General features: G+C 42.9%; 1 non-coding gene across 1 annotated transcript; it reads left to right on the top strand.

The window, feature by feature from the left end:
• The first annotated feature begins 71,431 nt into the window (after positions 1 to 71,431).
• On the top strand, positions 71,432 to 71,569 carry LOC119948967. Its single transcript, XR_005457068.1, has one exon. It is a non-coding gene; the product is annotated as a small nucleolar RNA SNORA7 (small nucleolar RNA).
• Positions 71,570 to 72,089: the final 520 nt, after the last annotated feature.

Raw genomic sequence — 72,089 nt, 5'->3', positions numbered from 1 at the left:
GTATTTCTCCTCTTTTGGAATACTCCTCTTTTCTCTCCAGTTCCATAATGTCACCTCTGATCTTGAGTTTTATTTTGCACGTGCGACTTAATGGAATGCCTAGTGGATCTTGATGGATGACAAGTTACTGATGATCCAATTGTTGGCTCTTTTGGACTTCAAAGAGAAAAATAATCTTAAAGTAATAATTGCAGCCCTCTAGTGTTGATTTTAATTGCATCTTCTGTTTGGCAAAATTTTATTTAGCCTAATTTTCCAGAGTCTTATCTTTTTGTAATTGACACTCCTCAGTTCTGGGCAACATCTAATTAGATTCAGTGAAATCAGAAACTTCATTCAGATGTAAATCCAACCAGTTTGGGGTTGTACAACCTGAGTGAGCAGATGTGCTGGGGGACTTTAGAAAGCGAATGTGGAAACAAACACCTTGGTGTTAAATAATCCCACCCTACCATTGTAGGAGACCTACCTACTACCTTCCTTCTCTAGTGAAAGGGCTATGTCTCCAAACCTGACCATCCATCAACAAGACAGGCTGCTAAAGGAAGATGTGTGTTCAGTGGTTTGGGCTTGTGGAGCGGGTTAACAGTACTGTGACTTCAGAACATGAAAAGGAGCGATTTACTGTGTACAAACTAGAACATAAATTAGAACTGTATAGCAAGGGTTTCAATCGATGGAGGGGAATGTGAGGGCAGATTTGGCATCCATCTGCCATCAGCCTCAGAACCAGATTGTGCTACTGTCTGTAGGCACTGGGCTTGGTGTGATCTTGCCGTGGTTTACTCAAATCACAATGTGCACAGCTTCATCCCATCCACGCAAGATGGCTATCCCTGGCCAATTAGAGCTCTGTTTGCATCTATAAGTCATTATGTCTAGGGACAGATTGTGAATTTGAGAGGCTCAGAAATGCCACAGATGGAAAATGAAATGAATTAATGGTGTCTGCTCAATTTTGCAACTGATATCTTGTTTATCAGCACTTTTTTGTACTGGCAACTTTTTGAATGGGCCAATAGTACAGGCATGTATCATGGTGCATAGATGCTTGTGTGTGTATATACGTACATACACATGTCCCACACCCTGTTCCCCTGCAATGTGGTGATTATAATAATAATAATAATGATAATTATAGTACTTGTTTAGCACTTATTATGGGTCAAGCACTGTTCTATATGCTGGTCAGATTCAAGTTAATCAGGTTGGACACAGTCCCTGTCCCACATAGGGCTCACACTCTTGATCCCCATTTTACAGATGAGTTAACTGAGGCCCAGTGAAGTGAAGTGACTTGCCCGAGGTCACACAGCAGACTTGTGGCAGAGACGGGACTAGAACCCATGACTTAATGACTCCCAGGCTCTTACTATAGCTGTGTCCCCACCCACCTTGCCCTCTTCTGTAAACATGAAACTGTCTCTTCCAACACCGCAGATGTATCCAGGTGGGCTTGTGTTATAGGATGATGTAGTGGATAGGGCACTGGCTTAGAGGTCAGCAGGACAAGGGCTCATCCTGGCTCTGCCAGTTGAATGCTGTGTGACCTTGGGTCAGTCACTAACTTCTCTGTGCCTCAGTTACTATCTGTAAAATGAGTGAGACTGTGAGCCCCAAGTGGGACAGGGACTGTGTCTAACCTGATTTGCTTGCATCCACCATAGCGCTTAGTACAGTGCCTGGAACATAGTAAGCACTTAACAAATACCATAAATATTTTCATGATTCCCAGCAGCTTTCCAGGAGATTACATAGTGAAGGCCCACATTATGGCAGAACACGATGGGCTTGAAATATGGGATCCCACGCCACCACCTGTTTAGCATGTAATTAATAATAATAATTATGGCATTAAGCACTTACTATGTGCCAAGCACTGTTTAAGCCCTGGGATGGGTACAAGATAAGCAGTTTGGACACAGTCCCTGTCCCACATGGAGCTCACAGTCTTAATTCCCATTTTACAGGTGAGGTAACTGAGGCACAGAGAAGTGAAGTGACTTGCCCAAGGTAACACAGGAGGCAAGTGGTGGAGCCAGGATGTAGAAGTATATCCAAGTGCTGCCTCAGAAGGGCAAGGGGTGGACGGTGGGATGGTTCACAAGGGTCAGCTCAGACCCTTAGGAAAGGAGGTGGTCCATGGATCATGCCCAAAATAGCAAGTGAACTGCTACTAGCCTGTCATGAGGAATGTGGTCCTATATCTCCCACTGTACCAGGTCAACCCCTTCCTTTCATTCTCAATGTGTCCTATTTCTTCCCTGTCCCTGGCCTAGTGACCCTTGTCTTCTCTTGCTAACTCAGTTAAGGGGGAATCTCCGGAAATTCAGCCTGCTTCAATACCTCCTCTGTCCTTACAAGTGTTGTGCTGACTCGAGGTGGAGGTAACCATCTCAAGGCTGGCTTAGAGAAAGCATTTTGCTATTTCTATTTTTGTCTGTTTCCCACTACATCTGCAAAGGAGCTTTGGCGTTCTAGGAATCTTGTGAACAGTCTCTATTCCGACGCACTGCATTCATTTCTGATACTCCATGGCTTATAGATTTTGACTGGTAATGGAAACTGGTAAAGCACCGGGATTTGAAGTTTTCAGTCAAGGAAGATGACTAAATGATTGGGAGATTACTGAAATCTAATAAAAAACTGCACAGACTGGGAATTGAGAATCTTTGGTTTCTAAACCCAGCTCTTCCACTGGTCTGCTAGTTGACTTTGGGCAAGTAACTTCAACCTCGTACTCAGCCTTATCAGGATGTTATGCCAACGTGCCCCTGAGACTCACTGTCCACAAATGGTTTCATTGGCCAAATCAAGTCTAGCTTGCCCACAGGCCAACTGTAGGCCACGATACAGAAAACTAAAGCAGTTAGTCCAATCTGTATATGTTATTGTAGAGAGTAACAAACAGGATTTCAAGCTTCGTATGAAACTTCTGCTCATTGGAGCTGTGGAGGCCGCCAACTTTGATGTGGCTGATAGACCTGGTCCTAACCCAGGGGTTGCAGCTGCCATTACCCAACAGGCACCATTTGGTTGAATGCCCTGGACTTTGCAAAGCACTCTCCTGTAAATCAACTGGGTTTGTCCTCCTAACACCCCTGCGAGGTAGGGGGAGGCAGACTTCATTATCCCTATTTTACGGAGGAGGAAACTGAGGCCCAGAGTGATCAAGTGACTGGGCTAAAGCAGCCCAATGGGCTAAAGCCAGCATCCCACGTGAGCTTCTCTCACCATCTAAAGGAAGACAAGTTGACCAACAAGGAGGATCCTCAGTAGATTCAACAGCACTGAAGCAGTTCTCATCATAATGAAACTTTGCTCTGGGATATGTCTGAGAAGCATCAAGGCCTAGTCAGAAGGATCTGCATTCTAATCCCCACTCTGCCACTTGTCTGCTGTGTGACCTGGGGAAAATCACTTCAGTGCTCTGTGCCTCAGTTGCCTTATCTTTAAATTGGGGTTTGAGACCATGAGCCCCATAAGGGACAGGCACTGCATCAAATCTGATTGATTTATATCTACTCTAATGCTTAGAACAGTGCTTAGCACATAGTAAGCACTTAACAAGTATTATTATTATGTTTTCACAGTATCCCATGAAGCAGAGTGGCCTGGAGGAAAGAGTACTGGCTTGTGACTCAGAGAACCTAGGTTCTAATCCTGATTCGGCTGCTTGCCGGCTGGGTGTTCTTGGCCAAGTCATTTTATTTCTCTGGACCCCATTTTCCTCATTTGTAAAATGGTGATTCAACATCTGTTCTTCCTCTTAAACTGTGAACCTAATGAGGGGCAGGGACTAACCTCTCTAACCTGATTATCTTATATCTATCCCAAAGCTTAATACAGTGCTTGACATACTGTAAGCGCCCTCCAGACTGTAAGCTTATTGTGGGCAGGGAATATGTCTGTTTATTGTTATATGGTACTCTCCCAAGCACTTAGAGTGCTCTGCATATAGTAGGTGCTCAATAAATATGATTGAATGAATGAAATATCATTACCATAACCAATAGACTGGAGCCAATAGCTGTTAGATGGTGACCTGAAATTGGGCATACGTGGGGAAAGATGTCAGCAATTTCCAATATTGTGAAACGCTGTCTCAGTGTCATGTATCAATCGAACAATGGTATTTATTGAGTGCTTCCTGTGTGTAAAGCGTTGTACTATGTGCTTGGAGGAGTACAATGTAATGGAGTTGGTAGATATGTTCCCCTCCCTCATCGAGCCTACAGTCTACCAGTAATTCATGGTTTTGTAACACCAGCAGACGCACTGGACTGATGGTCTTGAAATCACCAAAAAAGTCAGGGCCAAGAAATCATGAAGCAGACTGGAAAATAGATACAAGTCCCCCAAGAATCATCTCTATACCCAAGTGCAGAAGGCACAATCGGAAGGAATCTGTCTCCCTATCAGTGGTATAGGGTTTGAACACAAAGGAAATCTTTTTATGCGGTCATTTATGTGAACAAGCTTAAGTACTAAATGAATCCCATTATCCTCCCAGAAAATATGCACTTTGTTGGATGTGTTATTTTCAGGCTTATATATTCAACAGTCCTGTTTTTTCCCCCCCCCCCACAGCTTCTCTCTGGTCACTTTTCTCAACAAATGCAAATGTGATTCCAACTAGCCTGATTGTCTCTTCTTTTATAAATGAAACCCAATTTAAAGCCACTTTTACTCAGGGAAGCTACTACCTCCTAGAAATGTTCTCTCTAGAGTATTTATGTTGAGCTGTCATTTTAAAACACCCACCCACTCTGGTTTAAAAAAAACAACTTTCAATTGTTAAAAATTGTGTGGATTCCTCTCTATGTAAATGAAGTAATCATTGGGTATGCAGATCAAGGGTATAGAATGCATCTATTGACCATTATTCACAGAGAAAATAAATGTCATTACCTTCGTGGAAGCATTTCCTCATTTCATGCAAACTGGGAGGTTTTTATTTTTCAAGGCACTTCATTTAAAAGGCTTGCAATGAAAAAATGGGTGATTAGGACCCTAGGTTCTGATCTCATTTTCATAATTGTAGGACAAAAGGAGAGACACTAGTAAGACTGTGCAACTCATGTCTTCATAGGGAGGCAGTGAGTAAATATATTTAAGAAATTTAAAGGGATGTACATTACTTTTGCCCTGCAGAGATATGGCTTATGAGCATTGGTTTGGTGTTATTTCTTAAAATGGCATTTGTTAAGCCCTGACTCTGTGCCAGGCACTGTACTAAGCACTGGAGTAAGTACAAGCTAATCAGGTTGAACAACAGTCCTTGTTGGGGCTCACAGTTCCCATTTTACCCGAGGTAATTGAACCACAGGGAAGTGAAGTCCTTGCCCAAGGTCACAAGCAGACAAGTAGCAGAGCTGAATTTAGAACCCAGGTCATCTGACTCACAGGTCCTTGGTCTTCCCATTTGACCATATTGCTTCTCTGTTAGAAGCACAAAGTGCACTGATTGATTGTTACAGAGCTCTAACATGTCTCCTGTACTCCAGTACCTACCTGGAATTGGCCATCGCTGATTCCGTGTCTGAAGCTGTCAACCACGGTTCTGTATACCAGCAAGACCTTGTGTGAACTTCCTTCCCCTTTCTTCCTCTTTGGAGCAAGAGCTGCTGGGAAGGATACAAAATCAGGACCTACAGCACCATACTAGCTATTATTGGCAGTGGACCCAAGGAGAATGTGGCTACCTGTTGTCCAGGCCAACCTTGTTTAAGTTCTTTTTTTTTTACGCTCCCCCCACCCTCCTGCCGGCTCTCCTGGATTAATGAATCGATTCAGAATTAAGTAATGATTGATTGGCTTTTCCCTCATAGAAAGGATTTATTGACATTCTGCTGCCGGAACAGGAACTATTAACATGAATTACTTCGTGCATAATTGCTAATTACACCTCTTCATGAGGAAGAGAGGTGTACTTGATTTCACTTAGAAGATAGTTTTCATCTTGGTATGCTTATTGAGCCTTCTAGGCTTGCATTAGTTGGTCAAGCAATCATATTTTTTGAGTGCTTACTGTGTGCAGAGCACTGTACTAAGCATGTGGGAAAATACAATGTAATAATATAGCAGATACATTCTCTGCCTGCATTAGATAATCTTAAAATCCTTGGTGGCTGTTCTCGCATACAAGGGAGTTACTGAAGATGGTGCGGTGTTATCCATTTGTGTTGAGAGAATCTCTTGCACCTTTTCACATTGTGACTGTAATTAGAGAAGTAGTGTGGCTTAGTGGAAAGAGCACGGGTTTGGGAGTCAGAGGTCATGGGTTCTAATTCTGCCTCTGTCACTTGTCAGCTGTGTGACCTTAGGCAAGTCACTTCACTTCTCTGGGCCTCAGTTACCTCATCTGTAAAATGGGGATGAAGACTGTGAGCCCCACGTGGGACAACCTGATTACCTTATATCTACCCCGGTGCTTGGCACATAGTAAGTGCTTAACAAATACTAACATTATTATTATTTTTACTATTAATTATGATTGGGTATCTGTTCTGGCCCTTGGCTATTTCATGAGCATTGCTCAGGCACTGAGCATAAGGAGGGGGAAAGTATGTATTCTACTGCCTGCTGGCTGTGACTTGAGTCTGTCAGACAGTTGTTTGTATTTACTGAGTACTTACTGCATGCAGAGCACTGTATTAAGTGCTTGGGAGAGTACAATATAACAATGTAACAGACACATTCGCTCCCACAACGAGCTCACAGTCTAGAGGGAGAGGCATTAATATAAATGAATAAATGAAAGATATATATATATATATATTACAAGGGCTGTGGACTGGGAGGGAGGATGAATAAAGGGAGCAAGTCAGGGTGGCACAGAAGGGAGTGGAAGCAAAGGAAAATAGGGCTAAGTCAGTGAAGGCCTCTTAGAGGAGATCAAAAAGGCTTTGTGGAGATGGTTTGCACTGTGCCATCCACACTCTCTTGCCCAACCCCCCTGCGCCAAGAGGCATACTCTGCAGGATAGCTGATAGGGAGAACAGGTGCCACCTCTGGTTTTAGAACACCTATGTGAGTCCTCAACAGCAGCAGGTGCCTCTGGGCCCTCACCCATTTGGTAAGCTGTCACTCAGCACAGATTCAGATTGGCTTATGGTGAGTTGGGAGTGGGTTTTTTTCCTATTTATGGCCAAAACAAACACAACTCCCCCCCACAAAGGACAGCAACAGAAAAGTACACTCTTGGTGCTCAACTAGAGAAAGCTGAGCCTGCTTGGAAGGACATTTAAGCCCAGTCCCACCAATTTATTATTATTAGTAGTAGTAGTAGTAGTAATAATAATAATAGTAATTATGGTACTTGAGTGCTTACTATATGCCAAAGAAAGTTCTGGGTTAGATACAAGATAATGAGGTTGGACACAGTCCCTGTCCCACAAAGGATTCAGAGTCTTAATCCCCAATTTACAGATGAGGGAACTGAGGCCCAGAGAAGTGAAATGACATACTCAAGGTCACATAGCAGACAAGTGGCAGAGCCAGGATTAGAACCCATGATTTTATGACTCCTAGGCCTGTGCTTTATCCACTAGGTCACACTGCTTCCAAAGGCACCATGTGTCAAGTGGTGGTAGCAAGCCTCTACCCACATGGTACTGAGGTTAGACGTATTCTCTGTCCCACGTGGGGCTCACAGTCTTAATCCCTATTTTACTTGAGATAACTGAGGCACAGAGAAGTTAAGTGACTTGACCAGGGTCACACAGCAGACAGGTTGGGGAATCTGGATTAGTGCCCAGGTCCTTCTGACTCCCAAGCTGGAACTCTTTCTCCTAGATAGGTCTGGAACAGGCCCCTGCCCCACATGACTCACAAAGTAAGTTATCTCCAATTTGCAAAGGAGAAATGAACAAGGAGGTTATCATGCAATAATATTCCCTTTATCCCATTTCATTTACTACCCACCCCATTTTTGACTAGAGGAAAAATGAGTTTGCCTTTTTTTGAAAAAAAAAAAGAGTTATTTATTAAGCACTTTAGATATGCTAGGCACTGTATTAAGCACTCGGGTAGATACAAGGTATTCAGGTTGGCCTCAATCCATGTGCCACATGGGACTCACAGTCTTAACCCCCATTTTACAAATGAGGTAATTTTTCTCAAATTTGAGTTTTTAAACTTAATTGTAATTTCAGTACCTCTTAGAAGTGTTACTATATGGCAGTGCATCCAAGCAATTCATAGTAGCAATTCAAAGTGCAACCTAGTGTGCTAGATGAAAAGTTGAAATCGAAGACTGTAAGCATGGCTAATTTCAATGTATAGTTCTGGCCTACAGTCTAGCCAGTTGTCAGAGATAGTTATGTAATGAAGGGTTCACCTCTATCATGATGTGATACCAAAAGACTTCAGGTTTGAGTGTTTCTAAGTCACCTAAAGCTTTCCAGGTGTTTCAAGAAAGCACATCCTCAGTCTGCTTTTTCAGAAGGTCTTGCACTGTAAAAGAATCTGTTAAAGAATCAGCTCCTCTAGAATATGGGCGGGCTACATCTCTGGCCCCCGTCAACCATCCCTAAATGCTCAGTATATTGCTCTGCACAGAGTAAGTGTTCCGTTAATGCTATTGATTGAGTCACTGTAAGAGAAGAATTAGGTGTCAAGTGTACTTGCTTTAATAGAATTTGCCTGAAGGCCAAGTGTTTAATTTCCTGTAACCACATACTGAGCGAAATATGAAGTTCTCGATTGATATATTTCTAACATTTTAACCTATAAAAACTGGATGAGCAGAGAAAAGGGATGTAGGAGAGTCCAGCTTTGAAATTGAGCGACAGCAAGGTCAAAGAATGAGCCTGGGTCAAAGCGATTAGAGGGGGAAGCATTTTATGTTAAACATGGCATTTATCCTTTTGGACTAAAATATAAAATAGACACTGCCTAGAGAAAGAAAGGTATTTCAAATTGAATGAGCCAAATAATGAAAATGTTCAAATTTATGCTGTACATAGGAACTGTAGTCTTTGAAGAGATCTGCTCAATCATGGGATTGCAGGGCATTGCTGAGATGAGAGGGGATCAAGATCTAAGCAGACAGGACTGAAATGACAAAGTAGGGTTGCTCACTCACTTAATAAGAATTGGGAAATTTTTTGAGTACTTAGTATGTGCCTAGTATTGGGGTAGATACAATATAAGCAGAAGGGACATAGTTCCTGACTCACATAGGTCACAGTTTGATGAGAAGGGAGAACAGGTATTGAATCCCCTTTTAACAGATGAATCTCGCCCTAGGTTACACAGACTGTAGGCTGACTCTAGCTGTTGTGGGCAGGGAATGTGTCTGTTTATTGTTGTATTGTACTCTCCCAAACACTTAGTACAGTGCTCTGCAAACAGTAAGCACTCAATAACTGTGATTGAATAATTACAGTAGGCAAGTGGCAAAGCCGAGTTTAGAATCCAGGACTGCTGGTTCCCAGGCCCATGCTCCTTCCACTACATCACAATGCTCCTCACACTGTGAGGTGTTAGGTGAGGTGATTCTACTTTAAGTTCACATTGAAAACTTATTTAGTAAGTTTCAAGTAGCTAAGTAGAGAAACAGTGTGGTCTGATGGAAAGACCACCGGGCCTGGGAGTCAGGGGACCTGGGTTCTGATACTGGACCACCACTTGCCTACTAAATGAACCTGGGCAAGTTAATTGACTTTTGTGTCTCTGTTTCCTCATCTGTAAAATGTGGAGTGAAATGCCTGTCCTCCATCCCACTTGGACTGTGAGCCTCATGCAGGCCAGAGACTGTACCTGACCTCATTATTTGGTGTCTACCCCAGTGCTTAGTACAGTGCTATGCACGCTTTGCTCATCTAATGCTAACCTTCTCACTGTACCTCGTTCTCATCTATCTCACCAACCTACCTCTAATCCACATCCTGCCTCTGGCCTGGATTGCTCTCCCTCTTCATATCCAACAATTACCCTCCCTCCTCTTCAAAGCCTTATTGAAGACCCATCTCCAAGAGGCCTCCCCTGGGACCCCCATTCCTTTTCTCCCACTCCCTTCAGCATCACCCTGACTTGCTCCCTTCTTTTGTCCTCCATCCCAGCCCTACAGTACTTATGTACATATTTGTCATTCATTTATATTAATGTCTGTCTCCCCCTCTAAACTGTCAGCTCATTTTGGACAGGGATTGTGTTTATTTCTATATTGTTTTCTCCCGAGTACTCATTACTCTGCACACAGTAAGTGCTCAATAAATACGATTGAATGAATAGTAAAAATTTAACTCATCCCGCAATTCCTAAGTTGCTAGCTTTATACTTTTGCTCTCTAACAAGCTTTGTGCCATCAATCTCTCTAGCATGCATAAGGCCTATGGTTTCATTTACAGCTAGGTTGTTGGATACATTTATTTTCTTTCCTGGCCCGTTTCTAGGCCAGAAAAAAAAATGAATCCAGCCATTCAAATAGAGACAAGCTTCGTTAAAATGTAGCATTTGCAAGCTCGGAAGACTAATGATGCCCGAAGCGCATGACTAACTTACTCATGAATGCAATCGTGTCAGCACCTAAAGCTTCCCATTTGAATTTATATGGGTACTTTGAAACTCATCTTTTCATCATGTCCACTTGAGCCACACCTCTAGCCACACCAGAATTCATGATGTGGAACCAAGCATATCCTCATTTTTTATGCTATTTGTTAAGAGTTTGCTGTGTGTCGAGCACTGTTGTAAATGCTGGAATAAGTACAAGTTAATCAGATTGGGCACAGTCTCTGTCCCAAAGTCAAGGAAGGAGGACAGGTGTTGAATCCTCATTCAACAGGAGAGGAAACTGAGGTGCAGAGATGTTAAGTTACGTGCCCAAGGTCACACGGCAGTCAGTTGGTGGAGTCGGGATTAGAACATAGGTCCTCTGACTCCCGGACCTATGCCCTTTCTCCATCAGACCATGCTGCTTCTCTAAAGCACGGTGGGCACTGGCATTCTCACAAGACCCAGCTATAAGGAATATCTACCCTCTACTACTCTTCGTGATGCCATTTCTACCAGTGCCATGGCAAATCATAGCCAAGCAGGTTTGGATTATCTGATGAATGTTCCCTAATTACCAGACAACGATGTTGCTGAGAAGTGCAGTGGAAATGCTTATTATGGTGGAACTGAGTGTATATCCAAACAGGCTGGCTTCTTGCCCTCAGTTTCTCCTGCAGGGCCTTCCCTATCTCTCTCAATGTAGTGCAAACTCCTAACTGTATTCTTCCCTGGTATAGCATTATGTACATATTTGAAATTTATTTATATTAATGTTTTTGTCCCCTCTAGACTGTAAGCATGCTGTGAGCAGGGAATGTGCCTGTTATACTGTACTCTCCCAAGAACTTAGTTAAGTACATAGTTTGCACACAGTAAGTGCTCAATAAATACTTTTGACTGTAGGGTCGAGTTTTACATCCAGACCTAGGTTGTTTTTTGTTTAGTTTTTGTTTTTGCCTAAAAGAAGGTTTTTAGCACATTTAGCTAGATGGTCACTGATTCGAATTTATCCCCCAAACAGAGTTAACCTGCCATATTTAATACTGTATTTCGTACCTGAAATTTCCATGATGGGCCCCAGCTTTAAACATCAATCTTGTTGCAGCCAGTTACAAATGGTCTCTGTTCCATATGGTTTCCTCAACTGTAAAATGATTATTTAATACACCTTCTACCTCCTGCTTAGACTGTGAGCCCCATCTAGGACAGGGACTGTGTCTGACCTGATGAACTTGTATCAAACCCAGCCCTTAGAATAGTGCTTGAAACATTGTAAGTGCTTTACAAATGTTATTATTGTTGTTATTATTTTTATCAAATGATTTGGCCCCATTAGTCCTTCTGATACCAATCAATGATATTTATTGAGTGCTTACTGTGTGCAGCACACCATGCTAAATGGTTGGGAGAGTACAACAGAGTTGATAGACGTGTTCCTTGCCTCAAAGAAGCTTGCATTCCAGAGGGGGAGACAGACATTATTATAAATAAATAAATTGCAGGGATGCCCATAATGCCGTACCATGTACTCTATAAGGAGAGTGGGAAATATGGAATCCAAGTTTAGAGCCATCTTTCTACTGTAAAGATAGAACAAAGTTAAAATCCCTAGGTTTTAATAACATTTGAGTTTCCAGGAACTCAAGCCATCTTAGTTTGTTCTTTACCCTCACTGGAATTCTGTAAAACTAGAAATAGAGAAAAGGGGAAGTAGCGAAGCAGGTTGGCCTAGGGACAAGAGTATGAGCCTGGGAGTCAGAGGACCTGGATTCTAGTCCTGGCTCTGCCAAGTACTTGTTGTGTGATCTTGGGCAAGTCAAATAACATCTCCATGCCTCAGTTCTCCTGTTCTCCCTCCTACTTAGACTGTGAGACTCAGGTGCAACAGGGACTGCCCAACATAATTGTATCTACCCCAGTACTTAAAACAGTACTTAACACATAGTAAATACTTAACAAATACCGTAAAAAGTATCAACTCTCTCCATGACTCTGTTTCCCCACATATCTCTCTCTGACACACACACACACACACACACACACACACACACACACCACCCCCCCCCCCTCCAGTGATGTTATCAGTGTATCTCTGACATTGGTGTGGTAGCATCCAAACAGACACTGTAGCATTGTCGACACGGTCTAGTAACTCCGGAGTTGGTCCCACCTTGGTGTTTACAAGACAACCACAAGGGATTTCTCTGTGCAAGGACAGAGGGCTGGGGTTGTGGAACTGTTATGCTGGCTGGGACACTCCAAGCAATGATGTTAAAAAACGTTCCTGAAACTCTAGGGAGTTGTGTTTGTTTGTGAGATGTGGAGAGCTTTGATCTTCTCCACTACGTGGGTGGAATTTACATACCTGAGTGGTTGTTTGGCAAAATGTATAAAGAACAGTCACTTCAAATGTGCAATGCTTCATCTTCCCAAATAGCGTTCTAAAGCAGGAAGAGATTTTCTGCACCATACTCTGAGGAGAAACCAAATAAATCAGGAAGGGGATAGAATACAGTTGCCTGGATTTAAGAATTTCTACTCCATTTCTCTCTCCTACCCCTCCCAACTCTCTCTCCAAACTGTTTCTGCAGTAGCCAGAAATTTGTTTCCCTATCTCAAAAATGCATTGCTCACACCCCACAGGTCGGCTTTCCAATTCTCCAGGTAACTTTGAAGTAGGGAAAATCCTCTGCGTAGTTCAAGCGGTATCCCACAAGTTGCTTTGGATTTGCTTTATAAGAGAGATGATTCCCCATCTGTCCCCCAGAAGAGCATGTGAACTTTGCGATAGCACTGGGCCACCCCTGTGCACGCCTCAAGCTGCTACCATCCAAAAGCTGGGGAGGAGGAAGAGCACACCATGCACTTGAGTCTTGCCCTGGCCAGCAGCCTGCAAACCAGCGACCTAGAGCTTACTGCTCTGCCAAAACCTGTCCAGCATGGAAAAGGTTGAGTGACAGTCCATTGAAACCTTCTGTTGCAGTCGAGGCTTTGGCAACCTTCCTGGCCTTACAAGCGGCCAAATGACACCCAGATGTTCGGTGCCATTTGTGACATATGTTTGAGTCTCGCCGTGGTACACGAACAAACTGATGTTGCCCTCCAAGCCCGGTGTTTTAATGACACTGATGATTTTTTCTCTTCTGGGCAGCCTCAGTAACCCTGCTCGAGGGCCTTGTGCGCTTCAGGGACCCTCTGCCCCAATGCTCTGGTAGAGGTGGTTTCCTAGGCTTCAACCACAATGAGAAGCAAGGAATAGTGCGTGTAGGCCTGCTTGCTGGATTTGAAGCCTTTACTCTCAGGTACTGGCTAGGTTCTTTCTTTGTGTTCCAGTTTACGCTTACTTTAACAGCCCTCACACTAACCTTCTCTAATTCCAGAATACTCCCTGTGCTCTTGGTTCTCTCACCGTCCACCTCTTGCTCACTCCCTCCTCGTGCATATCCAGCTGGCCACTGCTCTCCCGATCATCAAAGCCCTACTAAAATCATATCTCCTCCAGGAAGGCTTCCCTGACTTAGCTCTCATCTCTCCACCCTATGTTCCCATGCTGCTGCATCCCCCATGCCCTTGATGAATTTAGGTACTTGCCCCACCCTCTCATATCTTTATATTCCTTCTCTCCCCACTACTGAAAATGTTTTTAGTTTGTCTCCCGTGCTAGATTGTCAGCTCCTAGAGGACAGGGATCATGTCTTCTGGCTCTCCAAATGCTTAATACAGTGCTCTGCATGTGGTTACTGCTCAATAAATATCAATAATTTCTTTCTCACAATGAATAATAAATAATAATGGCATTTGTTAAGCGATGACTATGTGCCAAGCACTGTTCTAAGTGCTGAGGGTGGGGGGATGCAAGGTAATCAGGTTGTCCTACATGGGGCTCACAGTCTTAATCCCCATTTTACAGATAGGTAACTGAGGCACAGAGAAGTTAAGTGATTTGCCCGAAGTCACACAGCTGACAAGTGGTAGAGCTAGGATTGGAACCCATGACCCCTGACTCCCAAGCCGAGTCTCTTGCCACTAAGCCAAGCTGCTTCTCTAAGTGGTTCTGGCAGTCCACGTTCCACAAAGTCACATGACACTTTGAGATTAGTTTCCTGTTAGCTTCCCATAGCCCAACTGGTAGAGTATAATTATGCACGCACAGGACTTTTATTTCTCACCGTTTTGGTCAAATAGTCCATTGTTAGGGGGAAGAGGTCAAATTCAGCCATAGGAAATTGGTGCAGTGGGACTCAGAGCAGCGAAGAAGGAAAGGATGGTGTATCACAATTGAGACTGCAGGACATACATTATTTTCATTTAAAGATATTACCTACTTGGCAAAGTGCCCTTGGGTGAAGGTACCAAGGACCAAAACCTTGATTATGCCAATTAAAATGTTAAAGAAGAGCTAATGAGCAGATAAAAGCAATGTATGCGAAAAACAAATGGCTGCTTCAGCTTTTTCCCAATGGGTCCAGAATTTAGTAGAATTGTACCTGGCAGTGTGAAGTAATGATTGGTCAAATTGCCTTTAAATACCATCCTATCCATGGTGATATCTTCATGCCTGTGTACCACCTTGGGTTTTCGATACTCCAGTTTTTTAGGCCTTGGAAAGATATCAAGCAGTGTGATCTGATTAACCTGTGACTGGCACTGTACATGGGTGCATAGTAGGCATTTAATAAATGACACAAGGAGGCAAGAGTAGGTCTTAGAAATAACAGGAAAATCAAAATCCCTAAACTCGAGGACAGGCTCTAGAACTATCTTGCTATAAGTGATTATTGTTTAATGCGTGTGTGAGTATACACACACACACACACTGTTCACTATATAAGCTTGCTATCTTTCTGATCTCCTTAGATAAAGGGGTGAGGCATATTCATTCATTTGCTTTTATTGGGCACTTACTGTGAGCAGAGCATTGTACTAAGTGCTTGGGATCATACAATATAACAATAAACAAATTCCCTGCCCACAACTAGTTTACAGTCTAGAGGGGGAGGCAGACAAACTGGCAGGCATAAATGGAGCCAGGGCAGAAGAGGAGTTGTAGAGACAAGAAAAGGGTGAATGGTGAGCTAAGGAGAGAAATGGGGGAGAAGTTCCATGGGTAGGGAGAATTTTACTTCTTCCCCGTGGGTTCTGGTCTGAATCCAGCACTTAGAACAGTGCATGGCACATAATAAGTGCTTAAACAATACCATTTTTATTATTTAGGTGAAAAAGCATGGGCCTGTGAGCCAGAGGACCCTGCTTCTTATCCCAGCTCTGCCACTTGCCTGCTGGGGGACCTTGTAGTGGTAACTTCCCTTTGCCTCAGTCTATCTATAAAATGGGAATTAAACACCTCTTCTCCCTCCCCTTTGTGATTAACTTGTACATACTCCAGTGCCTAGAACAGTGCTTGACACATAGTAAGCACTTAACAAATAGCATAATAATTCTAGTAAACTGTGAGCCCTTTGTGAGATGAGGACTATATCTGATGTGTTCATTCTGTATCTCCTGAAGAGCTTGGAACATAATACTTCTTTAACAAATACCACAATTATTACACTTCCCATCGCTGCTTCTAGCACTGCAGGAACCAGGCCACCTGTGGACAGATTTGTGGACAGAGGTGGTTGGGGGGTGGACCATGGTGGTGACATCTGGAGGCTGGAGCCATTCGATCAATGGCACTGAGTGCAGAGCATCACGGTAAGCCCTTGGGAGAGTGCCAACCAAACTGGCTGGATGGGGCCATGTGTTCTATTTAGCATTTCTAATCCTTCTCTGCTCCTGGGGATTCCAGTTCTTGAGGATATAAACTGAGGGAATGACTCTTCAGCCTTTCTCTCTGTCGGTAACATGACTTTGAGACTACAGTTCCCATGTGGCTCCTGGGTTCAGATGGAACTGGGAGGGAGGGGTGCCTGGAACAAGCAGAAGGGGTCAGAGATGTCCCCTCAAGAAACATTGTTGGATCCTATGGACTTTCTCTTGTGACAGGATGACATCGTCACGGGTCTGTATGGCAGGTGTCCACAGGGGCTATTGGTGACCTCCTTCAGCCTGGGGCAGCAGGAGCTCTTGTTTCCACAAACTGACCTATCCATGGGTGGGATCCGGAGAGGGGGGCATTGGGCAGGGGAGGGGAAAGCTCTCCAGCTGTGCCTGAGGAAGGGAGGTGCTAACATAGCACAGCAAGAAGCCTCCAGGATGCTACCAAGACTTACCGCAAAGACTTACTGAGAAGCAGTGTGGCCTCATGGATAGAGTATGGGCCTGGAAGTCAGAAGGACAGGACTACAACTTGTCTGCTGTGTGACCTTGGGCAAGTCATTTCACTTCTCTGTGCCTCATTTACCTTATCTATAAAATGGTGATTAAGACTGTGAGCCCCATGGGGACAGCGACTGTATCCAACTTGATTTGCCCGTGTCCACCTCAGTGTTTAGTACAGTGGCTGGCATATAGCGCTAAACAAATACCGCAGTTATTGTTATCAGTATTCTGATCATTATTATTATTACTCCTGGTGTCCAAGAGTCCAAGGTGTAATAATAATTGGGGAGTTGGTTAAGTTCTTCTTAGATGCCGAGCAGTGCGTTTGGATAGATAGAGAAGCAGCGTGGCTTAGTGGAAAGAGCACGGGCTTGGGAGTCAGAGGACATGCATTCTAATCCCGGCTCCGCCACTTGTCTGCTGTGTGACCTTGGGCAAGTCACTTGACTTTTCTGTGCCTGTTACCTCATCTGTAAAATGGGGATTAAAAGTGTGAGCCCCGTGTGGGACAACTTGATTACTCTGTATCTTCCCCAGCATTTAGAACAGTGGTTGGCACATAGTAAGTGCTTAACAAATGCCATCATTATTATTATTATTGGATAAAGAGCTAGATATAGGCTAATCAGTTCAAAGACACGACGACTTGCCCACACAGGGCTCTCAATCCAAAGGGCAGGAAGAAGAGGTATGGAAGGCCCATTTTACAGATGAGGAAGCTGTTACCTGGAGAAGTTAACATGCCCAAGGTCATATAGCAGGTGAGGTGGTGGAATCAAGATTGGAGCACTGTTTCTCTGATTACTAATCCCCTGCTCTTTCCACTGGGCCACAGAGTTTCTATTCTCACTGGTTTATTTGCACATACTTAGATCCCTCTTTGATGGTCTGTATTCAGCCTTCAAATGGCAACAGCAGTGCAGTGAATGAATTCTAAACAGAAGGAGGAAGTGGTGGTAGTGTCTTTAAAGTTCCTGATTCTTAGCTGAATCAAGTCACCTGAAAGCCAAATATGGAAATTAAAGTTGATCTCCTGCCATCCACTAGAGGTGTTATTTTGAAGATATTTTCTCCTACAGTTTTACAGCTGTTACCTTTGGGCAATTTACTGTGACTTTTCCCCCTGTATCCTTGTTTGGTTTTCTTCGTGTTGAAAAGGAAGGTTATGTTTAGGTACAATTCAGTCACAGAGGAATATGGACGCTTCTCGGGGACCCGTAGCTCTTATGTGGATCTAACTCTGCATTGACATCAAATGTTTCCTCTCTGTTGGACTATTTGCATATTGGAATTGCCAAATGATCTAAACAATAGTTTTCCCATTCTGAGTATTTGAATATTCATGAAGCTCCGTTTCCACTGATGTCAGGTTAAGTGCCTCCTCTATTCAAAGTATAATGTGTTTTTTTTTCTTTAATCCAATAAAAACAAAACCCCATAGGAAAAAAAATCTACCTGCAAAACTGGGGCTTTGGAAATCAGATGTGCTGTCTAACACCTAATTATCCAGGAGCAGTGGGAAGACTGCCGAGGAGCTAATTTGCAGACCGAGGCTGGTCATATAAAGCTTTCCATTCTAGGGTGAACTGCAAATGAGAAAGCTCAGTGGAGCATGGCAGAAGTCATAGATGTGAATTCCCAGTCAAAATGTTAATTGCACAGTCCATTCCCAAATCGTGCATAATTCTGCATGTAATGGATGGAATTCGGTCAGTCCAATGGCCACCTCCATTGTGACTGCTCCTCCCTCCCATCTTTTCCCAGCAACCAGTGAGTCCTCATCAGCAATGTCCAGGATTAGCTGAGCACTCTAACCAGCAGGCTATTCTATATGGTTCTTTCATCGGACAATACTGTCCAAGTACAAAAATGCAGGGCCTTGATCTTTATCCCCACCTATCCCCATTACTTCAAAACATCACATGCTTATTCGGGCTGAACGTATCCAGTTTCTCCTCTGGGTCACTTTAGTATAGCTTTTAAAGAACTCCATGTGTGAGTTTTGCAAGCAAGTCTTTCAACCAATCGGTCTTAAGATTGAGCACAGAATCTGCACGGAGTACTGTGCTAAGTGCTTGGGAGAGCTCAATAGTGAATAAACATGACCCCTGTCCTAGAAAAATTGTGATCTTATAGACCTTCTTACAGCCTCTGATGGAGAAGGTGAGGGAAGACTTTTTTTGGTAGCAAGCTGAAATCTCCTGCATAAGTGAAAGCTCTCTACATATCCAATACATTGGAAGCTTAACTGGAATAGGCTTCTTGTGGGCAGGGATCGCTTCTTCTGTTGTGCTGTTCCAAGTGCTTTGTACAGCGTTCTGCATATAGTAAATGAGCTCCATTTAAGACAGAAACCGTGCCCAACCTGATTATCGTGACTCTACTCCGGGGCTTATTACAGTGCTTGGTGCATAGTAACTACTTAAGAAATGCTATCATTATTGTTCATAATAATCTAGTGGGAAGGAATGATGCCTTCTACCTCTATTGTCTTCCCTCAAGTTCTTTGTACAGCATTCTGCTTGGGGCAGACAATTCGTTAAAGGAATGATTGAACTGAGGGAGATTAAGTAGACATTTTTTCCCAACTCGTGTTTTGACGGTGAACCCGAAAAAGGGAATTTTGATATCTGAACCCTTCTCTTTTTGTGGTAGGAGGCCTTCGTATGATTAGTGCTCAGATCCTGGAAGCTTCGAAGATGAAAAAAGAATGCTGTTTGGCCCTTTTCAGTTTGGGGCTGGTCTGGGTCTTGTTTAGAGCATTAATGACTTTTGACTCTTCATCCTTTCTCTCTGTTGGTGACACAGTTTTGAGACTACAGTTTCCATATGGCCGCGCAGCAGAAACAAGCAAGGAGGCAGAACAACTACGTATGTTCCTTGCCCTCCCTTGCAAGGGGAAAGAATAATTAATATTCTTTCAAATCTTCCAGTGTGTAAAATTCCTAAGTAGGCATAAATACTGCTTATAAAATTCAACATTTATGAGGCTAATAAATTCAGGGCACAATGCATTGTGTGAGACATAGCCCCCTCTGACTTCATTCTCGGGGAATGAAATCGCAAAGTGGGAAACAGACTGGGTCTCTATGCCAATTTGTACCTCGTACATTGGTGTAGAGCAGAATCATTTTCACTGTTGAGTTTCTGCTAAACGGTTTAATCAAAGGCTCCTCAGCCGGCCGACGTTGCTAAATTTAACAGCATTGGCATCTGGCAATGGGTTGCATTATCTTTCTGTTGCACATAATGAACCTCCAAACAGTGGCTTTAAGGAGAAAAATCTCAGTCACTCTAAAAGAACGTCCTCTCGGGATCTTTATGAATGTTTTAAGAAAATCTGACAGGAATATTCCTTAGCTGGTCAAGGAAGTCCAAGTTTTCTCATCCTTACTTATATTAATGTCTGTCTCCCCGTCTAGCTTGAAAACTCAGTGCAGGCAGGGAACATATCTGCTATCTCTATTACATTGTACTTCCCCAAGTGCTTAGTACCGTCTTCTGCACATAGCAAGTGCTCAATACATACCACTAATTGATTGTTCCAAAAATGTCTGGGTTTTTTCTGTGTTCATCACTTTGCATATGAACTATTTGAGCACTCAACCACATTATAATCTCCTCTCTGTGCAATATTTGAAGGTTCATGCCCCCCACTAGTTTGCAAGATCCTCGAGAGCAGGGATGGGATCTTCTAACTCTGAAGAGGCTATTGTACTGTCTATTTTATTCTCCAGAGAGCTTGGTACAGTTGGTACAATGTTCTGCACACTGTTTTTGTTCAATAAATGCTATTGATTCTAGATAGCCATAATCAACTGTTGGTACTTAATGAGAACCTACTGTGTGGAGAGCACTGTACTAAGTGCTTAGCTAGTACCAACCTGTCCACACTAGGATGTGTATGTAGTGTTGTGGATTAAACCCCATGCTGGGAAATTGTATTTTCATATTCTAGTTGTGCCTTGCTCCCGACTAGATGTGTATTGGCTCTGGCCTGAGGGATGCAGCCAATCACTGCTTTATAATGGCTTCAGCTTCTTGCTATACACCCCCATGACCAACCCCACAGCACTTTTGTACATATATTTAAATTATATATTATTGATTATTTATATTAATGCCTGTCTCCTGCTCTGAACCGAAAGCTCATTATGGTCAGAGGAAGCTTCTGCTGATTCTGTTGTGTTGTCTTCTACCAAGCACTTAGTACATTGCTTTGCACGTAGTAAGTGTTCAATAAATATCAGCTAAGTTTGACAGTTTGTCTCCATGGAGGAGGAAATGATAAACTTTGAGGAAAACCAAGATGTGTGAAAGATTTCTCCAGGTGTCAGAATTTGACCCCTTTGAAGATGTCTCTGCGGCATTCAGGGAGAGAGGCAGAGAGGGGAACCGAAGAGCCTGCAGTGACAGCTGACCTGCCTGGGTTCTCACAGGAAAGGCCTGAAGAAGTTCAGGGCACATGTAGGCAATGGCAGATGATTTTTGGATCGAGCCGTAGGAGGGGTTCAAGTATGGGGAAAGAGAAGGGAAAGTGAGATCAGATCTTCACAAAGAAAGTTCCTTAAGTAAGCAGGTGATGTTCTAAGAAAGCGGGTTCCTGAGCAACAAATGGGCCAAGGCCACCAGTACTGTTCCCAAACCATGTAGGCAGAGAGGGAAAAATCAGAGAATCAGCTGCTCCTTGACCCTGAATCTACAATGCTCTGCTCACATTCACGGATGGTCCTGAGAATTGTTTTTCTGAAATGGGCTTTCCATCAGGCCCTACCGATCAGTCTGATATTTTTGAGTACCTGCTGTTTGCAGAGCACTGGAGTAAGCACCTGGAAGAATACAGTACAATAGAATTGGTAGATATGATCCCTGCCCTCAAGGAGCTTACAGTCTAGCCAGCGAGCTGCCGCTCCAGTCCCACACACTTCTATCCCCACTGCAACCGTGACCCCCTAACCTTCATTTCTAAGTCCTTATAGTGAGATTATCACATGCTGATTAAAAAGCAGAAAGGAACATCAGAAGCAGAAATGAGCTGATCTGGAATAGATGAATTCCACAGTAGGGGCAGTGACAGACCTTGGCCAGTCCTAGGAGACCCCCGTTCCCTAGTCTTACGGCACCCTGGGAGGACCCCCTATTCTTGTCATTCCCCTAGGATCCATGATGGAAGCTCAGAGTCAAAACAGCGGCAGAAATAGAGCATTTTGACTTTCCCAGACGGTCGCAGCTGAGACCCACCAAAGAAAATGGGAGCCAGCCTTTCTGACCTATAAACGCTGGAGATTTTCCTGTTGTGAGTTTCTGGCCTGTTTCTTACTCCTTCCAGGTTACCTCTTTCCTCCTCCTCAAACAGAACCTGATCAGAAGGCGGAAGTATTACGAGAAATGCCTGAACCTTTCCTTTCTTCAGATTTTAGATTTAATAGGAACAAAATTGGAAAATTCAGTGTGGGTATGGTTGGTCTCATCACAGTACAAATTCCTCTCGGACTAGACTTTAATTTGTTCTGTCAGAACCTAAAATGTGGTGGGAATTTGACAAGTGCAAAATCTACTGTTATAATTATTAATGATAGGTTTTGATATGTCCCAGCCCTGGGGAGCGACACCTTCAGTTTTTCCTACGATGTTCATTGCTGGAAACAGGTTTATAATTCTCTCCGGCTAAGAATATGTCTATATCTTTAAATGATCTAATGAAGTAAGTAGCGTGGAAAGCAGTGGGAAGCAGCGGGAAGCAGTGTGGCTCAGTGGAAAGAGCATGGGCTTTGGAGTCAGAGGTTGTGGGTTCAAATCCCGGCTCTGCCAATGGTCAGCTGTGTGACTTTGGGCAAGTCACTTCACTTCTCTGGGCCTCAGTTACCTCATCTGTAAAATGTGGATGAAGACTATGAGCCTCCCGTGGGACAACCTGATCACCTTGTAACCTCCCCAGTGCTTAGAACAGTGCTTTGCACATAGTAAGTGCTTAATAAATGCCATCATTATTATTGTTATTATTATATTATTAATTTGTGTTAATATGTCTCCCCGTCTAGACTGCAGCTCATTATGGGCCGGGACCATGTTGTCTAATTCTGTTGTATTGTCCTCTCTCAAGTGTTTAGTACAGTACTCTGCTCACAGAATGTGCCGAGTAAATACCTTTGGTTGGCTAAAGGGGACCCTTGGCTACTTCTGCAGTGCTCCTCATGACACAATCTAGCCCTTCAAAGTCTTACTGAAGGCACGTCTCCTCCAAGATGCCTTCCCAGAATATGCCCCACTTTTCCTCATCTCTCACTCCCGTCTGCATCTTCCTGACTTGCTCCTTTTGCTCTTTCCCTGCCTCCCAGCCCCATGGCAATTATGTACATATCTGCAATTTTATTTATTCCACCCGGCTGCTTCTGAAATTTGTGAATCCAAAAGCCTGTCATGAGTTCACTGCTCTTCAGATTCCTTTATGGACAATTGGACATCAGAGTAATCTAGTGGATAAAGCACAGTCATGAGACATGGATTCTAATCCCAGCCTAGATGCGTGCTCTGCCTTTGGCAAGTCACTTAACCTTTGTGTCTCAGTTTTCTCAGCTATAAAATAGGGAAAAGATAACTATTTTCCTTCATCATCGACTGTGAACCCCAGGTGTTACAGGGACCGTGTCCGATCTGATTAGCTATTATTTGCCCCAGCTCTAAGTACAGTGCTTGGCACATAGAAAGTGTTTAACATGCTTGGGAGAGGACAGTACAACAATAAACAGACATATTCCCTTCCCACAATGTGCGTACAGTCTAGAGGATCACACCAAAGGGTAGATATTGATGGTTTTCTGTCAACCTGAGGAGAGGCTCTTTATTTTTTAATGGTATTTGTCAAGGGCTTACTATGTGCAGGCATTGTACTAAGCGCTGGGGTAGATACAAGTTAATCAGGTTGATCACAGTTCGTGTCCCATGTGGGGCTCAAAATTTTAATCTCTGTTTTACAAGTGAGGTAAGTGAGGCACAGGGAAGTGACGTGACTTGCCCAAGGGCTCACAGCAGGCAAGTAGTAGAGCTGGGATTAGAACTCTGTATATATGTATATATGTTTGTACGTATTTATTACTCTATTTTATTTGTACATATCTATTCTCTTTATTTTGTTAATATGTTTTGTCTTGTTGTCTGTCTCCCCCTTCTAGACTGTGAGCCCACTGTTGGGTAGGGACCGTCTCTATGTGTTGCCAACTTGTACTTCCCAAACACTTAATACAGTGCTCTGCACACAGTAAGCACTCAATAAATATGATTGAATGAATGAATAACATGTAGCGTGATCATTATTATTATTTAACCGTGGTTCAGTGAAAAGATCCCGGGCTTGGGAGTCAGAGGTCATGGGTTCTAATCCAGGCTCCGCCACTTGTCAGATGTGTGACTTTGGTCAAGTCACTTAACTTCTCTGTGCCTCAGTTGCCTCATCTGTAAAATGGGGATTAAGACTGTGAGGCCCACGTGGGACAACCTGATTACCTTGTATCCCCCCAGCGCTTAGAACAGTGCTTTGCACACAGTAAGCGCTTAACAAATGCCATCATTATTATTAACTCTGAGACTACGGTATGTATTTCCAATTTTGTAGGAACCTTTCTATTTCCAAAGGGTAGCCCTTGAGGGTCAAGGGACCGACCAGATGGCTGTGTGACATGCCAACCTTCCTACAGTGGCAGTCCCATTGTCAGGGCATCCCCTGGCAGGTACTCCAACATCATCATCAATGGTATTTCTTGAGTGCTTACTGTGTGCAGACCACTGGACTGTGAGCTTGGGAGAGTCCAATACCACAGAGTTAGCAAACAAGTTCCCTGCTCACAGTGTGCTTACAGTCTAGTGACTTCTCCCCTTAGTGTCTGTCAGTGTTCAGTACCATCTCCTGGTGGCCTGGGTTGTTATTATTTCTTTTAAATGACATTTGTTAAGCACTTGCCATGTACCGGGCATGTACTAAGTGCTGGGGTAGTTGCAAGCCAGTCAGGTTGGACACAGTCCATATCCCACATAGAATTCATGGTCTTAGTCTCCACTTTACAGGTGAGGTAACTGAGGCAGAGAGAAATGAAGTGACTTGCCCAAGGTCACACAACAGACATATGGTGGAGCAGGATTAGAACCCAGGCACTCTGACTCCCAAGCCTATGTTGTTTCCACTAGGCCAAGTTGCTTCTACCCAAGGCTTCTCCTCTGAGTTTCCCCATTCTGTAGCTGGTTTATCCACTGGTCTCTTGGCTCTTGCCTGGAGATGCGGGGTTGCTCAGAGTTTCACCATCTCCTCAAAATTAATTTGAGCCTCCTGATATGCTAATAAGGCCATACAATACTCCTCAGAATGATTTTGCAATAATGAAGGCTCATGTTTGCAGTTTTATCAATTTCAGGTGTAGTTGTGCCCTTTTTGTTCAGAGCATTCAAATCAAATAGGACCAAAATTGCTCTATTTTTAATTATCATGTATGTAACCAAGCCCTGTAGATCCCTATTTGTTCGTGTTAACAGGAGTCGACATTTTGTAGACAAGAATGTTTTGGGGAGGATTGGATATATTTTCAAATGGAAAATTCCAATCATCCATGAAATTGAAGAGAAACAGACTCTTAAAGGGGAATAAAAATACCCCAATTTTTTTTTTCAATTATAAAATCTATCCACCTTTTTTAGGGTACCTACATAAGCATATCTTCAGTCTTTATAGCCAAACTCCCCAGGGTGAAGGTAAAGACCTGTTTGGAGGCCTACAATAGTATCAACACTTTGTTATTTTAATAACATAAATGTTTCACCCTGAATTAAGGTGACCCTTCCACAGTGTTTCTCTAAATGATGACCATTCTATAATAATTCATCTGAAAGACCAGAGAATGGATTTTAAACACTTGCTAATCCTTAGTAAAACTTGTGCGACTTCACAGGTTTGGGGTTCAGGAAGTTGTAACTCATTTTGTTTTTTCATAAAAATGCTCAAATGGTAGTGGGGACACATGCATCTCGGGATTGAACCTGTCTAGGTTTTTCCTTTTTGCCATTGCTCACTAATCTGTTCCAAACAAGGGCAAATGGGGCTGGAAATAATTCAGCTAGCCTCCAAAAGACAAAGCTCTCCATCATCATTGTCAATTGTGCTTACTGTGCGCAGAGCACTGGATTAAGCGTTTGGGAGAATACAATACAACAGAGTTTGTAGATACTTTCCCCACCCACATTAAGGTTACAGTCTAAAGGGCGAGACAGACAGTCATATAATGTCCGTCTTGTCTTTAGACTCCATCCAAATGAACCAAAAAATGCATCATGAAGCAATGTCTTGTTTCAAGTTCTCTTCACATCCAAGAGCAATACAAGTTCTCTGAAACATAGTCATTCATGTGCAAATACTTTATGTAGTGCCCATTTTAGATATTGGGCAGTGCTCTTCATCTGCATTTCTATAAATGATTTGAAGGACAATCATTGTTCTGAGCAACGAGAAGCATTTAGTAAGGACATATGTTTGTAGAGGAAGAAACAAGGGCATGTGAGGAAGGTTACTTTTGCATCAGCGAGCAGCATCAGAATGTCAGGAGAGATTGGGTAGATGGAGAAAATTGGAAATGTAAGCTATTCCATCCCACCTAAAAATATTTTCTGGCGAGGTGCAACAAACTAATATTGAATGCTCTCTAAGTGTGGAACAGTGTAATAAACGCTAGAAATAATCCATTAATCCATCAGTCAATCGTATTTAGTGAGCACTTACTGTTTGCAAAGCATCCCACTAAGCTCTTAATGCTCTTAAACTTTGTAAAATGTATGTATGCAAATGAATAGAAATATAGTGTGCTACCCACTGCTTGAGATTCATTTTTAGCTGTCCAGCAATTGAATGTATGACATCTTATTTCTTACTCATTGAAAAAAATATTTTTCTAGGGATGTATTATATACCAATACCAACAGAAATTATTTCCTGTAATTGCTTCTAATTCCTGTGTTCATTGGATTAACAGTATAATGGTAATGGGACATTAGAACATTGTGATGAATTAGAAGAATGAATATTACTTTTAGTAAGAAAAACATGAATATTTAAAGTGCGACACTACTGTGGTGAGACGTGAGAGTTTTTGTTCTCCGCTAGCATCCCAAGGAGAACCGGATTTGTTATCGAACAATAATAGCACAGAGGGCAGTCTGTTGCAACACAGTGGACAAGCAGGGGGTAACATATCAATGAGCTGCTGGTTTTCAGTGAGCAGCCTTCGCCCTTGCGGTCAGACAGTTCCCAAAGCCTCTGTGCACAGTAAGCGCTCAATAAATATGCCTGAATGAATGAAAGCCTAGAGAAGTTCCAAAGGGTCCTACCCTATTCCTTGTGCTAGCTTCTCTTCTCTTTCCCTGGCTGACTCCTGCTCATATTCTCCTTCCTGTTTAGAAGGCTCTATCTATGTCCCTTCCTCCCTCCCTTCTCACCCAACAGACCTCTACTCTCTGCTGCATCAAAGCCTTTGTGACAGCTGTCCCAAGGTGACCCTGGGGTATCAAATGCTATCTCATGGCCGCCTGAGCCGGCAGGTGGAACTTGGAAGTGAGGGTGGGATACCGCCCCCACAACTAAAACTGCTAGATTGACAGCCCAAGCTGGGAATACAGAAGGTGTCCCTTGCCCCCATGCCTATCAAATCAGGTATAGAGGAGGGGATAAAGCAGAGATTGGATAAACTGAGGCCAGAAGCTGGAATGGCCTAGGAGAACAGGTGATAAATACCTGTTGCCTCTGACCTTCTGGGGGCAGAACACCAAGACGCGCAGCAGCAGGAGGAGCAGCCGCAGCAGCAGTGGCCCACGTGTCTTTCTCTGCCCAGAAGGCCAGATGCCTGCTCTGCAACCAGACGCAACCCACTGAGGGAAGGGCCGTGGGACAGGTGAGTGTCTCTCTGAGCGTTCATGGGTGGGAGTCAGGTGCCCCACTGCAGTTGGGGAACATAAGTGGGTTCCTCCCATGTAGGGAGAGCACATGGTGGGAGCTAGCCGCCCACCACGTGCACGGGTGATGTAATGGATTCCTCCCATGTGGGAAAGTAAGTGGATTCTTTCCATGTGGGAAAGCATGAGGATTCTTCCCGAGTGGGAAGTGCACATGGGTGAAAGCTAGCTGCCTCACCCATATGTGAGTAACATATGATCGTGTTCCTCCTGCTAGGGAAGCTTGAATATTAGTAATTAATCACATTCCTCCTGAAAGGGAAGCTCAATTCATTGCGCCTAAACAATTAAATAATTCAATTCACCTCACGGAATAAATTTTATATAGAATTCAGGCTCCCCCCCCCGCTTTTTCTCTCTACCTCCCTTCTCCCTCCCTCCCTCCCTTTCCCATCCCAGGACGACGGGTGACAACAGCCTCTCTCCTCCAGCAGGTCTTCCCTGATTGATTACTAACTTCCCACTATATATCCCCTCCACTACCACTTTAGTTAGTCAATAATATTTGAGCACTAAATATGTGCAGAGCACTGTACCAAGCACTTGGGAGAGTACAATGCAACAATATAACAGACATCTCTAGACTGAAAGCCTGCCGTGGGAAGGGAGTGGGTCTGTTTATTGTTATATTGTACTCTCCCAAGCGCTAAATAGAGTGCTTTGCACAAAGTAAGTGCTCAATCAATATGACTGGATGAATGAATTCCCTGTCCACAACAAGCAGCTCCGCACTTAGGGATAATTACTTCTTCCTATTCATTTTTTTGTCTGTGTCCCCTACTAGGTGCTCCCTTATGCCAGAGGGAGTGCCTACCGGTTTTATTGTACTCTCCCAACCTCTTAATATGTGCTCTAAATACAGTTGTTTGTGCTCAGTTAATACTATTGATGGGCTGGTTCCTCCTGGCCATGAGGGAGACTGGGGAACAGAGGATGGGGGTGGAGATGACTTTTTCCCCTTCGTCAGATGCACTGTTGCTGTCCAGCCCCTCTTTATCTTCTCTTGCATTCAGATGGATGGAGACTCCAAAGTGTCTGGGACCGTGACCACGATGGTACTGGTGGTGGCCCTTTGTGATGCTGGTGGCTATGTTTGTCTGCAGTTATTTATGTGCACACCCTGCATCTTCACCTCTTCTTTCTCATTGGAGTTCTGTGGATTTGTTTTTCTTTTTTGGGGTTGGGGGGAACTGTTGTTCTTTTAATCATTTGTTAGTCCAGCTATATGAGAAATAATTTCAGGCTCATTAAGAACAATAATTATCTATTCAGCACTTCCTATGTGAAAAGCAGTGTGTAGTAAGTATTGGGGTGGATACAAGATCATCAGACCAGGGATGGGGCTGTTCTACATGGGACTCAGTGACTGAGGGAGGGAGAAGAACAGAGATCTTCTCACCATTTTCTAGATGAAGAAGTTGAGGCCCAGAAAGATTAAGCAATTTATCCAAAGCCACACAGCAGGCTATTGGCAGAGTTGGAGTTAGAATCTGTGAGAAGCAGAGTGGCCTAGTGGAGAGAGCACAGGCCTGGGAGTCAGAAAGACCTGGGTTTTAATCCCAGATCTGCCAATTGCTTGCTGGGTGACCTTGGGGAAATCACGTAACCTCTCTGTGCTTGTTTCCTCAACTGCAAAATGGGATTGCCTGTTCTCCCTCCACTTCGACTATGAGACTCATGTGGGATGGGGACTTTGTCTGAATTAATTAACTTGTATCAACCCCAGAGCTTCGAACACTGTTTGACGCATTGTAAGTCCTTAACAAATACCATTAGGAAAAATACAAAGTCTGGATCTTCTGTTTTTAAGTCCCATTCTTTTGCCATGAGGACATGCTGCCACCTTCTTCGGTGGTAGCATTGGTACATTGAGGTGACATGCTGCACCTTCTTAGGTGGGAGCATTGGTACATTGAAGTGACTTGACTGCATATTTTTCAGGGCAAAAGGCAACTTTTACAAAGCCAGCGATTTAGGGAGTTGATGGAAAAGGCCAGTGTCAACTTGTACAGAGGAAGCAGGCTGTGAAGGTGAGCCATGAAAAATTTGAAGTCCAGCAAATGTAAGGGGAAAAAGGATGAGTAGGGAGACCCATGCTGCCACACAAGTCAATGAGGGCTCAGTTGCTCTTCCACAGCTTCCCAGAGTTCGAAAATCGGAAGATGCTGCAGGCTGGTTGGGGATGGGGACCCTGAATAATAATGATGATATTTGTTAAGCACTTACTATGTGCCAAGCACTTACTAAGTGCTGGACATTAAGGTGGGAAGGCAGGAGGGGTTAGTGGTGGTTTTGCTTGATGATCTGATGGAAAGATGGCTTCAGATGGCCTCCACAACCTATTTCACTCAGTTCTATTGACTGAGGACCTACTCAACAAAATACATGGAGGGGAGAAATCATAAGGGGGCTTACACCCTCCTGGCTCTGTTTTGTACTTGAGCAAGCTGCCTCTTTATTCTTCTCATTCAAATCTAGGCTGAATTATGGCTGTTAATAATTCAAGGCATCTCGAGGTACTGGGAAATCTATAAATCTGATTTGGCTAATATGAACAGAATGGGAAATTCAATCTAAAGCTCTCATTCTCTTCGCTCCCCTCTCCCCAACACGCACACACATAAAATTAAATCAGTGTCATAATCAGAAACACAGAACTACTCCTAAGCTAATTGTGAGACACGTCTCAGGTTCTCTCTCCTTGGCTATCGATTGGCCCTGTGGCTTCCTAGTGAATAAACAATTCTGATTTGTGTTTGCTATTGAATCTGGACCTTGTGGGAACAACAGACTAACTAGTTCTGGGATAGAATGCACGGGAAACCCAAACTTAAGTGCTTCATCAATTGGAAAAATAGTTTTCATGGGATTAAAGCTCCTGATGTGAGAGTTGACAGCAAATATTTGATGGGGGACTGGGCATGGCCCACTGTTGCTGTGAAGGATCCTGGCATCTCCCTGCCCCTTTCCCATCCACTGTCATTTCGGAGATGCTACATAGATTAGTATGTTTCCCATCGGTCTGGCCTGCTGCTGTTGTCTTCTCACAGTCTGCTGCCATCACTGAATTTGAAACATTGTATATTCTTGCCTACATACACTGTACAGTAGCTAGTAGTGGTATCTATTGGACACCCTTCCACTCGAGTGAGGGAGATTGAGCTGCTTGAGTAGCTGGTCCTTTTTAATGGTATATGCTAGGCGCTTCCTTTATGTCAACTACTGGGGTGGGTACAAGATAATCAGGCCGGATGCTACTATCCATGCACCTTGTGTGTTCCACCATATGAGCGTGTTGTGTTGAGTGTGGCAGCAATGTTGGAGCCCGGGACCGGCAAGGCAATCTTGGGATCAACTATGGAGGCTGGCTCGTGAGCAATGCTGATGCAATTGAGCAGAGGCAGATGGAGCAGCATGGAGTAATGAATAGAGCATGAGCTGGGAGTCAGAAGGTTGTGGATTCTAATTCTGGTTCTGCCTCCTGCCTGCTATGTGACCTTGGGCAATTCACTTCACTTCTCTGGACCTCAGTTACCTCATCTGTAAAATGGGAATTAAGATGTTAAGCCCCATGTGGGACAGGGAACTGTGTCTAACCTGATTACTTGTATCTTCCCAAGTGCTTCGAACAGCGCTTGGTACATAGTAGGCGCTTACCAAGTACCACAGTTATTATCATTATTATGCGCCTTCTGTGGTAAATCTCGGTGCTACAGGGCTGGTGTCAGATACCTGGCCACCCCAAAATGAGGAGAACTTTATCGTTCCATCCCATTCCAAATGACTCAAGAACTTAGTACAGTGCTCTGCACAGAGTAAGTGCTCAATAAATGATTGAATGAATGACAGTATAGCCATTCGAGTCACTCAAAGCTGGAGAACCCCTGTTCCTGCCCTCGATGCCCACACCTTGTGCTTGAGAGCCATTGAGTTTTCCTCCAGGGCCCTTATAAACACGTAGAGAGCTTTGGATGGGTGGCGAGAGGCTGGGTGCTCATGAAAATTTCGAGCCCCACCGCCACTCTCTGATAGTGGTTCTCAAGTCAGCCAATTAATGGTAGTAGTTATTGAGCATTTACTGTGGGCAGAGTGCTTGGGAGAGTACCACACAACAGAGCTGACAGACATGTTGTCTGCCCACAAGGAGCTTACTATCTAGACAGACATTATAATAAATTACTCATATGTATGTAAATGCTCCAGGGCTGAGGGTGGGAGTGAGTATCAAGAGCTTTTAGTGTTCAACTCAATCTAGATGACACCCCGATAGCCAATCTAGACACTTATTGTTTCACTATGTGTAATTTATTTTAATGTCATGTCCCCCAGTAGACTGTAAACTCCCCGAGGTCTTGGATTGCCTCTGCCAAGTCTATTAAACTGTACTCTCCCAAGTGCTTAGTACATCCATAGAGCACACAATAAATTCTCAATAAATTGCCTTGATTGATTGTTTCACTTTGGTCTGTGTCAGGGGTTCTTTGCCAAAATAGGGTTAATGTGATGCCACACAGCTTTTAGTAGGTGTTCCCCTGCTCTGGAAATGTAACCAGCTTCTTGGGTTTAGGTTTTTGCTTTTGTAATGAGCTCCTTGTGGTATTAGCTCAAGTTTGGCAATGGTCAGTCTTCCTGGCATTTTAAAAATATCCCTATTTTATCAACCGATGACAATTGTAGACTTGATGCATTTTGGATATGTCTCACTTGGGAAATGGAAGATGCTGTTAGCAACTATTTGCTTTTGGTCAGTGAGTGTTTCATACATCAACTTGAAATTACAATTTCATTTTCCAATCCCATGTGGTCCAGTAATGTTTTTAACTTTGCCGAGAAGTCATGATCATTAATTGACATAAGTAAAAGCTCAACTTTAAGCAAGTTTTCTTTTTTTGGTTTAATTGCTTCATCTAAAGAAAATATGAAAAGGGGAAATTGGTTGAGGTGCATAAATTCGAAAAGTTAATTAGAAAATCAGTTGTAGCAGCAAGTTGTCATTTATGATGCCGGAGAAGTTTAAATATCAAAAATCTCATCAACTGAAAAGAATAAAAAGAACAGATCAGAAGTTGTTAAAAACAAAATAAACAACAAACTTGTCTAGTCAGGCTGACTTTGGTATTCGATTGGAGAGATCCTAGAGCTCCTTCAGTGGACTCTCCCAGGCACCACAGGAAATGATGTCTCCTGTTTCCTGTTCTCCCCTAAGTCCTTTCTCTCATCTTCCTTTACTCTCCACTTCAGCTCATTTGCGCTCTCTCTCTCTCTCTCTCTCTCTCTCTCTCTCTCTCTCTCTCACTCTCACTCTCTCCCCCCCCCCTTCCCTCCCCACTACCTACTTCCTAACCCATCTATCTCTTATCCTTTCTTCACTTGTCTGCCCATCCAGTTGTTGCCTACATGAGAGAGTGATTTGGAGGAAAGAGAAATGAGGGAACTAAGTTTGAGGCTAGGGGAGGCTGCAAACCCCCTCAGAGTGACCTGGACCAGGGTCTGGAACTACCAAATGAGGGCTACAACATCCCTGAGGAGAAGGCCGTGACACCTTCAATAGCTCCGTTCAGGGGATCCATCCCCTGGGCAGGATTCATCCCAAAGAATTCCCCTTGCATACAAGGGAGTTAGTAGAATTCGGTGAGCACCAACTGGGCGTGGAGCACTGTACTGAGCACTTAAAGAGTACCATAGTAATAGAAGATATGTGACTTGCCCTTTTGGAGCTTACAATTTAATGGGGGAAGTCAGGAGATACTTACTGGCAAGCAGACTGTAAGGTTGTTGTGGGCAGGGACCTTGTCTTCCGACTCTTTTATATTGTACACTCCCAAGCAATTAATACAGTACTCTGCCCAGAGTAAGTGCTCAATAAATATGATTCATTGAAATAGTGCAAGCAGGAGGAAACATAGTTATCACTGATAATAGCAAGAGGATGCGAAAATGGATCAAGTGAATAAATCAATGGTGTATTAGATTCATATTTGAGCGAGAGCCAAGGGTAGCTGTGAATAATAATTAATGTATTAAGTGTTTTACTAGGGTTAAAATGGGTAGAAGATGATCAGATCAATCTCTGTTCCATTCAGGGCTCACAATCAAAGAAGTAAAGAGACCAGCCTTCTTATCCCCATTTTACAATTGAGGAAACTGAGGCACAGAGAGTTTTAAGTTCAAGGTAACACAATAGGCTGATGGCAGAGCTGAGACTAGTACTTGAGTTTCTTGACTCCCAGAACTAAGCTCTTCCCACAAGGCCACTCTGCCTCTCAACTACAAAACGGCAAAAGTAGTTGTTTGGCTGGAAGCAGGACCCAGGTGGTAGGACTTAACCCCAAATTCCACAATCCCTTTTCAGTGTACCTATCCCTTCGGAATATGCTAAGAACCCAGTGGATAGTCAATTAATGCTTCTTAACAACAATAATGGTTGGTAATTTTCTTTTGAATCCTCAGTTCTATACATGCATCTCCCCTGTTAGAATTTGAAAACGAGTTCTCAGACAGTTTATTTAAAGATAATTTTAAGGCTAATATGATGTTGCTCACAAAAAGAGGAAGTTAGTTGTTTGCATCATCTAATTGCAAGGTTTCAAATTCTTTGATAGCTCGCCCAATATATTTTTGAAGCATACAATCTAAGATATTTTGAAGAGACTCCTGATGGCAAAAGTATTAAATTAACATCTGCGGGAGATGTTCTAGAAGATACAATAAAAAGAATGAATAGCTTGAAGAGAATTGCTATTTATAGACTCTCACAGGGAAACACTAATTGAATTCAATCAAAGTAGCAAGAAAGATAATAAAATACCTTCGAAATGTAGTTAGATACTCTAAAAGGGGCAAAGATTTCGGAACTTTAATCTGACTGAGCCACTCAGGTTGTTCTGATTACAAACCAAAGAAAGAGCAAACTGTTAAAAGGCACAGAGGATTTCAGATCCTCTGAAACAAGTCATTGGCTCGAAGTGTTTGCTCGGGCATTTATTCCAAACCATATTTGGTGAGAAGCAGCATGGTGTAGTGGATAGAGCACTGGCTTGGGAGTCAAAAGGTCATGGGTTCCAATCCCAGCCCTTCCATTTGTCTGCTCTGTGACCTTGGACAAGTCACTTCACTTCTGTGTTCCTCAGTGACTTTATCTGTAAAATAAGGATTGAGACTGTGAGCCCCATGTGGGGCAGGGACTGTGTCCAGCTCAATTTGCTTGGCACTTATTAAGCACTTAACAAATACCATTATTAAATAAGAAGCAGTGTGGACTTGGCCTAGTGGGTAGAGCATGGGCCTGGAAATCAGAAGAACCTGGGTTCTAATCCCAGCTCAGTCACTTGTCTGCTGTGTGACCTTAAGCAACTTCTCTGGGCCTCAGTAATACTCATCTGTAAAATGGCGATTAAGACTGTGAGCCCCATGGACTGTGTCTATCCTGATTAACTGATATCTATTCCAGCACTTAGTAGAGTGCCTGGAACATAGTAAGCACTTAACAAATACCTTAAAAAAAAATGAAGGCGACATAAACTAGAGGATTGGATTAGGATACGTATTTCTCAAAACGCTATCTTTCAAGAAGACACATCTTATTGTTTCTGTGAAATGTGGGCTATATCCCCCACACCTGACGGTGGCTAGGGATTGTTTTGGGAATGGGCCAGACATTCCCTTTCTGTGTGCTGGTGGGTGTTCATTTTGCATTGTCTGAGTGAGAGGACTGGAGTGTAGGAGGTAATCTCTCCTCTGCTCTCCCCAACATCCTCAACGTCTGAGCTGGAAGATTGGAGAAGTAGCGTGGCCCAGTGGAAAGAGCATGGGCTTTAGAGTCAGAGGTCATGGGTTCAAATCCAGGCTCCCCCACTTGTCAGCTGTGTGACTTTGGGCAAGTCACTTAACTTCTCTGTGCCTCAGTTACCTCATCTGTAAAATGGGGATTAAGACTGTGAGCCCCCTGTGGGGTAACCTGATTACCTTGTATCTACCCTACCTAATGCTTAGAACAGTGCTTAGCACATAATAAGTGCTTAATAAATGCCATCATTATTATTGTTATTATTATTTGTCTCTAGTCTGAGTGTGATTGATAGGGGAGAGGTGATATTTGACAACCTTAGCCAGTCATACTTTTGCCCGTAGTAATACGTTGATTTCACACTGCATGTCTATTCCCAGATATTTGAACATTAGGTTTTAACCCAATACATCCCTGAGAGGAAGGAGAAGCCCGTAAGTGAGGAAGCTGCGACCCAGAGAGGTTAAGTGATAAGCTCGAAGCCACACAGCAGGCCAGTGGTGGAACTGGAACGAGAACCCAGGTTCCCTCGGTCCTAGGCTTGTGCTCTTTCCGCTACACTGGCTACTTCCAAACACGTCCCTGGGGCTTAAGGATGAGAAGCTGTTTGGTCCAGTGGATAGAGCATGAGCCTGTGAGTCAGTAGTACCTGGATTTCAAACCTGGCTCCGCCACTTGTCATCTGCTGGGTGACCTTGGGCAAGCCACTTAACTTCTCTGTGCCTCAGTTACCTCATCTGTAAAATGGGGATGGAGACTGTGAGCCCCATGTAGCATATGGACTATGTCCAACGTGATTAGTTGTATCTCCTCTAGTGCTTAAAACAATGCCTGGCACATAGTAAGGGATTTACAAATACCATTAAAAAAATCTATAAAAGGGGTCAGGGGGAGAATTATTTTTGCACAGCTGCCCATTAGGGAAAGTGATTTTTCTTTTTTAAAGTGGTACTTGTTAAGCACTTACTTTGTACCAAACACTAAGTGCTGGGTTAAGCTTGTTGCAGGCAGGAAACGTAATAATTTAAATAATAGTAATAATTGTGGTATTCGTTAAGTGTTTACCATGTGCCAGGCACTGTAATAAGCACTGGGGTTGGCGGAAAGGGAATACAAGGAAACCGGGTTGGGCACAGTTCCTGTCCCACTTGGGGCTCACACTCTTAATCCCCATTTTACAGATAAGGTAACTGAGGCACAGAAAAGTGAAGTGACTTGCCCAGGTTTGCACAGCAGACTATGATCATAATAATGATAATGATGATGGTATTTATTAAGCACTTACTATGTGCCAAGCACTGTTCTAAGCACTGGGATGGGATAGATACAAGGTTATCAGGTTGTCCCACGTGGGGCTCACACTCTTAACTGAGGCACAGAGAAGTTAAGTGACTTGTCCAAAATCATAAAGCTGACAAGCACGGAAGCCGAGATTATAACTCACGACCTTCTTACTCCCAAACCCGTGCTCTGTCCATTAAGCCATGTTGTTTCATGTCTACCAACCCTGTTGTATTGTCCCAAGCACTACATGAAGTAAACACTCAATCAATACAATTTATTGATTGGTAGACACTATATTTTATTTTAGGGGCATTTGTTAAGCACTGTACTAAGCCAGGCACTGTACTAAGCACTGGGGTAGATACACACTAATTAGGGGGTACATAGTCCCTGTCCCACATAGAGCTCACAGTCTAAATTGTAGGGAGTAGGATTTAATGCTACAGGTGAGGTAACTGAAGTACAGAGAAGTGATTTGCCCAAGGTCAACAAAGAGTCAGTATTAGAACACAGATCCGAGAAACAGCGTGGCTTAGTGGAAAACGCCCGGTCTTGGGAGTCAGAGGACGTGGTTCTAATCCCCACTCTGCCACTTGTCTGCTGTGTGGTCTTGGGTAAGCCACTTCACTTCTCTGTGCCTCAGTTACCTCATCTGTAAAGTGGGGATTAAGACTGTGAGCCCCATGTGGCACAACCTGCTTACCTTGTATCTACCCCAGTGCTTAGGACAGTGCTTGGCACCTAGTAAACGCTAAACAATTACCGTCATTATCGTCATTATTATTATCCTCTGACTCCCAGGCTTCTGCTTCTTCACCTAACCCAAGCTGCTTCCCCTGGGATATGTTTAATTTTATTTTATGAGAAACTTTTCATACAAAAGCAGTGTTTGTCACCTGTTGCTAAACAAGTTAACAGACAGTCTTGTTTTTGAATCTGCTCTTGCTTTTAATTACATTAAAAATCACATAGCAAATCAAGAGCTAATTGGTGTTTCCAAGATTGTTAAAAGTATTAGAAGAGACATTCTGACAGTTTTTGACCTTTAAAGGCTGTGAGTTTATGGGTATTGATCTCTTTTATTTAATTTCCTGAGCATTTGTGCCTTTACCTAATCTATAACCTGCTTAGTGAAGTATCGAAAATGGCTAGTTTTACTATAAACATATTAAAATGCTATTAGGAATATGCAGTAATTTTGTACAGGAAACAGATTAAAAACACTACGTTTGATCTATTTTTAAAATATCAAGTATATTTGATGTCCATCAGCCATACTATCCTGATCAGTTTCTGCCAACAATAAGCTTGAAATAAATCCAAGAAGAAACTTTTAGCAGCATTCTTAAGAACCTTATAACATTTGCTTAACAGGGTTTTAATAAGAATGAAAATTAGTTTTGAAAGGTCATTCTCAAAGTAAAATTGTCTTTTGCAAAAATAGATTTTTTAAAAATGTCCAGAGCATGCCTATCAAAGATATTCCTCATAAGGAGACAGGCTAAATCATAATATTGTAGGCTGTAAAGTCTGTGAGGTGTTAATTTGACCCATCAGAGGTGCAGAAAGACTTTGCAATTTAATCATTTATTCAACTGCACATTTAATTATTTATTTTGATGACTCTGTCTCTAAATATTTTATACCTATCTCATGAGAAGGAAAGCACTTTGTGAGCAGGGAATATGTATAGAGCGTGGGCCTGGAAGTCAGATGGTCATGGGTTCTAGTCCCAGCCCCACCACTTGTCTGCTGTGTGACCTTGGGTAAATCACTTTACTTCTCTGTGCCTCAGTTACCTCATCTGTAAAATGGGGGTTGAGACTGTGAGCCCTATGTGGGACCCAATTGTGTCCAACCCAATTTGGCTGTATCCACCCCAGCACTTAGTACAGTGCATGGCGTATAGTAAGCACAAATTCCACAATTATTATTATTATTGATATGTCGCTTCCTTGTTTTGTACTTCTCAAGCCTCCCGTGGGAGCTCAATAGGTAAGAATAATAATGATGATGGCATTTAAGTGCTTACTATGTGCCAGGCACTCTATTAAGTGCTGGGGTGGTTACTGTCTCAATCTATCTATCCACTATGCCACGTTTTATTGTGGATACTACTGCTACTGTCAATTAATGAATTGTATTTATTGAGTGATCTGTGTGCAGATCACTGTATTAAGTGCTTGGGAGAGTACAATATAAAAGAGTTGGTAGACATGCTCCCTAACCACAAGGAGTCTCCTCTTTCTCGTCTCTCTTCTTTCTCCTCCTTTTACTTAGACCATGAGCTCCGTGAAGGACAGGGATTGGGTTCAATCTCATTATCTTGTATTTACCGTAGCACTTTCCTTAGTACAGTGCTTGTTCCATAGTAAGTGCTAACAAGTAGCATTGTAATTGGAATTACTGTCATTACTACCTATTTAACAGGTAGTGGTTTTACATTCACGTGAGACCACCATCCTCATCTAAATTTGAATGATTGAATAACCTAATAACCTAAGGCCTAAGAGTATGGAGTGTGATCAAATGGAACTGTTTTCTGGAACCCAAGTGGAAAGACGACATCTTGAAATGCATACGGAGTAGCTGTGGAAAAGCCATTCTGGCATAAAGAAATGTGACCATCCCACTAGGGAGGTAAAGGCAAGGATATGCAAAGCTGAACAGGTCAGCATAGAAACCAGTGGTCCATGAAACCTGCTTTCAATTGTTTAGAACCACCCCTAGGCCCCAGTAGGGAGAACCACCAGCAGGAACTGAAACCTAAGTGTTTGGCTTAAAGTAAGCGCTGGAGTAGGTAATCAACTAGGACACACTTCATGTCTCACATAGTCTGAGGGAGGGAGGCCAGGTATGTTGTCTATCAGTCAATTGATGGTATTTATTGAGCATTTACTGTGTGCAGTGCACTGTACTAAGTGCTTGGGAGAGTCCAAGATAACAGTATAATCATAATAATAATAATGATGGCATTTATTAAGTGCTTACTGTGTGCAAAGCACTGTTCTAAGCACTGGGGATGTTACAGGGTGATCAGGTTGTCCCACGGGAGGCTCAGTCTTAATCCCCATTTTACAGATGAGGTAACTGAGGCACAGAGAAGTTAAGTGACTTGCCCAGAGTCACACAGCTGACAATTGGCAGAGCGGGGATTTGAACCCATGACCTATGAATCCAGAGCCTGTGCTCTTTCCACTGAGCCATAACCAGAGTTGGTAGACACCGTCCCTGCCACTAAGAGGTGCTGTCCCAGTTTTACAGGCTAAGAGCCCGAGGCCCAGAGAGGGTCAGTGGCTTGCCCTATGTCACAGCAGGATAGTGGCTGAGCTGCAATTTAGAACTTGGGTCTCCTGACTCCAGTCCCAAACTCTGTCCACTGGGTCTGGTGATCTGATATCTATCCCAGTGATTAGTGCAGTGCACATGGTAAGCATTTCAAAGATACCACAGTTGTGATTATGACGGCGATCCAGGCTTGGACTTTTTTGTGCTTGTTCTCGGGGTATTTCTCGTGAACCTTTGGGGTTTCGGGCTCTTAGTTATGTGTCATGATTGGGAGAAACGGTTGAGGATTCTAGAAACATTCTGTCCTGAACGCAATTGATTTTAAGGTATGGGGCTTTTAACTAAATGGAATACCCTTCATAGCTTCCACCTAGTGTGCAATTTGGATTTTATGTCCTGGAGGGCTGAGGAGGGCAGATCATTAGTTTTAATTGTCAGCTGCATTGCCAAAAATTTAAAACCTGCAATCAACTTTTCGATAAATTCTCTACGTTTTTAAATTCATGATTCAATGCTCTTTATTTGTTCATGCTTAGCTTATATCATTTTTTGAAGTTCAAGTGACAAACGCATTTTTTTTATAAAACGTTGAGTAATCACCTATAGTAGCCAGTGATATATTCTAGTAATGCGGTTTCTGAATTCTGCTGAATTAGGACTATAGTTTGGCAAAGCCTGCCTCTCTCAAACATATTTTGAAATATTAGAGATCAGGGTCTACCCAGAAGCAGTGAAGCAAACTAGTTTTCCATTGTAATATTGCACAGCGAAGTACGCAGGAAGTCATCCAACCAGACATTGTCTCAAGACAACAAAGGGCTCACAGCGTAGAAAGTAAGGAAGAACAATTCTGGTCTCTCATATTTCAGATTTGGAAACTGAGACCCACAAAATCAGTCTGTGATTCATATTTATTGAAGGCTTACTGTGTGCAGAGCACTGTACTCAGAGCTTGGGAGAAAATAATACAACGAAAAAAGGCACATTCCCTGCCCACAGTGAGCGTACAGTCTAGAGGGAGAGGTCAAGTAACTCAGGTAGGGGGGAAGTAGCAAAACTTGTTTTAGGAGCAAATAATTGAACGATTTTCCAAGCACACTTGGATCATCAGGAGGAAATGTTTCCCAACTCTTTCCAAGTTCAACATAAGCCTCAATTTTCTAAGAATTGTGCTATTCGTCAAGTGCTTCATTAGTACTTTGGTAGATACTAAATAATCAGGTTGGACACGGTCCCTGTCCCACATGGGGCACATAGTCTCAGAGAACAGGTATTTCCTTCCCATTTTAGAGATGAGGATTCTGAGGCACTGAGAAATTATTATTTGGTAGTATCATTTATTAAGCACTTACTGTGTGCAGAGCCCTGCACTAATCTGCCACTTGTCTACTGTGTGACCTTGGGCAAGTCACTTGACTTCTCTGTGCCTGTTACCTCATTTTTAAAATGGAGATTAGGGCAGTGAACCCCATGTAGGACATAAACTATGTCCAATCTGATTAGCTTGTATCTACAGTGCCTGGTCGTAATTAAGCACTTAACAAAGAACATACAAAGGAAAAAAGAAAAAGAAAAAACTGATTTCTGGGAAAGAATACACAGATGGGAATTTGACAGGAGCTCACATTCTAGAGATGAACCAAAAAACAGAAGAGTATTTGCTTCTATACAGAAAGGCAGGTGAGTTTAACTGTCCTTGTCCTCCTAACTTGGTTTTTACTGACAGTTTTGAAATGTCCAGGAATTGGAAAGCAGCATGGCCTAAGGAAGAAACATGGGACAGGGAGTCAGGGGAGCTGGGTTCTAATGCTGGCTCCACCACTCACCTTCCCTTCCCCACAGCACCTGTATATATGTATATATGGTTGTACATATTTATTACTCTATTTATTTATTTATTTATTTTACTTGTACATTTCTATCCTACTTATTTTATTTTATTGGTATGTTTGGTTCTGTTCTCTGTCTCCCCCTTTTAGACTGTGAGCCCACTGTTGGGTAGGGACTGTCTCTATGTGATGCCAATTTGTACTTCCCAAGCGCTTAGTACAGTGCTCTGCACATAGTAAGCGCTCAATAAATACGATTGATTGATTGATTGATTGACCTTGGGCAACCCACTTAACTTCTCTGGGCCACAGTTTCTTCCTCTGTAAAATGGGGATTCCATGGCTGTTATCCCTCCTACTGTGAGCCTGATGAGGGATGGTGTCTCTGATTAACTTGGATCTGCCCCAGCACTTAGTGCTTGACACATAGTAAACTCATAATAAATACCATAAATACTGTATGCAACTCCTTTCCTATCGCAGATCAGTTCCTTTATTACTAGTTCCTTTGTACCTTGTTCTGTTTCATTGATCCAACTATTGAAATCACACATTGCTGCTTATACCTTGGTAGTTTTTGTTTAAAAGAGCTAGCAAGCAGATATGATCTGAGCTGTTTTTTTTCTTTTGCTTATTGTTGAACTTCTGATTGAATTGGGCAACATCTCCTTCTTTGTCAAAAATCTAATGAAAAACATGTTTACAGGAAAGAACATTTGAATTTCAAGTGTGCACCGGTATGCATTACCCAACATGGTATAATATATATAATATATACTTCAAATATTAATATTGAGTGCTTACTTGACACCAAGGGCTGTAATGAGGACTTGGATTAGATCAATCAATCATATTTATTGAGCACTTAGTGTGAAGACCATTGTGCTAAGTACTTGGGAGAGTACAGCACAACACAGACTCCACCCTCTCCTGGTTCTCCTGGTCATACATTCTCAGTCTCCTTTGCGGGCTCCTCCTCCCCTTCCCATCCACTTACTGTAGGGGTTTCTCAAGCGTCGTTTCTTGGTCCCCTTCTGTTCTCCATCTATACTTACTCCCTTGGTGAACTCATTCCCTCCCACGGCTTCAACTATCATCTCTACACAGATGAGACACAAATCTACATCTCCTCCCCTGTTCTCTCTCCCTTCCTCCAGGCTCGAATCTCCTCCTGCCTTCAGGACATCTCCATCTGGATGTCTGCCTGCCATCTAAAACTCAATATGTCCAAGACTGAACTCCTTATCTTCCTTACCAAACCCTGCCCTCTCCCTGACTTTCCCATCACTGTAGATGGCACTACCATCCTTCCCATCTCACAAGCCCGCAAACTTGGTGTCGTCCTCGACTTCACTCTCTCATTCACCCTACACATCCAGTCCATCACCAAAACCTGCCGGTCTCACCTTCACAACATCGCCAAGATCCACCCTTTCCTCTCCATCCAAACCGCTACCTTGTTGGTTCAATCTCGCATCCTACCCCGACTGGATTACTGCCTCAGCCTCCTCTCTGATCTCCCATCCTCCTGTCTCTCCCTGCTTCAGTCTATATTTCACTCTGCTGCCTGGATTATCTTTCTACAGAAACGCTCTGGGCATGTCACTCCCCTCCTCAAAAATCTCCAGTGGTTGCCTATCAACCTTTGCATGAAGCAAAAACTCCTCACTTTTGGCTTCAAGGCTCTCCATCACCTTGCCCCCTCCTATCTCACCTCCCTTCTCTCCTCCCGCACCCTCTGCTCCTCTGCCGCTAACCTCCTCACTGGCCATCATTCTCGCCTGTCCCGCTGCCCTGGCCCACATCCTACCCCTGGCCTGGAATACCCTCCCTCCACACATCTGCCAAACTAGCTGTCTTCCTCCCTTCAAAGCCCTACTGAGAGCCCTCCTCCTCCAGAAGGCCCTCCCAGACTGAGATCCCCCTTATCCTCTGCTCCTCCTCCCCTCCCCCCTTCTCTCTCTCTCTCTCTCTCTCTCTCTCTCTCTCTCTCTCTCTCTCTCTCTCTCTCTCTGCCCTACCCCCTTCCCCTCCCCACAACACTTGTGTATATTTGCACATTTTTATTACTCTATTTTATTAATGATGTGTACATATCTATAATTCTATTTATCTATTCTGATAGTATTGACCCCTGTCTACTCTTTTTGTTGTCTGTCTCCCCCTTCTAATCTGTGAGCCTGTTGTTGGGTAGGGACTGTCTCTATCTGTTGCCGAATTGTAATTTCCAAGTGCTTAGTACAGTGTTTTCATAAATACAGTTGAATGAATGAATAAACAATATAACAGACACATTCCCTGCCCATGACGAGGTCTCAGATGAGATAATCAGGTTGGTCCCAGGCTCTGTCCATCATAGAGTTCCCATCCCCACTGCCATAATGATCGTGAAACTGACATAATGACTTGCCAATGGCAGAGCAGGGAATACTGTTTCCTTTCCACCCTCTACTCCCTTCAGGTCTCATGGCTAGACAGACAGCAAGGCAATAATTTGAAAACTATTTGAAGGAAAAAAAAGCATTGCTCAGTCAATGGTGTTTATTGAGCACCTGCTGAGGGCTAGACACTAAATTCTGGGGGAATGCAGCAGTAGCAAAACACACGTTCTCTGGCCTCATACTCAAGCAACATAGCCTAGTGGCAAGAGCAGAGGCCTGGGAATCAGAGGACCTGGGTTCTAATCCTGGCTTTGATAATTGTTTACGGCATGACCTTGGGTAAGTCACTTAAATTTTCTGTACCTCAGATTCCTCAACTGTAAAATGGGGATTAAATCCTACTCACTCCTACTTAGACTGTGAGCCCCATGTGGAAGGGGGACTGTATCCAACCTGATAAGCTTGTATTTACCCCAGTGCTTAGAACACTGTTGTCACATAGTAAGTGCTTAACAAAATATATGCTTATACCCATGTGTACACACATATAAAAACAATTGGGTAAGGCAGCAAAAATGATTTAGCGGTATTTAGTGATTGTGGTAGGATCAAACCTCAGTGTTTCCCCTTCTTTCTAGCCCGAAGGGGAATTTCTGTCCTCGATTCTTTCTCCTCATCAATTTCAGTTGAACCACATTGTCTTCCCCAATTGCAGTGTCCAACTGAAAACAAAGGCCAACCTTCTTGTGTGTCCACTGTAGCCAGGACTGTGGATCTCACACTAACATTTTCAGTCACACATGCACTCATAGATGAATCTCCCCATGAATGGCATTTCCTTCAAAGATGAAGAACAAATCTCTGTGGTCACCTTGGCATGGGCTTATCATCGAAAAGCCACTAAATATTGTAATGGAACAAAAATGAAGATGGATCAACTCTCACCCAACCATCTCTCCACAGACGTGGACTATTACTAAGTGTGAAACTCTTTCATTTGGCAGCACTGAGTTGCTATGGTGATAAACCCTTCCAAAAGTTCTGGAAAGGAGATACAAATAGATCAGTAGAAGGAACTTGGAGTAAAAAACCAAACATGGTTTTAATGTTGCCTTTTACAATTATATCATTTCTGAAGGGAGAGAACTGTATTATGTATTTGGGAGAGGACAGTCAAGTTGGTAGAGACAATCCCTGCCCTCAAGGAGCTTCTTTTTCTCTTGTCTTCAGCCATGTTTTTTTTCTTTTTACATGATATTTCTATGGAAGTGATCTGAGCTAGGTTTGCAATGCATTAACTTATCGCAGTTGATTGAACGTTTGGAGATGTGAGCATTAAAGTATTGTGCACCTAATATGGCACTCTAATATATTCTCAGGAGTTGTTTGCCAATTATACCTTAGACTCTACTCTCTGGTATCACCTTCTTATCAGCCCATCAATTTTGCAAGCAATTGTTCATGGTTAAATAGCTATTAAGGGATCCTGAGATGCAGGTGGCATTCTCCAAGGGGTGAATACTGTTTTCATTAGATATTTACGGTAATAATGAATGCCAGGGTCTAACATTTGGGAATTGGCACAGTCAGTATGCAGCCCTGTTGCATTTAATGTGAAATCTTTATGTCCCAAGCTCCATTTTGTTCATTTATGTGTGATTTTTGTGATGAAATAGATTATTAAAAATCTAGGACAAAGTACACTCATCAACCCAGAGTGAGACCATACATTCTCATATGGGGTGCACAAAAATAGCTCTCCTTTGGCCATAGCATTTTACCCAACTCAGCAAACATTAATAGTATCCAAACTGCATTTTGAATGTATGAAACTAGAAATATACATTTACTTAGCTATGATAAATGATGAAACTGGAATGAACAAAAAAAGAAAAAATAATCTTTAATATAAATGGAGCAGGAAATCAGTGTTTCACATACATTTCAAGGTTCATTTTAAAGCAATACCAGTTGTATTTTTTTAAGAAAGGAAACTAAAATGCAGAGTCTTAGTGTTGAACAGGCCAAGTGGACAGGTGTGTATGCACATGTGCATATGTGTGCTATTTCATCAAAAGCTGTTCCTATGTCCTAATCTACATGGGACAATGATTCTACTCCCCATCTCTCCTTATTCATAGACACAAAATCTCTGAGTGTCCCCAAAGGTTTAAATTAGAAGAATTAAAATATTCTATTTTCCTCACAAATGGTATAAATCCTTGCAAGAAGGTATAGCACATTTCTTAGTGACCACTTAGCTAGCAACTAAATATATGAATTTTGTGTTATATTTCATAAGCAGATGAATATGTACAGAGACTTGAAAATATTTCCTGGGGAAGCAGATTCTGTATTTCCCTTGAAATTCCTCTCACCAGAAGGAAATTCAGTTGTCAGGAGCAGATGACCACATGTGGGGAAAACCACATCAAATCAAGACATCATCACCAGGTATAAAAAGATCTACATTTGTAAATAAAGGTCATGTCATTTCTTCATGCTCAAGGAAAAGAAAGGAAGTAGTTGTGCTAGGACAAATCTTATTTACTCAGTATAGATGTAACAACATGGAAGAACTTGGGAATGCCCTTCCCACAACAGAGAGAAGCAGTATGGCCCACTGGATAGAGAACGGGCCCCAGGGGTCAGAGGACCTAGGTCCTAATCCTGGCTCCACTACTTGTCTGCTGTGTGACCTTAGTCAAATCACTTAACTTCTCTGTCTCTCAGTTACTTCATCTATAAAATGGTGGATTTTAAGACCGAGCCCTATGTGGGACAGGGACTCTGTCCCATCTGCTTAACATGCATCTCCTCCAGTCCATGGTACAGTGCCTGGCACATAGTAAGCATTTAACAAACACCATTAAAAAGAAAAAAAAAAGTGTCCGTTCTAGTTACAAGAGAATCTGCGACTGGTTTTGGATTCGGGAAATATGGTTGTGTGCGTTTGTGTGGTGTCAGGCGAAGGGTGATGCTACTATGCTGTCCGGACTCACCGTACTAGACAGGACTTGATGTTTCTTGGTGTGTATGTGGTATTTTAGTGCAGTAAAATAAGTGAGTGAAAGGATTTAGAATACCATTCCAATGGCGGATGCGATAATAGTGAAGAAGTCTGAATCTCAAAAGACAGGTCAGCTAGCTTTGAACCATCTACTCCGTATCACATTCATTTCTATTGAGTCAAAGGTTATTATATTATGACTTTTCCAAAATACAGTTTTCCCCTAACATAACTTCTGTGTTGGAGCAGAAATGACTGCAGAGGGAAAAATTAATTTCAACCCTTATAAATCTGTGTACTTGCCACACATCACCCGTGAGAACTGCATTAATTAGATTTATCCTTTCCACAGTTCTGAAAATCTGATAATCCTAGAAAAAGCACTGCACTGATAGGTGGTAGATAAAATAGTTCCAAGGATCCTAAGAGGGCTCTGCTATTCTTGGGGTGGATGGGGATGGGAGGTGTGGGGGGAGGAGAAAATGGGTTTCTTCCAGGCTTATCTTTTATAGGGATATTTACATGCTGACACCTAGTGGCACTAAATTTTTCACTCGAGTGCTTTCGGCTGATGCCCACTAATGCTCACAAGATTTCCATCTAGTTTACATTTCAGTGATGAAAGGGCAGGTGTGTTTTGATTCAAATAGCAGTCATTCCTCCTTCTAATTGACCAGTCCTCTAAGTGACAGGTTCCAAGCCTTATTTATCCTTGAGTGAATTCTTCTGCAGAGTTTTGTAAAGTTTTGCAAAGCACCGTACAAGTGCTTTGCCTATGATAGGTGTCCAAATACCACAGTGAAGGAATGAATGTATGTACTGTTAAGTTAGACCTTCATTTTATCTTTGGTTTTTTGTTACCTGGAAATATTTGTACTTTTTACTTTGCCCTTTCCCGGTATCACCAACTACTTTATTAGAAGTTTAATTTACTGACAGTGATCAATCAATGATATTATGGAGCATCTACCAATCATGTACTAAGCCTCTGAAGAAGTTGGGTCTTTCCATGTTAGAGTGAAGTTAAAATGGGATTGGACTTCACATTTCTTATTTTAGACAGTGCACCTTGTCAGTCTACCATCCTTTTGCTGTTCTGTCTCACAAATTGCATTTTCAAAAGATAAAGAAAATGTAGGGTTCCTAAGACAGGATAGAATCAAAATATTGGTATGATTCTGTGTATGTGTATGTGTGTTTGTGTACACATATACACAAGTAGCTATAGGTTGAACGCTATTCTAGAAGCCTGGTGGAAGTAGGATGGATAGATGATTAGTCCCAAATCCTGCTACCTACCAGCCTGGGCCTTATCGGGATACAAAAAGCACAACCCTCGCCTGGTATCCAACCAAATCCACTTCCCCTGCATCTCCTCTTTCCTCTGCACACCTCCCCCACCCCCAGGCTTCATGTCTTGATCCTTTTACATAGTTGGATTGGACATATTTGAATGTGGATTTTGTTTGAGTGTTCTCTTCAGTACCAAAGTAGAAGCCATGAAACACAAAATTCTGAGTTAGAGTTAGAAGGAAAAGTCAGGTGAATGTCATATTTAACCCTAAGAGTGAGCTCCTGATTTGAAAGAATTGTTGACATAATCAAACGGGAAAGGACTTGAAACTATTTGCTATGAATAAATCAGAGATATATGTTGTTTTTCCATCTTCCATGGTCCAGCTTTTTCTGATCCTCATCGCATAGCGATTTATGGAAAATGTGAAACAGGTGGAACAAAAATTGTGGTATTTAAAGCACTCACTATGTTCCAAAACAATGTACTAAGTGCTGATGTAGATCAAATCCTTTCTGATCTCCCAACCTCCTGTCTCTCCCCACTTCAGTCTATACTTCACTCTGCTGCCCGGATTATCTTTCTACACAAACGCTCTGGACATGTCACCCCCTTCCTCAAAAATCTCCAGTGGTTGCCTATCAACCTTTGTATCAAGCAAAAACTCAAGACAAGTGTATATATCATCTTCGCATGCACCTTGCAGTGTGCTGTGCCCCTGCCTGCCTTATTCGCTTGTTGCACATGGTTGCCTGCCATTGATGAAAGAATTCTAGTGGTGTAGCACCATCTAACTCATTCCTCCAGGCAGGCTCTCCTATTCAAAGTCTTCAGGACTGGTCTGAGGTCCACTTGTTGATGATGGGAGACTCCAATGGGTTGTTTGTAACTGGGCACTCTGAAAAACCACAGAAAGGGATTAACTTTAGAGTGGGCTTTTGTCTCTTGTTTTGTTTTCATAGAGCAATCGGAAAGATCTTTTATTCGATTACATTTCAAAATAGAGCATTAATGAATCTTTCCTGTGAAATTCACCAAATCTCCGTGGCAACCAGGAGCAAACCTATATAAAGAGAGAGAGACTAAGGCAGAATGTGATACTTGAATTGAACCACCATCTACAGACGTCTGTCCTGCATAACGGGGCACAGATTTGATAATTCTGTTAAAACGAATAATTCTGAGGCAGAAATGGTTCAAAGTATGTGTGTCGTTCCTCTGTGTTCCAACAGTATGTTCACAGCCTGAAGGTTAGAATAGGACATAAGGGGGTATTTGGGGCCACAGTCTGAATGCTATGAGCAAAGGAGTCAATATAGTTTCTCATTATGGCTCCGTCGACGATTTGCCATTGAGTTTGCAGTTCTAACTAAACACTGGTAGCAAAGTAAGTGAGCATTGTGGGGTGGGGTGAGGGGGCTGGGGAGTAACTGCCCTAGCTGTGGACATGGGACGGTATTCCGGCAGGGGAAGGACAGCCCTCCCTTGGCTAATACCACATACTTATACTGCTCCTTCCAAGGCCACATCAGATTACATGCAGACAGAGACATGCTTTCAGAACCTTGCCTAACCCTAACCCTGTCCTCTCCCGACCTTTCCCATCACTGTAGATGGCACAACCATCCTTCCTGTCTCACAAGCCCACAACCTTGGTGTCATCCTTGACTCCTCTCTCTCATTCACCCCATAATATCCAATCTGTCACCAAATCTTGCTGGTAACACCTTCACAACACTGCCAAGATCCACCCGTTCCCCTCCATGCAAACCGCTGCCACATTAGTACAATCAGTCATCCTATTCCGACTGGACTACTGTATCAGCTTCCTTTCTGACTTCCAAACTCCCTGCCTCTCCCCACTTCAATGCATACTTCACTCCACGCCTGGATTATCTTTCTACAGACACATTCTGGGCATGTCACCCCCCCCCTCCTCAAAATTCTCCAATGATTGCCTATCAACCTCCATATCAAACAAACTCCTCACTATTGGCTTTAAATCTCTCCATCACCTTGCCCCTTCTTACCTCACCTCCCTTCTCTCCTTCTACATCCCAGCCCACACACTCTGCTCCTCTGGTGCTAACCTTCTCACTGCACCTCGATCTCACCTGTCACAGCTCCAGCCCCTGGCCCACGTCCTACCTCTGGCCTGGAAATTTATTCAATCATATTTATTAAGCACTTACTGTGTGCAGAGCACTGTACTCAGCACTCCCTCCTCAAATCCACCAATCACTCTTCCCCCCCTTCAAAGCCCTACTGAAGGCACACCTCCTCCAAGAGGCCTTCCCAGACTAAGCCCCCTTTTCCTCAGTTCCCCCTTCCTTCCACGTCACCTGAACTCACTCCCTTTTCTCTTCCCCCCTCTTCCCTCCCCACAGCACTTATGTGTTTATGTAAGCATCTCTAATTATCTTTATATTGATGCCTGTTTACTTGTTTTGGTGTTTGTCTCCCCTCTCTAGACTGTAAGCCCGTTGTGGGCAGAGATTGTCTCTCTAGTGCTCTATTGTAGTTTCCAAGTGCTTAGTATAGTGTTCTGCCAACAGTAAGTGTTCAATAAATACGATTGAAAGAATGAATAATTTCCTTACCAGAGTCTTTCTAAAACACAGAGCATAATCATAATAATAGAGAAGAAGAGTGGCTCAGTGGAAAGAACCCGGGGTTGGGAGCCAGAGGTCATGGGTTCTAATTCTGGCTCCGTCACTTGTCAGCTGTGTGACTTTGGGCAAGTCACTTAATACTGATGGTATTTATTAAGCGCTTACTATGTGCAAGCACTGTTCTAAGCGCTGGGAAGGTTACAAGGTGATCAGGTTGTCCCATGGGGGGCTCCCAGTTTTTAATCCCCATTTTACAGATGAGGTAACTGAGGCCCAGAGAAGCCAAGTGACTTGCCCAGAGTCACACAGCTGACAATTGGTGGAGCCGGGGTTTGAACCCATAACCTCTGACTCCAAAGCCCATGCTCTTTCCACTGAGCCATGCTGCTTCCCTAACTTAACTTCTCTGGGCCTCAGTTACTTCATCTGGAAAATGGGGATTAAGACTCTGAGCCCCATGTGGGATGACCTGATTACCTTGTATCCCCCCCAATGCTTAGAACAGTGCTTGGTTCATAGTAAGTGCTTAACAAAAGCCATTATTATTATTGTGATAATAATTATTAAGATACTAATTGTGGTGTTTGTTAAGCAGAGCAAGTTTGTTATCGAGCACTGGGGTAGATACAAAATAATCCAGTCAATCAGTCCCTGTCCCCATGGGGATCATAGCCTAAGTAGGAGGGAGAACAAGGATTGAATCCCCATTTTACAGGTGAGGAAACCGAGGGACTGAGAAGTTGTGACTTGCCCAAGGTCTTATGACAGGCAGGTAGCAGAGCCAGGATTAGGACATAGGTCTCTGTGTCTATATGCTAGAGTATTTGTAAAATAGTTGATCAGAGGGCTCTTAAACTAGAATCTTGAATAATTTAGAATTATGTCCAATTCCAGATTTTCAAACTCCCTCAGAAGGAATTTACAATGATAGACATGTAAATGACCAAATGTTCACTTGAAGAACATTTGCTGTGTACCATGATAATGGTATTTGTCTAGTGCTTTCTCTGTGCCACGTACTGTATCTAACCTCTGGGGTAGATACAAGATAATCAGATTGGATGCAGTCCATGTTCCACATAGAGGTCACAGTCTAAATCCTCATTTTACAGAGGAGATAACTGAGGCACAGTGATGTGAAGTGGCATGCCCAAGGTCACACAGCAGACAAGTGGCAGAGTCGAGATGAGAACCCAACTCCTGAATCCCAGGCCCGTGCTCTATCCACTAGGTCATGCTGCATTATTAGATTGGGAAAATAAATTTGGGACTCCACTGTGCATCTTCCACCCCAGCACCATGAGCTGGCCCTATCCTGCCATGGAACCAGAATCTGTTTGAAAGTCCAGATCAGAATTTTTGAAATACAGTTTCCAAGGAACCTTTTCAGAGTGCAAGGAGCTGCCACAGGTCATTTTGCACTACATATTCCAGACAAGTATGCAAAGAACTAGTATATTCACCAAGAATTCTCAATCATATGGGCAGGAACTGTTCAGAACTTTGTACCTTAGAAACTCTGGCTCTGGGGGATTTAGGAGATGATAATCAAAATCCCAGCAGGAGTGACTTAAAAGCCTGGCTGCCTCGAATTATCTTTGGAACCCTTGTCTTCTGAAACACACCCTCATGTGTGCTCACACACAAACACAAGCTTAGCCAGCCACTACACTCTAGCAAATAAGATCCCTCTAGACTGTAAATTCCCTCTTGATTGTAAGCCCCCTCTGGATTCATTTTCCTTGTGAGCATGTCTATCAACCTCTAAACTGTTAGCTCATTGTGGGCAGGGAATGTGTCTGTTTATTGTTCTGTTGTACCCTCCCAAGTGCTTAATATCGTGCTCTGCACACAGTAAGTGCTCAATAAATGTAATTTAATGAACGAACTCTGTTATATTGTAGTCTCCCAAGCACTTAGTACAGTGCCTTGCACAGAGTAAGTGCTCCATAAATGCAATTTAGTGAATAAACTCTGTTGTATTGTAGTCTCCCAAATGCTTAGTACAGTGCTTTGCACAGAGTAAATGCTCAGTAAATACATTTGATTGTTTAACACCTATGAGAAGAGCACTTTACAAACAATCCGGTGCGTACTATAGAATAGGAAGACATGATCCCTTCCCTCAAAATGCCTAATAAGGAGACAAACTTATAGTTTACAGGTAAAGAAATAGGGGAAATGGATGTGTACATGGATAATCATTCAAATAATGGGATACTATAAAGCTGATATGTACAGATGTTTGTGAAGTCATAAGCACATAAATCTATCCAAATTTACCACCAGACTGTGACTCAACCATGAGGACAAGCAGAAGGTATCAAGACCTTATTCGTATTGAGATAGTATATAGTGGGGTTATTGTCTTTTAATAGGAATACATTTTTTTATGTTCTCCTTTGGAGCCTGTAATTTTAACAATTCTTTTCTCCTTTTAATCAAACTTTTTTTGTAATTGCTACATTCATGCTGACCCCTTAAGATATTTCCCACCTATTGTTTCTTTTAAATCCAAAAACTATGTTTATTCAGTTTATCAACAATATACTTCACATTAGGTTATTTTAAGGGATCCTAATATGGACCACTTATGAATGTGTGTTTGTGTCTTTTTCCACTCTTGTTGATACCAGTGTGACAGCAAAAATCCAGGTTATCGAGACTTTGTGAACCAAGGAATGTTGTTTCCTTAGCAACAGAAGCACTGTTAAATCTTTCCAAGCACCTGTTCCTACTTTCCTGCAGCTGAGAACTGAATACTTGGAAAATTGAATGTGCATTTTTGGTGTGCAATTGAGAACATTCAGGTGAATTATGACACAGAATCATGCAGAACTTGCAGAGCAGAATATATAACAAACATATACCAAATATATTTCCCAAACATATCAATAGTCAAGTATGTTGTTCGCTGTCCACCAATTAGTGCTGAAGATTGTATCCCCACCCAAGATTTCCAATTCATCCCCAGAAAAACTGTGGGTATCAGTGACAGTCTTTACAACTGAAAATCCAGCAAGGCACAGCAGACGGCTCTTAAAATGGCAGAACGTTACTGATACCACAGTCCCACTCTCGCCCTCAGGCGAGCTATCCAGCCAGCATTCATAATTCATGGAGACCAGTAATAAGAGGGCAATGTGCCTGGCTGCTTGAGAAAATTACTGTCATATTTTAGTCCATAAATTTTTTAAATGATTCATTTTCCTGATTGCAAAAGCTCAGTTTTCTCTCTCTTCTTAAAATTTTAACTCCGGCTACAAAGTTATACCCTCCATCCCATGTCAGATAAAAACAGCTTTTTAGAAGTATCACCAGTGTGAGCCATCTGCGATTGGGGTGCTTGGTTTCTGACCTGAAGAAATGTTCAGATTTTCCATGATGAATATAAAGACTGTGCTAGAGTTACCTCAGATCTTTTCCCTCACCCCCATTCCCTGTGGAATGGCAAGCTGATACTGACCCTGAAGGATTCTTTACATAAACCCCTTGCCTTGGAGAGAGAACCCCACTCCCTCCCTTCCCCACTAATTGTGTGACCCTTGCTGCTAAGAAGGAGAGGAGATTGGGGTCCCTCTGAACTGTAAGCTTCTTGTGGGCAGTGAACAACTCGACCAACTCCATTATATTGGAGCTCTTAGTACAATGATCTCTGCACACAGTAAGTGCTCAATAAATACCAGTGATTGAGGAAATAAATCCTGGTCAATCCATACTTCTGTCTTCCTTCAAAACTCATTTAGAGTTTAGCCATTAAAAAGAGACTTTCCCAGAACAAGTTTCTCTGCTCCAGTTGTCACAGCACTGAGTAGTATCAGTGGCAGGAAGAGCAGGAGAATATGGTGGAAGACAATGAACAGTACATTGCACTGGAGGAAAATCTTTAGTACTATATTACCATTCTCCATATCGGAGGTGTGGAGGGTCAGGGCTATGGGGCCTGATCTGTATGTAGTGGAGAAGAAAAAGGCCAGGAAGAAAATCTTCCAGGGTGTGGCTGGGGAGATAAAGACATCATTGTGGAGAGATGTAGATGTGGAGTGAACTGGTTACACTAGGGAAGCAGCCTGGTCTAGTGGAAAGAGCACGAGCCTGAGAGTCAGAAGGCCCGGATTCTAACCCCGGCTCTACCACTGACCTGCTGTCTGACCTTGGGCAACTCCGTTAACCTCTCTGTTCCCCAGTTTCCTCAACTGTAAAATGGGGATTCAATGTCTGTTCTCCCTCCTATTTAGATTGTGAGCCACGGGCAGGACAGGAATTGTTTGCAGATGAATACCGTATGTCTACCCCAACACTTAGAATAGTTCTTGACACATAGTAAGTGCTTAACAAATACTCGAATGGTAGTAATAATAGTGGAAGCCTCCTTCCCTGACCTTATGAGGGTGTCAAATGCAGGGCTCTAGCAGCTGCCCTGCCCTGACACCATCTCCACCCTTGGAGAAAATGAGCCTATTTCAGCTGTCTGTGGAGGAGGGAGCTCAGGTAGTAGCCATTACTGGTGAGCCGAAACTCTTCTGATTTACAGCTCGGCAGGCTGGTAGGCTGGTTGGGCTCAGTTTTCCATCTTCTAATCCTTTCACTCTCTATGTGTTCCTCTGGGAACTCCTCTCACTTGCTTCCAGCTTCCGTCTCTGTGTGGATGACTGCTGAATCACCCTCACCAGTCCTTTCCTCTTGCCTGCTCTGTCTTTTTTTTTTTTTTTTTTTTTTTTTTTTTTTTTTTTACCTCCTCCTGCCTCTGGGATATCTCCAGATTGATGACCCCTGGTTTCCTGGATCAATATTTCAAAAAACATATTCTAGCCCCCTTCTAGGCACTTAGCTCACCCTCTTAATAATAATAATAATAATAATAATAATAATGATGATGATGGCATTTGTTAAGCCCTTACTTTGTGCCAGTCACTGTACTAAGCACGGGGGTGGATGCAAGCAGATTGGGTTGGAGACAGTCCATGTCCCATGTAGGGCTCACAGTATTAATCCCCATTTTACAGATGAGGTAACTGAGGCACAGAGAAATGAAGTGACTTGCACAAAGCCACACAGCGGATAAGTGGTGGAGCTGGGGTTAGAACACATGACCTTTTGACTCCTAGTTCCATGCTCCTCACCATGCTGCTCCTAGACTGTGAGCTCGTTGTGGGCAGGGAATGGGTTTGCTTATTGTTATATTGTACTCTGCCAAGGGCTTAGTACAGTGCTTTGCACACAGTAAGCATGCAATAAATATGATTGAATGAATAATAAAATACAAGCGTCAGATCTTCCCTCTTAAACATCAATTCCTAACTCTTCCAGCACTGCAGTACACCACCATTCTAAATGTAATTTCCCCACTGCTAGACTGCAAGCTCCTTGAGGGCAAGAATCAAATCTACTAATTTGATTGAATTCTACCAATAACTTAGTGCAGTGCTCAGCTTATGAGGCACTCAGTAAATATTATTGATTGATGTGTGTCTCAACATACCCCCATCAAGCCATGTGTACATAGACACTCCCCCCACCCCCAGTGGTAGCCAGGAGTGGGGCCAACAGGGTTCTTCACAGTGCAGGGGTGATCCCCATGGTAATGTGGGGGGCAAGACAGTGCCATCTTCACCATAGAATTGGTCCTCATCACCACTTCCCTTCCCTCACCGACACGATCGTTCCTTATAGCCCGCCCTCCCCCCACTGCTCCATAAGTGCAGGAGTTAGTCCTTCAAGTGAAAGGTTGGGAAAATATTTAAATTAAATCATTGGCAGAAGTTGATTTTTCTAAAGGGCTGGGATATGAGGAGTAATTGTATTACACAATAAGAATTGTGGTATTTGTTAAGCACTTAGTATGTGCTAAGCACTTTACTAAGTGCTGGGGTAGATACAAGAGCGTAAGGTCTCACGTGGAACTCACAATCTAAGTAGGAGGGAGAATAGATATACAATAGAAAAGCAGCAAGGCCTAGTGGAAAGGGCACGGTCCTGGCAGTCAGAGGACCTGGGTTCTAATCCCGGCCCTACTAATTGTTTGCTGTGTGATCTTGGGCAAGTCTGTTAATTTCTCTGTGCCTCAGTTCTCCAGTTGTCCCTCCTGCTTAGACTGTGAACCCCAAGCGGGACAGGGACTATGTCCAACTAAATCACTTATATCTACCACAGAGCTTAGGAAAGTGTTTGACAAATAGTAAGTGCTTAACCAATACCATAAAAATATCCCCAAGCTGCTGATGAGGGGACTGAGGCACAGAGAAGTTAAGTGAACTGTCAGTGTCAAGGTCACACAGCAGGCAAGTGGTGATGCTGGGATTATAACTCAAATCTTCTGATTACTGGACCTTGTTTTTTTTTCCACTAGGCCATGCTGCTTTTCTATTGAATCTGCTGTTTTCTTTTCTTCAATCTGCTTCAACAACAGAAAGCCGCATTTATATCCAGTCACTTCCTGGATGCCCACTAAGTGTGCAAAAATTCATTATTCTTGAAGAGGCTCTTGGAAATCATCAAGTTTTATGTAATTCTATTCTGTAGATTGCTTGTTTATATTTCCTCTTGCATTTTTCTTTTGGGCCATCTTGTTTGGTAGCCTTTTGTTTGTGAATGTTTTATTCATTGAATATTAAGCAGTCGCCGAAAATAATCGCCATTCATTGATTCAGAGAAGCAGCATGGCTCAGTGGAAAGAGCACAGGCTTTGGAGCCAGAGGTCATGGGTTCAAATCCAGGCTCTGCCAATTGTCAGCTGTGTGACTTTGAGTCACTTAACTTCTCTGTGCCTCAGTTACCTCATCTGTAAAATGGGGATTAACACTGTGAGCCCCCCATGGGACAACCTGATCACCTTGTAACCTCCCTAGCACTTAGAACAGTTCTTTGCACATAGTAAACACTTAATAAATGCCATCAGTATTATTATTTTTTTTTGAGCGCTTACTGTGTGCAGAGCACTGTACTAAGTGCTTCGAAAGTACAATGCAGCAGTAAAGATGATCCCTGCCCACACAGGGCTCACAGTCTAGAGGGGGGAGACAGCCATCAATTCAAGTAAATAGGCATCAATATAAATAAACAGAATTATAGAAGTATACATATATACATAAGTGCTGTGGGGTGGCAAAAGTCTTCTCTTCTCAACAATCCTCACATTTCATCAGGGTCCTTTTTTGAGTTAATCAAAGTTGTATTTCATCAGAACAATGTGATTGAAAAATTATAGCATCTGATTAAATCCCTTTCCCATTTGACTTCTATTTCGATTTCTAGAACAGCATCAATGCTCATAGTAGGAAGTTAATTAAATATGACTTTTAGTGGGGAGATCTCTATGACTTGTAGTCTCCTTGCTATGCTTATCTGCAGTAATTGGCTGTTGCTTCCATTTTTGCAGATAGCTACTTGCCATTTTTTCAAATTGTTTTGATTCTTAAATCCTTCTCATTTTAGCTGCTTGCATCTTTCCTTGTATTAACTTGTTATGGGCACTTGATAACACTTAAAAATCCCACTCAAACCCTTTTCCCACAGCCTCTATGCAGTGAGATTTTTTTTCTTTTGCCACACGTCACCACTGAATTAATAACTCCCGCATGGCGATCGGTTGGAGGAGTTGTCAGGGGGATGTGGATCCATTGTGCCTGTGTTGAATTACGATTGAGAATGTCCTGCAGAATCTGAGGCAAGACCAAACGGTTTGTCTGAGTGATTGAACTCTTCTCTTATGAAGAGAGAGAACAGCTCCGATGACTGCATCTACTTTGTCGCAGTGACTTCTCTGCAGCACCTTCTCATCATCCATTATATTTTCAACAAATCATCCCTCTTACGGTTTCAGCATTTTCATGTTTACCCGGAAGATGTTTGCTGAACCCACTGTGGTTTGTTTTGGTTTTTTTTTTCCCGGGAGGAAAAGGGGCATTTCAACCTTGTGGACAACACAGATTTCAGTAATCTACCTATCTCTCTCATCTTCTTCCTGTGTGGGTTTCCTGAATTATGTGTGTCAGTTATGATAGAAATCCAACGAATCCTGACTGGTTCCTTGCTAGTACAAACTGTGTTTGGGCAAAAAGAGAATCAGTGGAATTTTGTGAGCCCCTATGTGTGCAGAGCATTTGCTCAATCGTTGGTATTTATTGAGCACCTGGGAGAGTACAATTATAACAGAGTTGGTAGACACGTTCCCTGCCGACAAGGAGCTTACAGTTGGTGTATATAATGGAATGAATGTCACAACCCCTTCCTGGGTGGTGCTTACACTCTAATGGGGGAGTCAGATGGACCCAAATGGATTTCAAAAGATGGAGGAGAAGAAGGAACAAGAATTGTGGAAAGATGACTAAGCAAGTGAATAAATTCATGTACATAGATCAATAGATCTGCAAGTGGTAAAGGGACTTTTCATTCATTCATTCAATCGTATTTATTGAGCGCTTACTGTGTGCAGAGCACTGTACTAAGTGCTTGGGAAGTACAAGTTGGCAACATATAGAGATGGTCCCTACCCAGCAGTGGGTGCTCAGTCTAGAAGGGGGAGACAGACAACAAAACAAAGCATGTGGATAGGTGTCAAGTCATCAGAATAAATAGAAATAAAGCTAGATGCACATCATTAACAAAATAAATAGAATAGTAAATATGTACAAGTAAAATAGAGTAATAAATCTGTATTCATTCATTCAATCGTATTGAGCACTTACTGTGTGCAGAGCACTGTACTAAGTGCTTGGGAAGTACAAGTTGGCAACATATAGAGACGGTCCCTACCCAACAGCAGGCTCACAGTCTAGAAGGGGGAGACAGACAACAAAACATGTTAACAAAATAAAATAAATAGAATAAATATGTACAAATAAAATAAATAGAGTAATAAATACTTACAAACATATATACATATATAGAGAAGCAGCATGGCTCAGTGGAAAGAGCCCGGACTTTGGAGTCAGAGATCATAGGTTCGAATCCCGACTCCACCACTTGTCAGCTGTGTGACTTTGGGCAAGTCACTTCACTTCTCTGGGCCTCAGTTCCCTCATCTGCAAAAGGGGGAGGAAGACTGTGAGCCTCCTGAGGGACAACCCGATCACCTTGCAACCTCCCCAGCACCTAGAACAGCGCTTTGCACATAGTAAGTGCCTAACAAATACCATTATTATTTATTATTATTATTACAGGTGCTGTGGGGAGGGGAAGGAGGTAAAGTGGGAGGAGAGACGGAGAGGAAGGAGGGGGCTCAGTCTGGGAAGGCCTCCTGGAGGAGGAGAGCTCTCAGTAGGGCTTTGAAGGGAGGAAGACTTGTCCCTGAGGACAGAGAAGTGACTTGTCCAAAGTCACACAGCAGACCTGAGGCGGAGCCAGGATTGCCAAGTACAGCCAGTTAGCCAAGTTCCCAGTTACCCAGCTTCACACAAGACAGCCTGTTTTCAGCTGGTCTGTCCCCTTTCTGATACAGTTAGGGCACAGGACCGTCTAATACATAACACTAAGTATTTGGGAGATTATAGTGCAACAGAATTGGTAAATATGTAGGCTCAAGCAGGAAATGGGCTCTCAGTAAATTCAGTCATGTGTATTTACTGATCACTTACTGTGTACAAAGCACTGTACTAAGTGCTTGGGTTAGTACACTATAACAGTAAACAGACACATTCCCTGCCAACCGCGAGCATACAGGCTAAAGAGAAGCAGCGTGGCTCAATGGAAAGAGCTCGGGCTCGGGAGTCAGAGGTCATGGGTTCTAATCCTGGCTCTGCCACTTGTCAGCTGTGTGACTTTGGGCAAGTCACTTCACTTCTCTGGGCCTCAGTTACCTCATCATGTTGGAGTGACACAGCTTGGGATGAAAGAACATGAGAATTCTCGTTCCTCTGGCTCCTTTTGCCCATTCCTAGTAATAATAACAATAGTAATGACAATAATAATAATGATTTGGCATATGTTAAGGGCTTACTTTATGTCTAGGACTATTCTAACTACTGGGGAAAATCCAAGATAATCAGGCCAGGCACAGTTCCGGTCTCACAAAGGCTCACAGTCTAAGTAAGAGGGGGGAACAGATATTGAATCCCCATTTTACAGATGAGGTAACTAGGCACAGAGAGGTATGTGCCCCAGGTCACACAGCAGGCACGTAGCAGAGCTGGGATTAAAACCCAGGCCCTCTGACTCCAAGGCCTGTGCTCTTTCCACTAGGCAACATTGCTACTCCTACTTAGCATATCTTAGGTATGATACTTTATTCAATAATCTGTGCCACTGTTTGCCCTGTTATCGTCCTGCTACGGATCATTTCCCTTAATCAATCAACCGTATTTATTGAGCGCTTACTGTGTGCAGAGCGCACTCACTTGGGAGAGTGAAATAAAACAGAGTTAGTAGACATGTTCCCTGCCCACAAAGAGCATATAGTCTGGAGCTAGTGGCAGACATTAAAATACATGAATTAGCTTGTATACATAAGTGTTGTCGGGCTGAGGGTAACCACAAATAATCAGATCACAGGTTAATTAAATCCCTTTCCCACATGGGTGTCACAATCTTAGAGGTAGAGAGAACTGGTATTTAAAATGCTTTTTGCAGCTGAGAAATAGTTGGTGAAGAGGTTAAGTGACTTGCCCAGGGGCACCGAGCAGAACAGTAGTAGAGCTTTTGATGGGAATATTGCACAATCAGATGCTCTTGTCTAAGGTTTCAATACATAATTCAGCCCTACAAAAGTTGTAGGTAACCTGGAATTTTCTTTAAAAGACATTTTCTGGTTCATGTTATGAAAGCAATATCAAGATGAAATTGGCTGAGAAAAGCTCTTAGACTTCTTGTTATTATTCATGGATGACATGACTAAATCACATGAAATTCTAGATGCTAACCATTCTGGGAAACCTATCATCTCCAGCCTCAGCCATTATTGACCCTCTTTGCAAGGAGAGCAAACCAGAATAGTCCTCTATGCCATTGGTATTTTACCATGAACTCCCTACTTCATTCATTCATTCAATCGTATTTATTGAGTGCTTACTGTGTGCAGAGCACTGTACTAAGCGCTTGGGAAGTACAAGTTGGCAACATATAGAGATGGTCCCTACCCAACAGTGGGCTCACAGTCTAGAAGGGGGAGACAGAGAACAAAACAAAACATATTAACGAAATAAAATAAATAGAATAAATATGTACCAATAAAATAGAGTAATAAATACATACAAACATATATACATATATACAGGTGCTGTGGGGAGGGGAAGGAGGTAAGGCAGGAGGAATGGAAAGGGGGGAGGAGGGGGGAGAGGAAGGAGGGGGCTCAGTCTGGGAAGGCCTCCTGGAGGAGGTGAGCTCTCAGTAGGGCCCACTGCTCCCAATGGCCCATTTGTGACGCTGTCTCTGTGTCTCCCTTATTCATCTCCTGAAATTTTTATTCCACCTTCTTCCAATGATGATGATAATGATGAAATTTATAAAGTGCTTACTATGTGTCAAGCACTTATTTATGGCATTTGTTAAGCTCTTATGTGCAAGGCACAGTACTCAGCACTGCAGTAGATATCAGGTTGTCAAGTTGGACACAGTCCCTGTCTCGCTTGGGGTTCACAGTCTCATTCCCCATTTTACAGATGAAATAACAGAGGCACAGAGAAATGAAGTGATTTGCCCCAGGTCACACAGTGGACAAGTCACAGAGTCGGGATTAGAACCCAGGTCCTTCAGACTCCCAGGCCCATGCACCATCTAGGAGGCCATGCTCCTTCTCTAAACGGTGGAGTAGATACAAGTCAATCAAGTTGGACTCAGTCCCTGTCCTACATGGGGATCGCAGTCTAGGGAGGAGGGAGAATAGGTGTTGAGGGATGAAAATCCATCCATACTCCTGTAGGCAGATCATGTATCACTTCTATGAGTTGTTTTTTCCCAAGCTTCCCGTGCTAAGCATTGCACTCAGTAGGCATTCAGCGCCACACAGAGAGGGGAATTGGAGCTGAATATCTGCTAATTCTGTTTTATTGCACTCTCCCAAGCACTTAGTATAATAATAATAATAATAACGATAGCATTCGTTATGTGCATACTATGTGCCAAGCATAATCAGTTGTCCCACACAGGGCTCACAGTCTTAATCCCCATTTTACAGATGAGGTAACTGAGGCACAGAGAAGTCAAGTGACTTGCCCAAAATCACACAGCTGATCAGTAGCGGAGCCAGGATTAGAACCCACGACCTCTGACTCCCAAGCCCAAGCTCTTTCCACTAAGCCATGCTGCTTCTCTAGGCCACGCTCTGCCCTGCATGTAGTAATCGCTCAATAAGTACCGCTGATTGATAGATAATGTGTAAGCAGATTATAGGCCATCCAGAAGTGGCAGAAGAAACATAGTGTTCATGAGCCCAATGTGTAAGGGTGCAATTAATAAATCAATCAATCGACGTTATTTCCTGAGCACTGACTGTGCTCAGAACACTGCATGAAGTGCTCAGGAGAGTATAATATAATAGAGCTGGGAGACATGTTCTCTGCCCAAAAGAAGCTTACCGTGTCGAGGGGCCATTCAGGCTCTCAGTCCATTCTCACCATTAACAGCGTCACCTAACAACACTCACTTCCCTCCTGCAATATGCAAACCTCTTGCAAACATTGAAAATATCGGAATGATGCCTTTAAACCAAAACGTTTAGAAGCCTTCCCTGACTAAGCCCTCCTCTCCTCTTCTCCCACTCTTTTCTGTGCCGCTGTTCTTTGCTCTTTCATTCATCATTCCTCCCATCCCCACAGCATATGTGTATACTTATGTATATATGTGTAATTTATTTATTTATCTTTTTATTTATATTAATGTCTGTCTCCCGCTCTAGACTGTGAGCTTGTTGTGAGCAGGAATATGTCTGTTATGTTGTACTCTCCCAAGTGCTTAGTACAGTGCTTTGCATACAGTAAGAGCTCAATAAATATGATTAAATGAATGAATGAAAGACACACTTCATGTTTTCTCTGACATACTTTTATAGTGATAGTACCGTCCCCAAGTTAAGAGCAAACATTCAGAGCCAAAAGACTTGGACAGTGAATACAGTAACTGCATATTGACCTCCTCATTTAGCCAGAAGGTTGACTATTTGTTACCCGTCAAGAACTCTGCAATGACAGAAACAGAAGCAGCTGCTGATTAGCCTTGGCACAATTTTTCTTTATAAGTGTTTTTCTTCTTCGTTTCGTGTAGCTGAATATAACCCCACCACACTGAAGGCAGTCCTTATCCAGTCTCTTCATATGACACACTGAATCATGCTCCTTCACTGTTTCTCTGGGGGTGGTGTCAGGTGTCTGGTTCAGTATATCATTTAATAGAGATCTGCACATGAAAGTATTATTTTAAAAGGGCCTAAGGTTTTGTCTTTGTAAAGAACTTCAGAAAATAGTGACACGGGGAAATGCTTCTGAATAGCACTTGTGATTTACATTTATATTTCTCCAAAAGGGAGCAGAAATGATGTAACAGCAATTTCAAAGTAGGGCAGGAAGGTAAGATTGGAGCTGGCTGATATCACACTTGTGCAGGCTATTCAGCAGAACTTCACAGGGTTTTATGGCATTCCAGGGGTTACTGTGTGGCAGGCACTGTACTAAGCGTTAGGGTAGATAGAAGCTTATCAGGTTGGACACAGTACATGTCCCACGTGGGGCTCATAGTATCATTCCCCATTTAGCGGATGAGGTAACTAAGGCACAGGGAAGTGAAGTGACTAGCGCAAGGTCACACAGCAGCCAGTGGCAGAGCTGGGATTAGAACCTAGGTCCTTCTGACTCCCAGGCCCATGCTCTGTCCACTAGACCAAGCAGCTTCTCAGGACTAACAATTCAGGATCTGACTGTATGTCAGAGGAGGTTAGCTGACTGCACACAAAGGAAAGCCAACACAATTAGGAAATAGTCCGTCTCACTGAGGAAATCCAGAGAAGCGGCATGGCCCAGTGGAAAGAGCACGGGCTTTGGAGTCAGTGGTCATGGGTTCAATTCCCGGCTCCGCCAGTTGTCAGCTGTGTGACCTTGGGCAAGTCACTTAACTTCTCTGTGCCTCAGTTACCTCATCTGTAAAATGGGGATTGACTGTGAGTCCCCCATGGGACAACCTGATCACCTTGTATCCCCCCAGCGCTTAGAACAGTGCTTTGCACATAGTAAGGGCTTAATAAATGCCATCATTATTATTATTATTATTATTCTTAGATACATGAAACAACCTGGGCACCCCCGTGTCTCCATTCTTCCCCAATTCTGAAAGCCAAATGTCAAATGCTGAAGGTGTCTATTTCACTGGATATGTCTCTTTAATGAAGTAAAAACATCCTAAACAATTATCTCTCTCTACTTTCAATTAGAACGTTTAATTGCACTCTAATTTTTCTTAAGTGCTCCAACTTAATGATTAGGCAGGGAGTGTCTAGACAGCCACAGATTCGAAGTCTCGGAGACAGATGTTAGCAGACCTACAGGCACGGACTGTGACACACACACACCCTGGCCCCCGCCAGCACCACCACATCCTGCCTAAGGTCAACACAGACTCAGAAAGAGAATATCTGCCCCGGAGAAGGAGAAAGAAAGTAACAGAGTAAGGAGAATGGAGAAGGAGAGAGGAAGTAATAGTGTAGGGAAAGATGTACCTGGAAGTCCAGTTTAGCTTGCTTTCTGTGCTCCTTTGCTGGCTCCGTATACCCACACCTCCTCCAAAATGGCAGCTAGAGTCAAAGATGGGGATTTTCTCAGACCTCTTGGACTTCAGCCACCCTAGTCCCATTTTTCAAAGAGTGGTGATTATTCAACACTTCACTTTCTCTGTGCCAAGTACTGGGTATGTACGGGATAACCTGATCAGATTCAGTTGCACATGGGGCTCACAGTCTAAGAGGGAGAGACTGGCAGTCATAATAATAATGATAATAATAATTGTGGTATTAAGCACTTCATTCATTCATTCAATCGTATTTATTGAGCTCTTACTGTGTGCAGAACACTGTACTAAGCACTTGGGAAGTACAAATTGGCAACATATAGAGACAGTCCCTACCCAACAACGGACTCATTATTATGTGCCAGGCAATGTTCTAAATGCTGGGATAGTTACAAGGTAATCAGATTGGAAACAGCCCCTGTCCCACATGGGACTGAATCAACATTTTATAGATGAGGCAACTGAAGCACAGAGAAGTGAAGTGACTTGTCTAAGGTCACACAGAAGATGTGGCAGAGTTGGGATTAGAACCCAGCTCCTCTGACTCCCAAGCTTTTGCTCAGCATGGCATAGTGGATAGAGCATGGGCCTGGGAGTCAGAAGGTCATGACTTCTAATTCTGGCTCCCCTACTTAATAATAATAATAATAATAGTATTTGTTAAGTGCTTACTATGTGCCAAGCACTGTTCTAAACACTGGGGTAGATACACGGTAATCAGATTGTCCCACATGGGGTTCGCAGTCTTAATCCCCATGGTACAGATAAGGTAATTGAGGCCCAGAGAAGTGAAGTGACTTGCCTAAAGTCACACAGCTGATAAGTGGCCAAGGCAGGATTAGAATCCATGACCTCTGACTCCCAAACCCATGCTCTTTCCACTAAGCCATGCAGCTTCTTTTGTCCCTTGTCTGCTGTGTGACCTTGGGCAAGTCACTTTACTTCTCTGGGCCTGTTACCTCATCTATAAAGTGGGGACTGAGACTGTGACCCCCACATGGGACAGGGACCGTGTCCAACCTAATTTGCTTGTATCCACCCCAGCACTTAGTACAGTGCCTGCAACAGAGTGAGCGCTTAAAAAATGCCATAATAATTGGTATTGTTTTCACTAGGCCGTGCTGTTTCTCATCCTATCCCCACTTTACAGATTAAAATAATGAGGCTCAAAGAGGTTAAAGTGATCACATCTCAGGTCAGTGGCAGAGCTGGATACAACCTGATGCTTCTGATTAGCACTGTCCACTGGGTTGTGCTACCACCTATAGGAACCTATATCCAAATATCAAACCAAATTATAACTGTTTGGTAGTCACCAATCCCGACTCAAATGATCCAAAGGCTCAACTGAGATCACTTAGACATGTCACATGATGGCATTTGGTTATTTTCAAAAGGCTGAAACTGGGTTGTTTTTTCTTCCTTCCCCAGTGGTATCTTCAATTTGCCATTCTCCCTCCCCTTCACATCTAGCAGACCAGAACTATTCCCATCTTCAAGGCCCTTCTGAAAGATCTGATTAAGTGCCTCACACCCTGCCTCTTCCCTACCCCTGAAATGTCACTTCAGGCACTTCCATGTCATCTAAGCACTTGGATACCTCCTCATCCATCACATTTATACACATATACTCTATTGATGCTCACTACCTCCAATTGATTTTTGTGTCTGTTTCCCCCTTAGATTATAAACTCTTTGGGGTCAGGGATCATGCCTACTAACATACCAGAGCTTAGTGCAGTGCTCTGCACAAAGTAAGCAAGGACATATTATTGATTGACTACTTTTGGTGCAAGTGAATATTAAGTCATCCATGAAATATGCAGTGTCACTTTTTGGAAAAAAAAAAATCAGAACATCTGCAATTCCTAAAATAGCCTTACGTTGTCTTATATCATTGGAACAGGCCATCCCCTATATTTGTGAAGTTCAGTCTTATGAAACAACCTCCAAGTAGAATTGCTCTCTTGTTGCAGCACTTTGGTGTTTTATTTTACACCCATATTTACTGTTGTACAGCTTGCAAACTAGGCCACACAGGCTATCTGGGGGAGAAGCTAACTGCAGCCCTACAAAGATGTACAGTTACCTTTCCACCCCATATATTTATTACTTACTTTAAAGGAAGAATTAGCTGTGGTTATATATTAAATCTCATTATTATTCCCTATTTCACATTTATGGCCAATAATTCAACGACATAATTACCCCATTTACTCCAACACAGGCACCACTTACTACAGGTCCCACATTGCTAAAATGTGTGTCAAAGTTCTTGATGGGAAACATGCTGCTCTCTTGAATGTGTTTCTCCTTTTATGTTTTTCACCACCTTAATTCTTCACCCTGAGTCACATCAACCCAATAGCCACCTTATTGTAAGCAACTTGAGGGCAGGGGTCGTGTTTCCTAAATCTCTTGTGCTCTGCACAAGGAACCCACTCATTGTGTTGCTGATTGAAAAGAAGTTATTCCTAGCACTGAAGTGTATGTTCATCTGTGCCTTAAAATATTTATTCTGATATTTCATCTCAGTATATTCAGCTACCTACCTGCTGCTCATGCTTCCCTACTGCTCTGGCTCTTTGTAACCATTCTGAACCATTTTGTCTGTCCAACTTCTCCATTAGACTGTGAGCTCCCTCAAGGACAAGAAATGCTTGTTCCACTTCCTTTCTTCTTTCCCAAGCACTTAATACAATGTGTTCTATTCAGTCCTAGTACCACATGTATTATCACCGCTATTCCATTTAAAAAGTGAATTATCCTGGAGGGAGAGAGTCCATTGCAGAATAATTGGGAAATTATTTGAGGGAGAAAAAATGAGTGTTCCCCCATGATGTACAGTGGGATGGAGGAGACCAGGCCAGCCAGGAGATCGACCTCTCCTGGACCCCAGAGAGGGTCTGCTGATGAGGCAAGACTTCTAAACTGCTTTAAAGATAAAAGAGTTATCCATTCCTTTTCATTAAAACAGTGGAATTTGTTAAGTGCTTATGTGTTCCAGGCACTGTACACTTAGTGTTTAGTACACTTAGTGCTAGTACCAGTTGCTGGGTAGGTACTAGTTAATCAGGTTGGACACAGTCCACATCCCACATGGGGCTTACAGCCATAATCCCCATTTTACAGATGAGGTTACTGAGGCACTGAGAAGTTAAGTGATTTGCCCAGGGCACACAATTTACAAGTGTTAGATTCAGGATTAGAACCCAAGTCCTCTGACTCCCTCCCAGACCCATGCTTTATCCACTAGGCCATGCTGCCTCCCAAATATTACTCCCCACATGTGTAACTCTGAGCAAACTTAGTAAATTTGCAAGTAAAATCAAGTCAGCACTTACTCACATGCCAAACCATGACCTTGACTACTGTTTTCATGAATTGTTATAATTTCTTTCTTTCACTTACAGGTACTGTGAATCAGCTCTGTTTGTTGAATCAGAAATTAATTTTTAAAGGATAATTGCTTTCTGATTCAATATATTTAATATAGATGTGCACAGGAAAGTATCATTTTAAAGGAGCCTTAGATTTTGACTTTATAAAGAACTTCAGGAAATAGTCAAATTAAGTATGAAACATCTTTAATTTATCACTTATCTTGGAAGATCGATGAAATAATCCAATACATTTAATGATCTATAAGAAAAAAACACAACTCACTATGCACTCAACCCAGTGAGCTTTTTACCTATTCCTGGTGTAAAATCAGCAATTTTACCTTAGACGCCACTAAAATGAGAGAATTCACTTAGAAACAAATGGATGCACTTTAGTGGAATAATTTGTGACAGATAATATAGGACAGATTATCTAAAAATGATTTTAAAAGATCATCTATTACTTGTGCATTGATTCTTTAATTGACAACCAAGCATTTATTTGAAGCCACTGAGGTTTGACTTCAATGTTGAGGTTTAGAAGTGTTTGACAGGGGCCTATTAGCCAAATTCTGATTCTACCTTGCAAGCTGCTTGTTGAAACGTCGAGTGGTGAATTAGAATTGGTTGAAATAGTGAACCAGTCAAACCTCCACACTTTATTCCTAGGGTGAGAATAGAAGACTGATTACGGGAACATCGAGGAAGTCTTCATAGTTCCGAATGTTGAGGAGGAGGTCAGGCAATCTTCTGAGGATCAGTTTCCCTCTCTGCTCATTTGTAAACTCCTTGAGGGCAGGGATCATGTCTACTATATACATTATATGCTCCTAGGCACTTAGTATGTTGCTGAGAACAGAGAGAGCACTTAATGAAAACCTTTGATGGACTGATAAATTTCTGCAGGGAGCCACAGGATCCAAGCCACAGCTTTGTCTAACATCTGAAAGAGGGGACATGCAGTGAAATGTCCAGGTTTGCAGTTATGAAGGCAGGGTCAAATGGCAAGAAGATGCTCAGGTAATCATTGGGCCGGAAACGGCAGATGGTCTGGAGTGATGGTCTAGTGTGGTATGTAGGTGGCCTTGGTGGCAACACTCTAATGGTCAAATATGCAATCTAGACCGTAAGCTCGTTGAGGGCAAGGAACATTTCTGCCAACTCTGTTGTTTTGTACTCTACCAAGAGCTTAATACAGAGCTCTATACACACTAAGCACTCAATAAATACCAATGATTGGTTGATACAGATCTCCCCTGAGCCCACTGGTAGATCTATTAATAGAGTTGGGCTACTTTGATGGGCTCATGGAGGTTACCCCCTGGTGACCTGGTGTGACAGCAGTGGGAAGGTTATGTCTGAACCTGTTCCCATTGACAATGAGTAAAGCAGGGCGGTGTATGCATGCTCATTCATTATTGATGATAATAATAATGATAATAATAATGTTGGTATTTGTTAAGCGCTTATTATGTGCCAAGCACTGTTCTAAGCGCTGAAGTAAATACAAGGTAATCAGGTTGTCTCAAGTAGGGCTCACAGTCTTCATCCCCATTTTACAGATGAGGTCACTGAGGCCCAGAGAAGTGAAGTGACTTGCCCAAAGTCACACAGCTGACAAGTGGCAGAGCCAGGATTAGAACCCAGGACCTCTGACTCCTAAGCCCGGTCTCTTTCCACTGAGCCACGCTGCTTCTCTTAAGTCAATCCATCAGTGGTATTTATTGAGCACTTTACTGTGGGCAGAGCACTGTACTAAACACTTGGGAGAGTACAGCGCAACAGAGTTAGTAGACATATTCCCTGCCCATAACAATGCTTTTCGAGGCCACCCTGCTTAACGGCCCAACAAGGACTACAGAAGCTGTGATCAGAATAGGATCCTGCTCCTCCGGGCAAATCTTTGACTCTACAGGCCAAGAGCTCCATCAGAAATCCCAGAGTTACCCTAGAGAAGGCCATTGGCCCCAGAAAGTTAAGTTGCACACCAGAGCTGGCAAGCCCTACTTACAGAAAAGGATCTTTGTTGGCAACACAGGGATGATGCTGTCACCAAATATGACTAATTAGGCATCTGCTTTTCAGTTAATCAAGTAAAGGCAGAACCCCTCTCAGGGTCACATCTGGAGAGTTTCCAGTATTCTACCACTTGTGACTGCAGGAGGGAGAGTCAGGCAGAGACATATCCATTCCATTCCAAGCTTGGGCAGTGGCTAGTGAGTGGAAGGCAATCTGCCGCAAGTCAGAACTCACCTGTGCCAGGCACCCGCAGCATGGGACAGAATCAAGGATGAAGACTTAAGTTTACTGCATGGAAGGAGGCGATGGTAAATTACCTCTGTATGTTTACCAAGAAAACTCTATGTATACACTACCAGAATGATTGCAGATGGAACTGCGGTGTTCTGGGAGAGATGTATCTATGGTGTTGCTATGAGTCGAAGACAACTCGATGGCATGCGACAAGTATAGGCAGAGATAGAAAGCAGGCTCCCAAAGGCCTACTATGTCTTTTAAGGGACTGATCAGGGAGTGGGGGACCTCAAGATTCAATCCAAGCAGAGTAGCTAGAGAGACTTCCTTTTCTGGACTGTAAATTCCCTGAGAGCAGGGATTATGTCTGCTAACTGTGTTGCACTCTCCCAAGCACTTAGGATAGTGCTGGGCCCATGGGTGCTCATTAAGTACTATTGATTGTAGAGTTCAGTCTTTAGTCTGAGATAGACCCTTGTGAACAGCTTCGTAGGTTTCATCCCTTCTTAT

Source organism: Tachyglossus aculeatus, chromosome X3, assembly GCF_015852505.1.
Source record: "Tachyglossus aculeatus isolate mTacAcu1 chromosome X3, mTacAcu1.pri, whole genome shotgun sequence".
NCBI lineage: Eukaryota > Metazoa > Chordata > Mammalia > Monotremata > Tachyglossidae > Tachyglossus > Tachyglossus aculeatus.
Note: the sequence above shows the minus strand (reverse complement) of the source record. Positions and strands in the feature narration are given on the sequence as shown.